This window comes from Trichosurus vulpecula, chromosome 6 (assembly GCF_011100635.1).
Source record: "Trichosurus vulpecula isolate mTriVul1 chromosome 6, mTriVul1.pri, whole genome shotgun sequence".
In the NCBI taxonomy this organism is placed as follows: Eukaryota; Metazoa; Chordata; class Mammalia; order Diprotodontia; family Phalangeridae; genus Trichosurus; species Trichosurus vulpecula.
In genome coordinates, this window is record NC_050578.1 from 258,462,765 (window position 1) to 258,519,733 (window position 56,969).

Consider the following 56,969-nt stretch of genomic DNA (forward strand, 5'->3'; position numbering starts at 1 on the left):
GTGTGGGGGTGGGGAGGGGAGGAATGGGGGAGAGGGCTATTCAGAGCATCAGTCATGACTCCAAGGCAGGCAAGGTGATTAAGAAAAGCTAAATTTATATTAAATTATCATAAATTCCTAAAATACTGAACATAGTGGTTAAATAACTCCAGAAAGTCCAATCTCTCCAGTGAGTAACGTTAAAACCATTACACATGAGCGCAGGAGAATTGCTTCCATTAGCTTAGGACAAAAAGATTTTTTGCTTTTTACATAGTAAATCAGTGCTCAAATAGATAATTCATCAAATATGTCCTCTCTACATTCTGCACAGACCAAGTGCAAGGAGATCTTTCTCTTGCCCAGGGGAGCTGTTTCCCCATTCCCCTTCCCCTCCCCCCCAAACAATGAAAAGCTTCCTCCCTCTCAGAGCTAGAAGCCTTGTTCTTTTGCTCCTAAGGGTGAGATCGCTGAGCTCCCCAGCCCTTTCCTGGCCCCCTAGCCTGCCTCACTTCACACACTCAGAGGACCTCCAGTCCTGGCCATGCAGCCTGCTGGGCCTAGTCTTGAAACAGGCCAGGGGAGGTAGCACTGAGGGAATAAGTATCTACCCAGGGCCATGTTAGAATTAGCCAGGAAAGGGTTCTGTCCTGCTCCTCTTCCTTCACTTGCCTAGCTGGGTACCTGTTTTCTCAATAGTGAGTTACAGGAAGAGCCAGAGTCAGACAAGGTCTGGGCCACAAGAACTATTCAAGCTGGGAAATTGCCAGCTGCTCTACAATACTTCTCCTCAAAGATAAGGGTCTCCCTTCCATGGCTGGGGGGCAGGACCACTGGGAATGTCCCCTCTGCTCTAGGACAGAGACCAGGGGCATCCCTTCCCTCCTTCTATCCAGCTGCTTCCACACTCAGGTCCTAAATAACATTCTGGGCAGAAGACACCAGGAAGCACTTAGCTATGGTTGGCTAGAACCTCACCTACTGGTTTCCGGTCCTTTCCTTCCTAATACTGAGCCATCTTTTGCATGCTTAATCCCAACTGAGCAGAGCCAGGCTACAGCCTGCCACTGTTTCAAGGTTGCCTTCTCTGTTCCCCAACTGATTAGTCTCCTAGGGTCAGAAGATATGAGACTGGGGGCAGATCCCAGAGCCAGAGGGGTGGTGAGTGTAACCATCTCCACAGCCCAGCCCTTTATTTCAAACAGGAGATGCTAAAGAAACTCACCCTTCCCAATAGCCCTCTTTCCAGAAAGCTCCTGGAAGACCACAATACCATGTGACTAGGGCTGGAAGAAGAAACAGAAGTGAAAGGGGTTGGGCAGTGGTGCCAGGTGGGGGCCAGTGTCTCTCCCCTTTCCTCTGCTCTGGCACTAGCGTGAGGCTTAATGCCTCCTGGGAGAGTGGGTGCTGGAGAATGGCATTGTAGGCTAGCAGCTAAGCTAATTCACTCCCAACAGAAAAAGCTGTGATGGAATAAGGTCTTTCCCTATCCCATCAGCTAGGCTTACATCATGGTGTTTTGAGAGAACTTCAGAGATTCAGCTTCCTCAGCACTTTCCTTCAGGCTCTGTACAGCCCAAATCTCTACCCTAGTCAATCCACCTGACCATTCCTGGAGACTTCTGGTCGCTCCCTGAAACGTTCATTTGGAGAGTGCCAGAGGATACTTGGAGAAGCTTTTAAAATACAGAACGGACACCTGCCTTTGGTCCAGCTGGTGCTTCTCAATGGATACTGCAGGGTCCGAGCCCCCAAGTTGTTCCAGGGACCTGACAGACTGCCCCAAGGCCCACTTCCTTTCGAGAACCAGGAAGACTTTACTAAGCAAGAAATTCACAACAGGCACCCACAGGCCCATGAAGACAGACGGGGCCAAAACCAGAATCCTGGTAGAAAGGAAAGGTTGTTGGAGACTTGGAATCTTTGCATCTCAGAGATGGAAGGGTCCTAAGAAGCCCTCTGATTCAACCTCTACTGAACAACTGTCCTTCCCTATCTGCAGGATGTGGTCATCTGGGCCTTTGTTAAAAGATCTCCACTGAAGGGGGAGGCCACTCATGGTGGAACCAGTGACAGCATCAGAATTGAAATAGCAGGTATTGCTACTGACTTCTAGGGACCTAATCAGTGACTTATTGGGACCTAATAATACCATCCATTGCCAGCAATGGACACCCAAGCCAGCCCACCTTTCAAAAACCTTTCGCTGTTTCCAAAAGACTGGGGGTCCCACGGAGATGGGAGGTTTGCTGGCAGAATCAGGGGAGGACACCCATACCGGCTGGGCCAAATCTCCTCTCTTCTCAGCCCTCACTCATTGCTGGGCTGTCACTTTTTCCCTTAGTCTGCCCCTCCACCCATTCCTCCCTCCTTACTCCAACTACTGGCTGGGCAAGTAAGTCCCCACTAAGAAATCGCTCTAGTGACACAAATAGATGAGCCTGGGGCCTCTGCTGAGGAGCTCAAGGTGTTAAGGGAAGGGAGTGAGCTGGATATCTGCCCTGAAGAATGAGTCAAAACCAGGCCCAACTTCAGAATGCTGCTGTGCTCTCAGGACCAGGAAGGAGCAGGCAGGCTTGGCGACCACGTGTGGATCTGAGTGGTCTTGTTGAGGCGTAGTTTCTCATGCAGAGGCAGGCATGGGCAATGGTGGGGCGTCTGGGGATGGGGATGGGGTGGGATCTGGGTGGGAAGGGCCGGAGGGGATGGGGCCTGTTGTTTAAATGAGCGCTAGGGCTGGTAGTTTTTTTTTTTGAGGGAGAAGGACCAGAGGGGAAGGAGGGGGATGCGGGCACTTAGACCTGGCTCTCGGTAGAGAGCTTGCGTTCATGTTTCCAGCCCGTGTCTGGCAGCGAGCCACGCCTCTCTGGGGTGGCGGCGGCAGTGTGGACGCTGCTGCACTCTGACTGCTCTTCCTGGAGGAGCTGTTCTGTTTCTGTGTCATCCAAAGAACCAGAGCTGGCTTGGATGGATACCGTGTCTGTCTTCATGCACACATGGTCCCGGAGGAGGAGCCCCCCCCTGGAGCCTCGTAACTGCTTTAGGTCATCCCACTCAGCGTCGTCACTGCCACCAGACAGGAGGCAGATCCCCTCCACTATCTTGATCTTCTCCTTGGTGTAGTTGTGATCGGGCCCAGCCTAGGGCAGAAGAGGGGAGAGAAACAAAGTCATGTCTCTGGCCAGGGTCTTGCTGAGGGTGAAAGAACACCAGAAGAAATTAGCTAAGAGGAGAGAGTTAGCCCCAGTTCATCACACGTGGGGAAATTCATCCAAATGCCCAAAGATCACAGGGGACAGCTCATGCTGCTGCCTCCCCAGCTTCTAGGCCTGATGAAGGCCCCAATCCCCCGGGGGACCTGGGCCAGAGAGCATGACCTTTAGGCTCACTTCCTGAACCAGTCCTTAGAGGTCTGTCTTCTAAAGGAATGATGAGATTTGGCCAGTTATACAGGTGGTGGAGGGTGGAGCTGAGACTCCCACCCTTGTCTACTGACTATGAATCCAACACTTTCCATTATATATAAGACTGCTTCTTCCTCATCTATAGAGCAAAGGGGTTGGTCTAAGTGAGCTCTAAAGTCACTTAGAGTTTGAACACTCTACATTCTAAGTTCCCTCCTAGCTCTGACATTCCACGTTCTTAGATCCCTACAAGTTCTGACATTCTCTGTTCCAAGGGCCCTCCCAGCTCTGACATTCTCTGTTCCAAGGGCCCTCCCAGCTCTGACATTCTCTGTTCCAAGGGCCCTCCCAGCTCTGACATTCCATGTTCTCAGATCCCTCCCAGCTCTGACATTATCTGTTCTAAAGTTCCTTCTAGCTCTCACATCCCCCATTCTATGTTCTACTGTGCTTTCTATGTTGGAAGATCCTGTCAAGCTCTGAGATTTTATAACTTTATGATAACATGCAAGAGTATTGCAGAAAATAAGTGATTCAAACAGGTTGGCTAACAGGTGATATGCTAACAATAAGATTTCAAAGCACAGTAGATGATGTTTCTTTATTAATAATACTTTTTCTTCTTTCTATTGAAGCAAGGGAATCATCTATCCATGGAGGTTCAGAGCGGCCTGGAGACTGGCCTGTGGGCAGCTGGCTGCCTCGAGGATCTAGCTGCCTGGAGCAGCGAGAAGGACACTGGACTCAGAGCCAGGTCCCAAGGGTTCAAGTCTAGGTTCTGCCATTTGCCAAGTCTCCTTCACCTCAGTGTCTTCAATCAAACATGCCCTCTTCACCAGGAAGCCTTCCCCAGCCCTTCTGAATTCTAGTGCCCGCCCTCTCTTCATCACTCCCTGTTTTTCCTGTATGTAGTTGGTACATCTTGGTTTGCCTGTTGTCTTCCCCATTAGATTGGAAGTTTCCTCAGGGCAGGGACTGCCTTTTGCCTCTTTTTGTTGGTTTGTTTGTATCTCTAGCCAATATTTACTGGCTGATTGACTATCTACCTTTCTCCTTCCCTCACAGGGCTGCTGTGAGGACAATACTTTGTAAATCACAAGGCACAGTACAAATATAAACTGTTATTACAATCACTCCAGAAATGCAGGAGCTGCAAAGAAAAGCTAAAGCATCCTAAGAACAGAAATGGAAGGACCTCAGAGGCCATCTGGGCCAGTGTCTTCATTTTACAGACAAAGAAACTGAGGCCCACAGAGTCTAAGTGGCCAGCCCAGGTCACAGGAGCGGTAAACTACAGAGCTAGAATTCAAGAATGAAGGATGATGCCCGGGGGGGGGGGGGGGGGGAGGGGTGGGGGGGGTGGGGGTGGGGCAGCAGCCCAGGGGTCGCCCTGGGGATCGCCCATGAAGCAGACAGAGAGTCAGAGCAGGCTTTCTTCACCTTTTTTGTGCTCTTGAGTTCTCTGGCAATCTGGTGAAGCTTATGCTTGGCCCTGCTCAGACTAATTTTTTTTAAGTTAATTTATTTATTTTTTGTTTTCAACACTTACTTCCACAAGTTTTAAATTTTTTCCCCTTCCCTCCCCCCTCCCTCCCCAAGATGGCCTGTAATCTGATATAGGCTCTACATATACATTCCTATTAAACATATTTTCATATTATCAGACTAACATTTTTAAATGCATAAAATAAAATCCACAGGATTACAAAGGAAACCAATGATGTCAGAATAAAGATATAATCTTTTTCCTATCCAAGTTCACATTTATCTACATACTCCTATCTAGGCAGTATATATGTATGTGTGTATGTGTGTGTATGTGTATGTGCATGTGAATATATAGATATACACATTATATATATATTTTTCTTTTTTCCCTCCCCCTTATAACAAAGAATAATAAAAGCTAATATTTATACAGTGCTTTAAAAATTTGTAAAGCACTTTCTGTCTGTTCCCTCATTTCAGCCTCACATCACACCTCTCCAATTAGCGACTGCTGACCCAGAGGAGGCATGTACATGATACCTGGGTGAATGGTGCAAAAGCTGGAAAGTCATGGAAGGGCTGCGATCTGAGCCAGGGAAGGGAATACTTCCTGATGAGACCATCAATCCACTGAAGTACTATTGCTGTGACCCACAGTCTGAGCTTGAATTGTGACTAAATTGGCCCTAACCTCCCTGGTCCGTCTTCCTCATCTTTTTCTGGCATTTGGTCCTGATCCTGAAAGCCCAGGGTTCCCTCCAAGCATCCGGAAACTGATCGAGGCTTAGACCTAAAGGTCCTATCGGCTCCTTCTGTTTTTCCTGATTCCTCCAAGAGAAGCCTCACTCCTGGTTCCATTGGGACAGAAAAGAATTTGCAGCCACTAGTGAGGAACACGGCGACTGCTCTCCAAAGAAAGTGGGCCCAGGCCTGGGCTCTGCCCTCCTGACTGCCCTTCCAAACACAGAGAGGCAGCGGCTCTATTTCAAGAGCAAGCACCTTGGTGTGACACTTCCCCCTCCCCATCCCCCCCCCACACACACACACAGAGCACAGAGGGAACAAGCCAAAATTAGTGCAAGGACCAGGCTCAAGGCACTGGGGGCCTTCATCACAGAACCACACTGAGCAAGTTAGGAAGAAGCCAGGGACCAGATGTCAGGGATTCCAAGGAACATCCTCTAGTCCTTAGAGGCACACCTACATGCGTGCACACGCATGTATATATACACACATGTACATGCGCACACATATGCATACCCACACCCACACAGCAACTACCTGACATGAAGAGGTGGGAGGAAATCAGAAGAGAAAGGGTGAAAGGCTCTCAGAGGGGTGAGAGAGCTGCCGAGGAAGAAAAGCAGAAAGTGGGGTGGGGGAGGGAGAAAAGGGTCACAAGGTTTTCATCTTGGACCTGTGAATTTCGTGAGCTTCCGAAGCGCTTGGAGTCCCATCTCTAGGGATCTCACAGATAAGGCTGTTTCCTGCTCTTTCCCTTGTGGAGGTGGGGGACGAGAAGCGTGTAACACTGCGTACACAGCGTTGGTTAGTTTTACTGAGAGGGCCACCCCCAGTCGTCCTGATCTATATCTTCCCACCGGATCCAGATGGCTCCAGAGGAGAAAGTGAGGCTGGTGACTTTGCACAGCCCTCCCTCATTTAAATCCAATTCACTTGTATGTCATGATATCGCCTCCCTGATGTCAGAGTCCTCTTTGAGAGTGAACAAAAGACAACAGTTTTACTGAACTAGCTCCCCTCCCAGTCTTTCTTTGTATTTAGCGGCCCCTAGGTGGTGGCAGTGTATAGAGTGATTGACTTGGGAACTGAGAAGACCTGAGTTCAAAATCCTATCTCAGACATTTTGACCCTGGCGGATTTATTTAAAAATTAAAAAAAGTTTGTCTCAGTTTCCCTATCTGTGAAACGGGGGAGATAATAGCTCTTACCTCGAAGAGTTGTAAGCATCACATGAGATAATATGCAAAGTTCTTTCCAAACCTTAAAGCATCGCAAAAATTTTAGCTATTATCGTTTATAAGAGAGGAAGAGGGGTAAACAAAGGAATAGAACAGGAAATAAGTGTGATATAAAAACAAAGGGTATCAATAAATATTAAAACATGGTGGAGGCATTTGTGGGGCACTGTGGGATAGTGGAAAGGATGTTCGACTTGGCATCTGGAAGATCTGAGTTCAAATCCTGCCTCTCACACTTACTAATTCTGGGACCCTGGGCGTGTCAATGAAGCCTCAGTTTCCTCATCTGTAAAATGAATATAATAATAAATGTAGTCCCTATTTGACAGGGTTATCGTGATGCTCAAATGAGACGATCATAATAGTACCCCGCAATTCTGCAGGGCGTAAAGTTCTGCAGAGTGCTTTACACATAGGATTTAATTGGATTCTCACCACAGCACTGGGAGGCGGCTGCTATTATCACCTCCACTTTACAGATGAGAAACCCAAGACTACTTGAGGTGAGATGGCACAGGCACTAAGTGGCAGAGCCCACACTCAAATGTCAATCCTGGGACAACCAAAACCAACCACTGGCCACCTGGCTGCTGCCAGGATAATCGAGGGATTCCCTCCAGGCTCCAGGGTGATTCTTAGTGGGCTCTGTGTGAATTCATTCCTGTATAAGGAGAGCAGGAGAGTGTGATGTAAATGTCATTTCTGCTTTGGGAGGGCCCCGGAGGCCTGAGGCCCTGGCATAGCCCCTTCTAGGCAGGCCAAAAGAACCCTGACCAGGGTTCGAAAGAGACATTCTCCTGCAGCAGGACAGGCAGGCTGTATGGATATTAAACTGTTTAACAAAGTCAGATCCTGAGCCTAGAAATCACCAAAGTCCAGAGGAATAGATAGAACTCACAGTGAGGGGACTTTCCATCATGGAGCCATGGGTTTTTTTTTAAAACCCGAAAATAACAATAGGTGGAATTTATGCAGTACTCCAAGGTGTGCAAAGTGCCTTACACACGTTAACTTAATTGATCCTCACAACAGTCCTAGGAGGTGGGTGCTCTCAATATCATCCCAATTTTACAGATGAGGAAACAGAAGCTAAGCTAAATTAAGTGATTTGCCCAAGCAAGTATTTGATGCAGGATTTGAATTCAGATCTTCCTAACTAGAAGAGTCTCCTCTGTGCCCTTATGTGTAGAGAAAAATTTTTTTCACCCAACCTACTAAGAACTGATTATAATTCCATAGTGTTTTCCTCCAGCAAGAATAGAAATTTTCTAGTATCCGGAAAAAAACTCAAGGATCTTTGATCAAAAGAACAGGAGACAAAACAGAAAGTTCCAATAGGTCATGCTGACTGCATTTCCACAGAACCCATCCCCTTGAAATAATTGAAAGGCTGAAGGAAATAGTGGAAGAAAAAGCTCACCCTCCTAAGATCATAGGTGAACTGGTAGAGACCTTAGGGATCTAGCCCTATGCCCTCATTTTACTGAGGAGCATAAGTGATTTCGAACCCAGGACCTCAGACTCTAAATTTAGCATCTTTCCCATTGTGCTGGGCTGCCTCTTCTTTTAAAGGTTTGACGAAGGCATCTTTTCTCCTGTAGAGAACCTTTTGTTATTTTAGTCGTGTCCAAACTCTTTGTGACCCCATTTGGGGTTTTCTTGGCATGGATACTGGAGTGGTTTGCCATTTCCTTCTCCAGCTCTTTTTACAGATAAGGAAACTGAGGCAAACAGAGTGAAGTGACTTGCCCAGGGTCACACAGCTGGTAAGTGTCTGAGGTCAGCTCTGAACTCTATGCACCATGGCGCCACCTAGCTTCCAGTAGAGAACCTATCCCACCCATTTCAAGGGATAGCCAGGAAAGGACACACACTCATCTCTCTCTCTAGCTGTACCACAAAGCTTAGGTCTCTGAAGAATATCAGTACAGAGCCTGCTCTCCAACGTCATGTCAGCTGATTCCAGAGGCTGATAGCAGAGGACTTTCAGATTTCAGTAAATAACAGATTTAAGGTAAGGACCTTTACTCTCTATAACCTCCAAAGCCAAAGATGGGACCCTTCCTATCTATTCAACACAAGTAACCATTGCTTTAGCCCACCCCTCTCCTAGGTGCTTCAGAGTCTAACTTCAGACATTTACTAGCTGTGTGACCCTGGATAAGTCACTTAACCCTGTTTGCCTCATTTTTTTCATCTGTAAAATAAGCTGGAGAAGAAAATGGCAAACCACTCCAGTATCTCTGCCAAGAAAACCCCAAAAGGGGTCACAAAGAGTCAGACATCACTGAAAATGTGCTTACCATAGTGCCTGGCACATAGTAGGCACTTAATAAATATTCATTGAATGAATGAATGAAGTCTTCCCTGATTTCCCCTTTTTTCCTCCACTCCCCAGTTCTTTTTCAGTCTCCCTGTTTGGACTCCTATCCATTTAGCATATATCCGTATATCCATTCAGCATATAACCTCTACCCGAGTCATTGTCTATTGACGCCTTCTCTACAAGACTTGAAGCTCCTTGAAGGTAGGTATTATGTCTTGTTTCATTTTTATATCCATAGCATTCAGCCCAAGGAATTCCATATAGTAAGTGCTTGATAAATGTTTGCCAAGTTAAATTGAATTAGCCCCAAATTTGAATAGGAAAGTAAATTCTTTTCCCCCTATATAATAAATCCCCCCTGGAATATAAGCTCCTTGAGGGACAGAATTATTTTCTTTTTTCTCTTTGTATCACCAGACTTGGTACACAGAAGGCGATTACTAAATGTTTGTTGAATTGACATGAATTCTCACCTCCTTCCTATAGCAGAGCTGATTATACATGGCTGGTTTCGGGACGGTTTCGATCTTTACTTCCTGGGTGGAGGTCCGATAGGAAGGATTGCTGTAGGTCAGGTTCCCCAGGCCAGGATCGGTAAATTTGAATTTTTTGTGTCTAAAGGAAGACGGGGAGAAGAAGGAGGGAAAAGGTTCAGGTCTGATTTCGAGGGTGGTCACAGAGAGAGCCTCTAGCTCAGAAATACTGGCTCTGCTTGTGTGTAGGCAGGACCCAACAAACTAGAGTGTCCACATTCACAGCCAAGTGGGAGCTTGGTTAGCTCCGAGGAGGAAGGGGGATGTTTCTGGGTAGAGTTTTCAGGAGGAGGAACACAGTGAACTTCAACCCAAGAGGCCTGCACCTTGACTAGGGTGGGAGGGATCACGAGAACATCGTTTGTCTAGACCTGCCATTCCAGCAGTGGAGATGCTCTTTGTGGATGGGTGACTTGTTTCTAACTTAGGATTCTAAATTTATGGCTGGAAGGGGCCTCAGAGGCAACCAAGTCCCACTACCTCATTTTACAAGTGAAGAAAATGAGGCCAACAGGCAAAAGGACTTGCTTGGGATCACAGTGACAATAATAACGCAACCTAACATTTATATATAGTGACTCGAGGTTTCCATCTTTTATAATACAACAGCTAGCATTTATGTAACAATTGAAGGTATAGAGAGGGCTCTACAGATATTAGCTCATTTGATCCCCTCAACAATCCTGGGAGCGAGGGGCTATTATTATCATCCCCATATTACAGATGAGGAAACTGAGGCAAACATATGAAATGGCTCCCCCCAGGGTAAGTGTCTGAGGCAGGATTCAAACCCAAGTCTTCCTGATGCTGGACCCAGGGCTTTATCCACTGAACCACCTAGCTGCTTCAGATAACAGAGATGATCTCTTTTGACCCTCACAACTGTGCGAGTTAGACTCTGTTATTATCCTTGTTTTACAGAACAGTGGACACAAGCTGAGAGGTTAAGTGACTAGTTTCTTCCATGATAAAAGGGGGAGGTTGGACTAGGTAACCTCTAAGGACCCTCCCGGCTCTACATTTATGATCCTGAGGGTCAGTGTCTGGACTTGAACACAGGACTTCTGCCTCTCATCCACATCAGCTGAGGTTGAGCTAAAGGACTACATCTGTAGGAAAGGAAACCCATTTGGTATCTCCATGGCTTCTGCTGCTGCCCTGAGCAAGGGCGCATGCATGGGCAGACGTGGGATGAGTCCGGCCAGAGGCCAAAGACAGGGGGACATGAAAGAAGATGGAACCGAGTCGCCGAGAAGGATGACAGCTAAGCAAGCTGTGGGGGATTGGAGCCCTGGGTTTTACCTGTACAGCATGAGAGCAGCGATGAGCAGCAGGATGAGCAGGACACTGAGGAGGCCACCGATCACATAGCTGACGTGGAGCCCTTCCCCTAGGGGAGAACATGGCGGGACAGTCACTGAGACCGACGGACGTGGCTCTTTAAAGGAGAAGCCTCAGGACAATCCTGTTAGACTATTCTCCAGGTACCACCAGGTACAGCAGAAAGGAAGCTGGCTTGGGAGGAGGAACACCTGGGTTCTAACCCTATCACCCATGTGAGCTTGGTAAATCATTTAACCTCTCTGGGCCTCAGTTTCTTCATCTGTAAAATGCAGGGATTAGACTTCATGACCTCTAAGGTCCTTTCCACCTCCAGACCTACGATCTTAGGACTGAGGCTCAGAAAAGGGAATTGCCCATGGTCACCAGAAGCAGGATGTAAACTCAGGCCTTCCTGACCCTAAGTCCACCTAGGCCATGGGTTCTTAACTTAACCTGGGCTTATGCTCACCCCCACACAGTCTGTGACTAGTTTTGGGAGAGGGATCTGAAAACTTGAATAAGAAAAAAAATACATCTTTATTTTCACTAACTTCTAATTGAAATTCAGCATTTTCTCCAATTATTTATTTGTCTCTTTGCCTAATCATTCATTTATTTTTAGGTTTAATATAGAAAAAGCCATTATAGTCATTAGAGCTACCATAAATTAGAATGCGCTGCCTTAAGAGGTCCTCAATTGAGGTCTTTGCACAAGCCTTTAATTATTTCAAAACACTGTTCTGAGAAGAGGTCCATGGGTTTTACCAGACTGCAAAGGGATTCATGAAACCCAAAAGGTTAAGAACATCATCACTGGGCCACCCTGCCCTGACAGAAGCCCTAGGCAAAGACCACCACAATCCTCTGTCTAAGGGAGTCAGAGTTAGTGATGGACCCTACTGATCCTGTGCGGTACATTGCTTTATCTCAAACAAAGGGTTTGGGGATCTCTGGGAACCAGCTGGTAAGTGTCCTCCCTGTATCCCACCCCAAGGTGAGGAAAGACCCTTCTTTCAGGTCCATAACATTTCCTTAGCTCCCTTCCCCCACCTTTCCCCTTCAAAGAAGGGTAGCTGCGGAATTCAGAAGAACATGGGAAGACTTATATGAACTGATGCAAAAGGAAGAGAGTGGAACCAATAGTATGTATATAATGATTACAACTAAGTAAAGCAAAAACATTAAAACATTTCTGAACTTAGACTGATTACAATAACCAATTTTGCCCACAGAGAAAAGAGATGACAGAACAGACTTCCCACATCTTGGTAGATGCAGAAGAGGCTATAGATGTGGAATGCCACATATCCTTTCAGAACAGGTGGCTTTATTTATTTAAATTAACGTTTCCTTGATGCCTTTTGTTTTTACAAAGTAGCCAGTTCTAAACATTGCACCTCTGATGCCTACCTACCCAATGAGCTTTCCCTTTGTGACAAAGAAAAACTATGTGAAAACAACCCCGCAGTAACCACGTTTGACAATGCATGTACTCTTCTGTACTCATATTCCCCCCCACCTCTCTAAGGCAAGGAGGGAGGGAGGGAGGGAAGGAAGGAGTTCAACGTCCTCAGCTCTTCTCTAGGGCCAGGATTGGTCATTACAGTGAATAATAATAATAAATAAATAACTAATATTCATATAACTTTTACTATGTGCCAGGCACCGTGCTAAGCACTTCATAAATATTATCTCATTTGAGCCTCACGACAAGCCTGAGGTTGGTGCTGTTATCACGCCCATTTTACAGATTAGGAAACTGAGGCAGGCAGAGCAAAGCGATTTGCCCAGGGTCACACAAACATTGAGAGTCTGAGGCCGTATTTATGCAGTCTCTTTTTGGCGTTCTTTCACTGGCTTTCTTGCAATCATGGAAAATCTTGATTTTTTGATTCTAATTATGTTACTCTGCATCAGTCCAGACAAGTTTTCCTCTGAATTTCTCAAACTCATCATGACAGCTAGCATTTATAAAGCACTTTCAGGTTTGTAAAACACTTTACATATCATATCATTTGACCTTTATAACAGTTTTTTGAGATGGGTACTATTATCTTTCTTATGTTTTACAGATAAGGAAACTGAGGTTGAAAGGTGAAATGCTTTGCCCCCGGCGTCAAACAGCTCACAAATGTTGGACACAGGATTTGAATGCAGGTCTTTCTAACTCTCAATCTGGAACTCTATTCAATATGCCACTTGGCTGCCATCACTGTTGGTTGTATTTTTCCTAACTTTTTCTTTGTTAAAAGAGAGGATTCAGTGGGGAGGGGAAGAGGAGGAAAGGAAAGCATGTTGGGAAATGATTGTAAGATTTAAAAATATTAATAACATTTTACATTTTTTTTGAAAATGAAAGGAAAAAAGTTTAGTGTCTGAGAGCTGAGAAAGAATATCTAACTATGGTATGCTCACTGTGATCATGGACTATGCTAAGGAATGGGCTATTCAGCCCCCAAAGATTTTCCCCAAGAAAGTAAAGAAAGATAACACTCAGAACTTTGATTTCCAGCACCCTCGATTCCCAGTTCCTTGGTACTCACCTGGAGCAGCAGGTACAGCCTCATTGGAATGTGCACAGAGGCCCTGGCGACCATCTTTCTCTGAGCAGCTGTGGGGCACAAGAAAACAGAGGATGAAGGCTATCCCCAGCATGGTACAGATTTCTCCCTTCTTCCATGGCAGGGGCAAGGCAGTGTCTTGAGCTGCCAAGAAACGACTTCAGAAAGCTGACAGGAGAGATTCCAAATAAGGTGAGATAAAACAAACCAACCTGGAGGGGTCAGGACCATGGTCAGGGCTTTGCAGAAGTGGCTACATGTGACTCAATGTTTGAGAATCGTACAAGTGTACTTAGGTGTGTTTTTAAAGATAGGTTGGTTTTTTTTATTTTAAAGTATAGTTTCCTTAAAAATTAGAAGCCAGCTTGGAAGTAAGGTAGAAGCTAGCAGAGGTTAATAGAACCACACATGAATATTGAAATGTAATGAGAAGAAAGGGGAAGAGCCCACAGACAAATAATTCATCCACTTGCCAAGTAAAGACCTCAGTGGAAAAAAGGCCATGATAGGCTTTTAAGTTTACTCAATATCCTCCTGAAACATGATTTCCCCACCTCCTATTGCTTTTGAAGCATGAAGGAGAGTTCAAAAGGCAATTTGATATTGCTTCTCTGTTAAGTTATAAGTGAGCAGTTAAAGGTTTCTTCTGAAAAATTGGTGAAAAATCACCCATGAGATAGGGAAATGTTTATTCTAAACTTCCCTAAGGCACTGTGAAATGCCAGAACCAGGAATCATATATATGCCCTGATGTAATTTTGATTCTAAGAAGTGTTTTGGGAGTAAATTTCAGCCTGGCAATAACTAGAATTAGATTAAGCAGTGAATGGGAATTGATATGAAGTTGATAAAAGCAATGGATTATGCCCAGATTATGTTTTACTCCTTTAACTTTCATTCTATGTTGCGTTTATACTTTACACACACATATGTATATATTTATAGGTGTGTGTATAGATAGATTATATAATACAGTAATTATTTTATTAAGTTGATAAAGTTCTAGAGCAAGCATAACTGAGTATGTATGTGTATATGTGAGGTGGGGGTGGGTGTGCAGCACCAAAGAGAGATTCCTTTAACCCCACGCCTGGATACAGTCTTTCTGCCGAAATCATGAGGCTGTAGAACAGGCATTACTGTCTACATGGTAACAGCTGATAAATGCTTACCTGGATTGTAGGCATAGCACTTAGGAAGCCTTACCAAATGAAACCTATAGAATAATGGCAAATATTAAAGGGATCATAGGGAGGAGGACCTGATAGATTCTAGACATGGAGGCACCTCACTCATTGTGTTTTGAGTGAAATTTCCTGTAACCACAATATTGTTTCCCTCAGGGCTGGAGAAGAAATGGTCACACCTACACCTTGAAGGGCTCCAAAATATGGAATTCGAGGTGATCTTCTGCCCTATAAAATGAGGAATAGCATGTGAAATGAACACAGGATCTGGAGGACCTAAATTCAAATCTTCCATCTGTCAAATGCTATATCAATGCCCTCGGGCATCTCATCCTCCTAGGCTTCAGCAGGCTCAACTGTATGATGAAGGAGAGAGGTAAGATGAAGGGATTGGACTAGGAGCTGAGCTCTTTCCAGATCCACTCTCTGGTTCTATGCTGCTGTGAACAATGCTATCTGGGTCCTGGGAGCAGAATTCTCCAGCTGGACTCAGAGTTCTGCTGCTGGTGAAATAGATCAGTGTTTGAGGGACACAGAAGATTCAGTCATCACCACTTCTGACAGTCACCTCCAACCCCACTCCTCACCATTTTCAAACCCTCCTTACCTTCCTTCAGATTCCTCCAGGGATGTGCGGGTCCTGGCTGTGGAGGAGCGGGACGTGGTAGGTGGGGTGTTGGGTGGCCCTGGGCTTTTCTCACTTATGCCAGTGGACTTGGGAGCTGGGGGCACCAGGCCAGGCACTAAAGAGGAAGTGGAATTTGAGTGTGACACAGAGGGCTGAAGCCCTCTGCTGTAAATTCCAAGGGCAGCATACAGAAGGACTAAGGCAGGAAAAAAAATAAGAGGCCCTGTCCCAGGCTCCCTCAGTAGGAGATACTGTCTAGAACAGCAAATAAGCTAGGGTCACTGGATCATAGTTTAGACATAGAAGGGGCCTCAGAGGTCATCTAGTGCACCCCTGTCAATTTACAGATAGAGAAACCGAGGCTCAGGGCAGGGAAATGACCTGTCCAAGGTCACAGAGGCCAGAAGCATCTGATGTGAACCTGAACCAGAGTTCTTTTGATCATACCATCAGATATCAATTCTGACAGCACTAGCCATTAAGTGATATTAGGGAGACAGAGCCAAGAGGCCTGGATCTGAGTCTCAACTCAGCTCCTGATATTTCAAGTGACTTTTTTTTCCTCTGGGTCTCAGTGTCACTGAGGTTCACACTCAAAAGATAAAATAAAGATACAACCAAAACACTCATGGAGAAAGGCTCATGTAGCATGGACAACAGAAGTTCACATTTATAAATGGCTTTTAGGTTTGCAAAGGGATTTACCTACATCACCCCTGTGGGAGTTAAGAAAGCTAGGGCTGAGTGAGGCTGAGTTCCTCAGAGATGTCAAGGAGTGGTAAACAGAGCACTGGACTGGGTTCAAATTCTACCTCAAATACCGGGCATGTCACCAGGTACCTCAGTTTCCTCATATGTAAAAAGGGAGGGGGGTTGGATTTGATGGCCCAAAAGGCCCCTTCCAGCTCCAAGGCTATAATCCTATTATCCCATCAGGTGGGATGAGACAGAGGCTTAGTGATTCCTCTTCTCCCAAAGGCTTTCCCACGCTAACAGGTTCTTCCAATCACAACCCACCTAGAGAGCAGGGCCGGTCATCAGGCTCATCAGGGCAGGCACAGACAAAGTCCAAGGCTCTGGCAAAGCAGAGATGTGTACAACCACCGTTGTTCACGCCGCAGGCATTGGTTCCTAAAGACAAAGAAATCAAATGTCCAATCAGGAACAGTCAGTCAGAAAGCTTCTCCGACTCTACTTTGGCCAGAAAGGTAAAGAGAAGATGAAATTTAATTCGAGCCAATACAATAAAATACATTACATGAATTAAGTCTACTAGGCACTAAGCATTGTGCTCAGCGCTGGAGACATACAGAAAAACATGAAACAGTCTGCCCTCAGAGGGCTTATATTCTATTGGGGGTGGTATGATGTGTACACGTATGACTGAGTGAATGAATAAATGAGCATTTATTAAGCACCTACTAGGTGCCAGGCATTGCACTAGGTGCTGAGTACACTAAGGCAAAAATGAAATTGTCCTTGCCCTCAAGGGACTTACATTCTACCAGAAGGACTTGATATGTATACAAGCAAGTAAAGAAAAAGGCATCCCAAGTTATTTATCTAAAATAATTTCATGAGGAAGAGAGAGCTCCCAGAGTAACTGGGAGGAATAGGAAAAGGTCTTCGGTACAAAATCCAGCTTTGTGGGAAGGTGGTACATGAGAAATATAACCAGGGGAGTGGGGTAGGGGCTGAGAATGGACTCTACCAGCTTAGAAGCTATACCTCAAGAGTCTATGTTCCTATGACCACTAAGGTTCTTTGCAGCTATAAATCTTTGATCCCATGTGGCAGCATGGTGCAGTGGCTGGGGAACTGGACTTGGAGTCAGGAAGATATGGGTTCAAATCCTACCTCAGACACTTAACTACCCATGTGACTTGGGGCAAAGCACTGAACTTCTCTGCTCCTCAGCTTCTAAGGTCCCTTTTAGCTTCTAAATCTTCAACCCAGTCATCTCTGGAAAGCTTTACTTCTATAGGCACTGAGAGCCCTCAGGGGCTTTCCCTGATAATGAGGAAGAAGCAGGAGCAAGAGCCAGGTACCTGTCTGCCGCTGCGGGGAGACCACGATGATGTCCATGAGCCCCTCCACGTTAGCCAACACGGTCTCCTTGTTCCGGCCCGAGTATTTGTCTACACGTTGGATTGATTTGGTCTGCCAGTCTGTCCAGTAGATCCATCTGTCTTGCTGCTCATCAAGGAAGCCCAAAGAAAGGGGTAGGAGTCACTCAATTGGTCAATAACTGGCAGCTAGATCTAGTCTCATTCCAATGGATGCCAAGAAGGAATTGTCTTAGCAATCAAGCCCTCAACTTGTGCCCCTGATCTTTCCTTGTTGTTACTCTTCTGGGTTATAACCAGAAGAACCCCTACACTTTCCCTAGCACCTGCAGTTTGGTAGGTCACTTCCGTTCCTAGAGACCCTGTCTTGGAATATGACAGTAAGGGTGAGAGCTGCCTCAGTGCCAGGCTCCCCCAAAGGCCCTTCAGAGCCATAATGATGGAAATTTCCAGTAGGGGAAAGGGACACTACTCTGGATTCAGCTCATGGGGAAGGCATCATTAGTAGACACTCCTGAAATTTATAGCATTCGTAGAATGGTGATGCAGTTGGCCCAGCTAAGAAAATAAGACCCTAAATGATGCTGACCTGAGAACTCCATAGTAATGCTAACACTTAAGAGCTCTCTCCTATCCCTTACTTCTGCTACTCCCCTCCCACCCACCTCCAGGGCTTCCTGTGTTACCTGTGTAAGAGCAAATGGATGGGACACATGGCTGACCAAGACCTGCCGTAGCTTCCCATTGAGGTCGGCACTTTCAATCCGGTCCAAGTGAGCATCCACCCAGTAGATCCTGTGGGAGGGGAGAAGCTGTAGCTGGGAAGGGGGGCGGTAACACGGGCTCAGACATCCTCCCATGGAGCCCTGGTTTTGCCCCTAATGACCTATCTCCTCTCAATCGAGCCAGTCACCTACATCATGAGTGCTTGGGAAGGGGTTAGACTGGGCCTTGGGACTAAAGAGGAAGAATGGGTGATTGGCCAATGAGTAAAAGAAGAGAAAATACAGTGGACTTGAAGGTATGACTACATCACAACTTGAAGCCAACGCAAGAGAGGGCCCCAACATACAGACATACTCCCTTAGGAGCAGAAGGGAGAAGTGGGGTAGAGACCCCAATTTTTTTGTTCATCTTTATTCAATTCAAAAAGCATTTATTAAGAGACCACCGTATGTTAGATCAAGTAGCATCATGGATGAAGAGATGGCTTTGGAACCAACTCTGAAATATCCTGGCTGCGTTACCCTGGACAAGTCCTGTAATATCTCAGTGTCCCAAGTGCCCCTCTAAAACTATAAGTGGTAGAGAAGGTGCCAATCTGCAATGGCAAAGGCAGTATGTTTATCTGGGAGTTCCTTAGACCAAATAAATTATAGGTCCAGTTATTATGTCCATTCTGTGACAGGTGGTACAGTGGATAGAGTCCTAGGCCTAGACTTATCTGCCTGAGTTCAAATTTAGTCTCAGATACCTACTAGCTGTGTGACCCTGGCCAAGTAACTTAACCCTATTTGCCTCAGTTTCCTTACCTGTAAAATGAGCCAGAGAAAGAAATGGCAAACCACTCCAGTATCTTTGCTAAGAAAATCTCGAATGGGGTCACAAAGAGTTGGACACATTGAAAAATGACTGAATAAAAGTGACAGATACTCTGCTAGGTACTGGGGATGCAAAGGCAAAAATAAAGTAGTCCCTGCCTTCGACGAGCTTATATTCTAACTCTACCTCTTCACTTCTGAGTGGCTACCAACAGCTTAAAAGTCTCTCCTATCTCTATGACCTTCTCATTCCTTCCCTCTTTATCCTAGGCAGCTATTTCTGATTTTCCCTGTTTCCCTTTCCCCTTCTCCAGCTCCCTAACAAAACCCAGAATGGACTAGTGGCCATTGGAATCCCTTGGATTTCACTCTGCCTGCCCAGGGTCTGAGGAGAATGCTCACCTTCGGGTATCATAGTCCAGGGTGAGGCCATTGGGCCAGCCCAAATCTGTGTTGATGAGTAATTTCCTCTCGGAGCCATCCAGGTTTGACCGCTCGATCTTGGCCAAGTGGCCCCAGTCTGTCCAGAAGAGGTACCTAGGCCAAAGCAGCCATGTGATTCATCATAGAGGCAGAAAAGAGCATCTGGGTATGGTGGGGGGATGGTGAGATGACAGGAAAAACCAGTGGTTCTCAAATATTTGCTCATAGTTCATGAGAAAGTGTAGCACATGGCGGCAGAGTTAGGGGAGTCATACTTGTACAAGTATATGTGCTAAATAATTTATGGGGTGCACACAATCATAAGATTAAGCTTCATGTATTTCATGGCACCCCTAGAGGAAGCTCCTAATATGTGGAGAACCTCTGGGCTGGACAAAAACTTCAGAGATGCTACCACAGGTTCCTTTTACAGGGTGACTGCAGTACTAAGGCCATAGACCCTACCATCTACCCAGCCACATGACAAGCTTCCATAAGACTCAGCCTTCCTCCATAGACTGGCTCCCCTTTCTTCTGGCTTCAAACTTACCCCTTTCTAGGGAAGGCAGCGATGGCCCTGGGTTCATCCAGGCTGTTGTTGATCAGCACCTTCCGGCAGGAACCATCCAGCCTAGAGGCCTCAATGGTGTTCCGGCCCGTGTCTGTCCAGTACAGATTCCTGGCCACCCAGTCGACCGCTAGGCCATCAGTGGTCTTAAGCCCCCGTCCAATGACGGTCTCCATGTTACTGCCATTCAAGTCGGCTCGCCTTGGGGACATCAAGCCATGGTTAAGTGAGGGACTAGATTTTACCAGGCATACTTTGACAGCTGACTACCTAGTTCCCTGATAATAATCACTGAAATTTGTAATAATAACATTATTACTAACAATGAGATGTTGATGTCCCCTAGACTTATCACCCCAAAGCTTATTCCCTGCAATTTGGGAGTGAGGGGTCTGGAGAGAAAGCAGATTAATAATCTTCCAGAAGCCTTTGAGGGAGAACAAAGGTGGCGACTAGGAAGAAGGTGTTGTGGGAGAGAAAGAATGTATCTACGACTTTATATAGTGTCCCCAGACCCAGGGGTTTGGGCAAGGATCCATTATCACAGAATAGTCACAGACTGACTAAGTGAAATGTTTTAGCCTCATAAGATAGCACCAGAATCAGGGAGGAGAACTTACAGTCTTGTTTTCACAATGTTGCCAGTCCCTGGGCCCCTCTGCGACTCAACACAAAACAAGATCTCACCCACCCAGAATGAAGGTAGGGCTATTTTTGGAAGAAGCTGTACTTGCGTGCCATCCGAAGGCCCAGCATGCCCATACCTGATGACGTCCAGGAAGACGTCCGTGTAATAAACCTTCCCATCCACACTGTCATAGTCCAGGGAAATGACGTTGTTGAGCTCAGGCACGGGGACGTGCACATCCGTGTGGTCATTGGTGTCCAGGGAGATGCGTCTGATGGAGCCTCGGCTGGAGAAGAGCAGGTAGGTCTCTGGGGAGGGATCACAGGTCTTCCCATCCCCCTTTAGCTGGATGCCTGTGGGGCAGGCACAGGAGAAGCCTGATGGTCTTGGCAGACACAGGTGAGAGCAGCCACCATTCTTCGGGCCACACTTGTTTGAGCCTAAAGGGGCAAAGAACAGCAGGATTAGTGTCCAGCCTGGTGCCCTGGCCAAAGCAAAAAAGCACCAGGCCCGAGGATTCAGTCCTCTGCAGCTCAACTCTGTCATTTCCACGGGAGAAGCAGAAAGGGGAGTCCTCTGGGATGCCTCCAGGAGTCCTGGGGCAAGGGAAGACCCCATACTCTTATTGGTATGGTCACAGATAGAAGGGATACCACTTCACACTAGAAAGCTGTCAGTCAATCAATAAGTATGTAGTAAGCACCTACTATGTGCCAAGTACTGTATCCCAGCTAAGTGCTGGGGTTATAAAAAGAGGCAAAAGACAGTTCCTGTCCTCAAGGAGCTTCCAATCTAATGAATTCAAATAAACCAATTCAGGCAAGTCAATGAATCTCCCTGAGTTTTGGTTTGCTTCTCTGTAGAATGGGGACAGTAAAGTATCACTGTTGCTTGGGTACAGCTCTGAACTCCAGGCACCTCATGGATATTCCAGTAAGGCAACTGACAGAAAGCACCCGGCAGTCAGCTCACCCAGTGGCTGTTGTCGGTCAACAGCCTGGATGTCCATGAGGCCAGGAAGGTTGGCCCGCACCAGGATAACATTGCTCCCCGTGCCCTTGTCAGCACGGTGGATGCTACGGGTCTGCCAGTCAGTCCAGTATATGTAGGAGTCAAGCAGGGTGAGGCCATAGGGATGTTGAACAGGCGACACCAGTGTGCGCCTATTGGCACCATTGAGGTCAGCGGCCTCGATACGCTGCAGGGGAAGGAAGAAAAGGGAGAGTCATTGGAGGCAGAAAGTCCTTAAGTCAATTAGCTTGGGATTCTCCCAATCCCCTTGGGGGTAGAACCCCTCCCTCCTTCCCCTGTTTGCTCATTATTCCCTTACCCCAAGAACAGCTACCCACCTCAGTATGGGCATCAGCCCAGAGCAGCTGGGAGCCAGCCTTGTCCACTGTCAGCCCATTGGGCCAGCCCAGGTTGTTGTTGATGAGCACAGTGCGATCTGAGCCGTCCATCCCAGCCCTCTCCAGCTTGGCATTCTCCCCCCAGTCTGTCCAGTACATAGACCTGGGGGAGGCAGAAATCCCAGGGGAAGTGAGCATCTCTACTAGGTATGCCAGAAAGCATGGCCAGTGCCCACCCATAGCAAAATCAAGCAAGTCACCCCAGATCCCCAGAGGCCCCTCTTCCTCGTCTTACCCCATCTCATGGTACAACACAATGGCCCGGGGGCTGTCTAGGTTCTGCCACACCAACACCTTCCTCATGGACCCATCAAGGTTGCCCACTTCAATCCTGTTGGTTCCCGTGTCTGTCCAGTACACTTTCCGGCCAATGGCATCTACAGCCAGCCCATCAGTGGTCTGTAATCCTGCAAAGACCAAAGAGATCCTACAAGGTTCTGCATCAGAACAAAAGGGACCAAGGACAGTTGCTAGGACCACTATTTCTCCCTCTTCCCCAACCAAAGTCCTGGCTAGGCTTTCACAGAAGTCTGGATATTTAGAGTCATAAGGGATTTCATCTAGTCTTCCTCTTCCTCCTCCTTTTACAGATGAGGAAAGTGACTCCCCATGAAGCCGTGTGACTTGCTCGTGGTCACCCAGGGAAGAAGCATCAGAGGCAAAACTTGAACCTAGGTCTTCTGATTCGAGATTCAAGACTCTTTCCATTGGACCACACCATCTCTTCATCTAATCTAACTCCTCATTTTATGGATAAGGAAACTGGGGCCCCAAAACAGGAGGTGATCGGCTCAAGGTCAGAAGGATTTGTAAATGGCAGTCAGAATTCAAATCCGGGTCCTGTGGCTCCAAATCTGGCCTTTTCCCCTCTGTATCTCTTCACTCACTGGGCTGGCTGAGATCAGTCTCACCTGTAGTGATTATGTCCTCATGCTGGGAGCCATCCAGGTTGACCCGGCTGATCCTTCGCAATGTGCTGTCAGACCAGTAAACTTTTCCTGAAGGAAGGAAAATCTAGGTCAGCCTCCATTCCTATTCAGTCCCATCTCCATGCCCTCCATACTGGCTGTCCCCTCTATCTCAAAAACTCTTCCTTCTCACCTCGGCCTCTTAACTTCCTTCAAGACTCAGCTCAAATATGACACCCTTCCCAGACCCCTTCTACCAGCTGCTAGTGCCTTCCCCTCTGAGATTTGCTCCTATTTACTCTGTCTATATCTTATATACAACTAGTTATTTTCATGTTTCCTCCACTTAAATGTAAGCTCCTTGAGGTCAGGGACTGTGTTTTTTCCTTTTTTTATATATTCCCAGTGCTTATCACAATGCCCACTTAATAAATGCAGAAATATTCATAGCAACTTTTCATGTGGTGACAAAGAACTGGGAACACAGAGGGTGCCTATCAATTGAAGAATGCCTGAACAAGTTATGGTATATTAATGTGATGGAATACTATGGTGCTGTAAGAAATGATGAAGGGAATGTTTTCAGAAAAACCTAGGAAGACTTGTATGAACTGATGCAAAGTGAAGTGAGCAGAACCAAGAGAACAATTTATACAATAATAACAATATTGTTAAGAGAAAGAACTTTGAAAGACTTAGGAATTCTGATCAAAATAAACAACAATCAGAATTCCACAGGACTAATGATGAAATATGCTATCCATCTCCAGATAGCGAGCTGATGGATTCAGAGTACAGATTGCGACTTTTTTTTGGACATGGTCAATGAAGGAATGAATCTGTTTTGCTTGACTATGCATTTACAATGGTGGCTTTATTTTTCTTGGTTTCTCAATTTGGGGGTTGAATGGGAGGTAGAAAAAGTGAATGAGCAAATAGAATAACACTTAATTTTAAAAATTGCTTGTTGATTGACTGACAGATACCCAATAGCTTCACCCCCTCTAAGAGTACAGAAGGCAGCTCACCCTACAGGAGATGAAGTAAGAGTTACAGAAAATTCTAAGCAGAGACCTTCAGATATTCAGACAAAGCGACCTGGGATATAGCCCTGGGTGAGGCAGAAACCCCAGAGATATGCAGTCGGGAAAGAAGAAAGGAGCAAAAGCCACAGGTAAAACTCTTGGAGACAAATAGAAGGGCTATGGAGAGTGGGCGCATGTGTTAAGTTACAGAGAGTAGGCAGATCTTAGACTCTGAGTAGTGGCCTAAGAAGAGAGCCTACATAGGCTTTAGGGAGAAGAATAGAAGGATTTTTACCCCACCCTTAGGGGGCCTACAGACCTTCCTGGGGGTCCACTCCAATGGCAATGGTGTTCTTCATGGTGATATTGACTGGCACAACGACATCAGCAAAGTATGGAATGTCCAGGGAGACCATGCGGATGTCTATCCTTCTGGCGAAGATCAAGAAGCTTCTCATGCCTGCAATGATGGAGACTGTCCTAAGGAAATTGCCTCTGTCCATGGTCCTGCCTTTCAGGGACCCTGCTACCAAGAGCTCAGGGGTTGAAGAAAAGGGATACCCCACACATTTACCCTTCAGCTCAAAGAGCATGGGCAGAGGTTTCCTTCTTCCTATGTCATGGGCCCAGGGTTACGGAATCTTCCCCCAAATCACAGGATGTCAGAATCAGAAGTGACCTTAACAGCCTTTAAGCTAACTCCTACCTGAAGAAGAATCCCCACTAGATGATACACAATGAATACTCAACCAGCCTCTGCAGTGAAGATCTCCAGTGTAGGGGAGCTCACCACCTCCCATGGCAGCCTAATCTTCTTTAGATCAGTACTAACTCTCAGGAAATTTTTCCTTATATCACATCTCAATTTGTCTCCCTTCAATTTCCACCAAAAGGTGCCAGTTCTGCCCTTTGGAGCCAAGCAGAAAAAAGCTAAACCCTCTTCCCTGGAAGGGTAACCAAGAATTTCTTGGAAGCATGAGATCCCTGTGATACAGCAGTCCTCAGGGGGAAATCTCACTTCCATTATACTAACACCACAGATCCTTCTATTAGGCCCCTCCAACACCCCAGCTGTCTGCTCGCCAGGGTCTCTTCCCTTCTCTAGAGGAGCTCAATATTCAAAGAATTTCTTAGACAGTAATTGGGCCCTCTCCTTGGATAGGTAGAAGGTCCCCTCTTCATTCACAGTGAAGCTCTAGACCACCAGGTCTTAGGTTCTTCTGCACTCACCAGATGAACAGGTCTTGCCATCAGGCAGAAGGTTGATGCCTGTGGGGCAGGTACAGCTGTAACCTTTGGGGTGTGGGGACCGAAGACACAGATGACTGCAGCCCCCATTCCCCACAGCACAGGGAGTATGCACTGGGGAAGAAGGAGAAGGAAAGATCAATTTTGTGAACCACTCCTCACTTTACTCCTCATGCTTTGGACTTCTCCACCCTCTTGCCTGAAGCCGTTTCCCCTTGAAGATGCCTCTGCCCCTAAGGCCCACAATCCTAACTGGTAAGTCGCGAGCCTGGGTCACCATTTTACGACTCACTCAGACCATGGTCACCTGTCTCTTGGCTCCACTCCTCACTCTCCTGCCAGTGAGTGGCCTTGTTTCCATCCAGGTGGCCCACCCCATCACTCTGATTTTAGCTCCCCTCTATATCCCCCATTAGAATAACCTAAGGGCAGGGACTGTCTCATCATGTTATTTTTTCTTGTATTTATATCCCTAGCACTTAGTTAGTGGAACTAGGAAGCACTTAATAAATGTTCTCCCCCTCCCTCCCTCCCTCTCTCTCTCTCTCTCTCTCTCTCTCTCTCTCCATCTATCTAGCTATCCTCTTTCTATTTCTCTATTCACCTATCTATTCACCTCCTTCTCTGCATCCATTCATCTATCCATCTGTGTATCTCTCCTCTCCCTCTCTCTCTCTCTCTCTCTCTCTCTCACTCACTCTCGCTCTCTCTTTCTCTGCATCCATTTATCTATCCATATATGTATCCATCCATCCATCCATCATCAATCTATCTACTTATTAGCAGTGTGGGGAGGTCAAGGAAGCAGGATGCATTGGCCCACGAAGCTGCTCACCTGGGGGCCTTAGCCGGTGGAAAACATGGATATCCATGAGGTTCTCCAGGTTCTCCTGTAGTGTTTCACGGTCCAGCCCTGTCAACCGGTCTGCACTCTGGATGCTCTTGGTCTGCCAGTCAGTCCAGTAGATACGCTCTCCATAGAGGGTCAGCCCAAAAGGGTGTGGAAGCTGGGTTCCTATCAGCACCTGCCAACCCCCCAACACTTCTCATCACTTCCATACATGAAAAAGATGGGCCTCTTATTTACTATCCCCTGACATGATGGTCCATTTCCCAGGTCTGTCTCATTACCAAATAATAGTGCCCGCCAGACCCAGGGAAGAGGTCGCAGCTACAGAGCAGGCTGCAATACATAGACCTCTCCTGCCACCTCTGTCTGAGAGCCAACTCAATTCACTTTGCATTTATTAAGCATTCACTGTGTGCCAGGCTGGGGATACAAAGACAAAATCCAAAGCCATCCCTGCCCTTAAAGAACTTCCATTCTCCTGGGCTTCTTTGGGCATACCCCTGCCCCTCACCTTTCTCTTGCTCCCATCCAGCCCAGCAAACTCTATGGTCTTCATGCCCGCATCGGCCCAATAGAGCCGCTGGGACCCATAGTCGATGGCCAGTCCGTTGGGCCAGGTCAGATTGGAGGAGATGATGACTTGGCGGCCTGAGGCATCCATGCCAGCTCTCTCGATCTTGGGGCTTGCACCCCAATCCGTCCAATACATGAACCTAGGCCAAGAAAGTTGTTTTGCCTTTTGTCTTTGTCTTGCCTAAGGCGTCTAATTCTCAGGAAGAAGGCAAATTGCCTAGTTTATCTGCTTTTTCTGCCTGCCTCGGTCTCCTTTCTGGGCTCTTCTAAACAGTATGGGACGGTGGATCGAGTGTTGGACCTAGGTTCGAATCCCGGCTCCCTTACTTCATACCTGTATAATCAATGGGAAGTCAATTCATTTCTCTGGGACTCATCCTAAAAATAAGGGGCTGGACTAGATGACCTCTAAGTTCTGAATCTATGATGAAAATAATAATTATAATAGCTAGCATTAATATAGCACTTTAAATTTTGCAAAGAAGTTCAATATTACATCATAACACTGTTGTGAAATAGGCGCTACTATCATTCCCATCTTATAGATGAGAAGACTGAAGCTGAGGAAGGTTAAGTGACTCACCTGGGGTCACAAAGCTAAGTAAGTGTCTGGGGAAGGATTTGAACTCATGACCCTACTATTCGATGATTCTAGGTCCTTCTGAATGCAGATGACAGTGGGAGATGAGGGAAAGGGGAGAGGGGAGAATTATATTCTGAGACCAGCTTGAGCGGGAGAGACCTACCCGCCCCTCGGTTCTACCACAATATCCCGAGGACGATCCAGATTTTCCCAGATTAGTACCGTCCTCATGGTACCATCTGTGTTGGCCACTTCGATTCGGTCTGTGCCTGCCAAGAGAGGGGAGACAAAAACGTCAGTCCTCTGGGGCCCAAGGAGAGATGGAGAAAAAAAGCTGTCGGTCACATATAATTGGTATGCAAAGCCTCTCTAGCCCAACCTTCTTGTAGGGGGTTGGCACTAATGGCTGTCTCATATGCCAAGATCTGAGGCAGCCAACCACACATATGAGCAAGATACACGGCCAGAAGAAATTCCCACCCAGATGCCACCCAGGTCAGTAACTGGAGGGAGGAAAGAGGGACCAGTAGCTGCCTATCTGACCTGCCTCCCAAATATCCATTTGGGTCATTCATAAAGGAGAAACAAAAGCGATCCAGTTGGGAAATGCCCAAATTCAAGATGGGAGCTTCCTCTACCAGTCCCACAACCATTCATTCATTTAATAAATATTTATTAAGTGCTAATTACATGATAATAGACCCTGTCATCAAGGAATTTACATTCTCCAGAATGAATTCTCCAGATTAACATTGATACAAATAAGAACATACAAAATAGGGACAGGCAATACAAAGCAATTTCCTGGGGAAGAAGCTAATAGTAGCTGGCATTGTGTAAGACGCGGTCCACGAGGTGAGCCTCTAGGGAAGCTGGAGATTTTTCCAGGCAGAAATGAGAAGGGAAGGTGTACCAGGCAAGGGGGCCAGCCCTAGCAAAGACATGGAAATGGGAGATGAAATGTCCTGCATGGAGAACAGGAACTAGGCCCAACAGACTGGAACATAAATGCAGAAAAGGGACTAATGTGTAATCGTCCTGGAAGATGAGGCTGAAGCAGGATCATGAAGGGCTTGAAATACATTTTATCTTAGAGCAGAGATTCTTAACTTGAGGCCTGAGGATTCCCAAAGAGTCTATGGATAGATTTCATGGGGTCTATGAACTTGGATGGGAAAAAATACATCTTTATTTCAATATAATTGGTGCCTTTTGTAATCCTGTTTTTTATGCATTTAAAAATATGATTTTGAGAAGGGGTACATAGGCTTCACTAGACAGTTACAGGTGTCCATGACACAAAAAGCTTACAGACACTGAGCCCCTTCTACTTGGATCCAAGGCTTAAGATTAGGCTTGGATGCTCCGGGGGAAAGAAATCCCAAGGTACAAAGTCTCCTGAGCTCTCCATAGACCAGATCAGCCTGGCTCCACTGCCATACATACCTGCATCTGTCCAGTACAGTTTATTGGTGACCCAATCAATGGCCAGGCCAGCGGGGCTCTCCAAACTTGTGTCTACTACCACCTGGTAAGAAGCACAGCAGCATCACAAACTGCGCTGATCCCCCAGTCTTGGACCCAGTCCCACTCTTTTTTGAGCTTGATGACAGTCCAAATAGCTAACACTGTCACAAAGTCCTACTTAAGGGGAGGTCCGATGTCAAACCACAGCCTCCCCCAGGCGTTGACTGCCTGCCCTGGACCATACCTCTTGCCCTGTTCCATCCCACTTGGCCCGGCTGATGGTGTCGGTGCTGACGTCGGTCCAGTATACATAGTCATCGCGGGAGTCCCAGTCGAGAGCCACGGCACTGCGCACGTCAGCCAGTGGGATGACATCGTCGGACAGGTCCTCCGTGTCGAAGCTGATCCGACGGATGTCCATCCTTCGGGCAAAAAGCAGGAACTTGTCAAGACCTGATCAAAGGCCGAAAGGGGGGGTCTTCTTTTAATCCTCTAAATTCAACAACATAGTGACAGACACAGACATCTGGCTTAATCACACCACCTGCCTGGGGCTGCATGACCTCCCCGTGCCCATTCCCTTCTGCCCCATCTGCTGCCGTATGCCCTAAGCCTTAATCCCGCTTGGGGCACAGGGCAGCCTTAGCAGTCAGATAAAATTTTAGGATCAAATGGAGAAAAGTGATAATAACGTCAACAATTATAATAATGATGAACTTTTAGGCCTTGAAGGTTTGCAAAGCACTGCTTCTGAGAGGGGCCTTCACAAGCCTGACCAGACTGCTGCCAGAGGGCTCCAGGGCACAAAACAGGTAAAGAATTTCTACCCAGAACAGCTCCCACTATGACCAGTGGTTTGGAGGGAGTACTAGTGCCCTGCAGAAGGGTCCATGTGCAGTCTCAAAATCTAAGGCAAGCCATGTCTGGGGTACACAGGAGTGACCCTACCCAAGTCATCAGATGCAGCATAGCAAGTCCTGGTAAAGACTGCCCAGACTCTCTTTCCCAAAAGGAACCAAGCAACCAAGAGTTATTTATTAAGTGCCTACTATATGCCAAGGCACTGTGCTGAGCTCTGGGAATACAAAAAGAGGCCAAAGATCAACCTTGGCCTCCAGCAGCTTGCAATCTAAAAAGAGCAGGAGCTCAGGGGGGACCTTGTTCTTTGCCCCAGGATACAGGAAGTCATTCATTTATTTATTCATTCATACATTCACTTGACACACCTGGCTTAGCAGCAATGCTAGGCCAAATTTTGGCTACTTGGTTCCTGGGTTGAGAGAGATGCCCTGATCTTAGAACCCTGAGCAGCCCTTTGGATGCTGAGAATACTCATATATTAGTTGATAAACGCCAGAGTTTAGGGGAGATTGATATAGGGGGATGCAGTGGGTGGGAAGCTTCTCGCCTGCTTTCTACAAGGGCATGAAGCCGTGTATTTGCTGCCCTTTAACAGACTTGAAGAAAGGGCCGCCAATGCGGCTGGCTTCCACCTTCCCGACAGGAGTTGACCTTGAAAGAGCACTTTGAAGTTTATGTAGTTTTATGTACATGACTTCATTTGGTCTGACCATAGATTTTGAGCTGGAAAGGGTCAAGTCCAACCCTTCCATTTTACCGCTAGGGAACCGAGGCCCATAGCTAGTAACCACGTGAGGCAGCATTTGAACTCAAGTCCTCCTGACTCCAATTCTAGCGCCCTATGGTCCTCTGGCTCCAATCGGTGCTCCCTACCATGCTGCCTCTATAAGAACCCCAGGAGGCAGGGACTACAGATGTGACCATCCCCATTGTACACATGAGCAAACACAGGTTCGGTAGGACTAAGTGATCTGTCATAAGTTACAGAGGTTCTTATTTGTATCCAGGTGTTTACTTGTTGTCTCCCCTGCTGGATCGTAAGCTCCTTGAGGGTGGGGACTGTCTTTTGTCTCTTTTTTTGGACCCCCATCACTTGGCACAGTGCTCAGCACATAGTAGGGGCTTAAAAATGCTGACTGACTAACAGGTAAGATTCCAACACAGGTCTTGCCTGACTCCAACACCCTGGCTTCTTTCATACCATGAGATATTTCCAGCAACCCCAAAGCCGCAGCTGCTGGGACCCCTTAGAATCATTTCATCCCACGTCCCCAGCCATAGGCCTATGCCTAGAATGTCCTGCAGGTAATTCCCCTGCAGGGTACCCCCTCCCCAAATACTTACTCTGGGCACAGGTATGGCTGCTGGTCTTGCGGAAGCCAGTGGGGCAGGCGCAGGTGTAATTCTGGCCGCTGGGCAGGCACAAGTGGGTGCAGCCTCCATTGTTGTCCCCACAGCGGTTTCTCCCTGCTCAAATACCCCAGGGTAAGAAGACCACCATAAGACCAGAGGCTAGAAAGCCACGAGGTGGGGAATGAGCTCAGAGATGCGCTACCTTCAGTCGCCAGCAGAGGGGGCAGTTGCCTTGCGCCTGTCCCAACCCTGGGTTTCACCCAGCTAGGACAAGGACACCGGGAGGAAGGGACCCTGGGAAAGTTGCCCGAGGAGGACTTTTGAGGCACCGAGGGGCAGGCTGGGCTGGCTGCCCAGAAGGTGGCTACCTGCTGGCTGTCGCTGGGGGTGCAGGGTGTGGATGTCCATGGGGAAGTGCAGTTTGTTACGGATGATCTCCTGGTTCTTTCCAGTGAATTTGTTTGCGCTATTGATGCTTTTGGTGTGCCAATCCGTCCAGTAGAGGCTATCCTCAAACACCGTGATGGCAAAGGGGTGCGGGAGGCCTGTGAAGAGGCCCAGAGTGCCCTCAGCCCTGAGCCCTGGCAGGCCGCTGCTCCTGGACCCAACACCAGTTAATTCTAGTTCAGTCTCTCAGCCAAAAGAATGTGGGGCATCTGCTCTCTGCTGAAGTTCCCAGTACCCAGGGGGAATGGACAAATGGGCTCACGTGATCTGGAGCTGAAAGGGATGGCAGGATTATTGAGTCCAACCCTGCTTCTATAGGAGAGGAAACACGGTCTAATAGCTGGAGTGCTTCTCAAGGACAGAGACTGGTTTTATCTTTTTATGCACCTACAATTCTTATCCCAGTGCCTGGTATATAGTAAGCACCAGTAGCATGCTTGCTGGTGAATATTTAACAACCAGCTCTCAGAAGGAAAATCAATCATATGCGTGTATATACACACACACACACAAACATGCTTTTAACTTCAATCTTCATTGTTAACATTTTCTTGCCTAGATAATCAACAGAACAATAAATCAAATGCTGATTTAGAGTGTTTGATGATGTCAGAGGTATAAATGCTCACAGTGAAAATTTAACAATCAGCTCCAGCATGAGCTGGCTCCAGCAAACCCCTGGTAAGCACTTAATGGATGCTGCTGGCTGACTGACTGACTTGGACTCAGGAAGTCTTGGATTCAAATTCTGACTCAGATACTTACTAGCTGTGTGGCCCTGGGCAAGTCACTGTAACTTCTCCAGGCTTTAATTTCCTCACCTGTAAAATGAGGGGTGGACTCAATGATCTCCAAAGTCCTTTCTGGCTCTGATTCTATGATAGTACGATACTGGGGCCCAGGGAGGTAGAATAGGAAAAGAGAGTGAAAGGAAGTGGGTAGAAAGTCTCACCCTGGCTAATGACAGCTTTGCGGTTACTTCCATCGAGGTCAGCGCGCTCAATGACATGGTGCTTGGCATCCACCCAGTACATTCGGTGTCCGGCATAGTCAATTGTGAGCCCATTGGGCCAAAAAAGGTGAGTATCAGCAATGATGCGCCGCCCGGAACCATCCATGCTGGACGCCTCAATCCGGGGGGTATTGCCCCAGTCTGTCCAATAAATGGTACTAGAAAGGGAAGAAAGGCAGCTGAGACATGGGAAGAGTCTGTGCCCACATCCTAGGGAAAATGGATGGAATCATGAAGAAAGGCAGTATTTATTCAAATGACATCTCACTCAATGTCCATGTGGTATTTGCCATTATTTCAAGATTACTGGTAATCATGGCCGAATGGATGCCATCGTGGTTTACGGCCTTGGTTGGAGAGCCTTGGAGTCTGGAAGATACTGATTCAAATCCTGCCTCCTACATATGCTGGATGTATGGAGAAATCTGGGCAAGTACTTCATTTCTCAGCAGCTGTCTGAGACTATAATTTGCACAAAAAGTGCCAACCTTCACTGGCAGAGGGAGTGTCCTCATCTGGGAGTTCTTTATGCCAATGAAAATATAAGTCCAATTTTTATTCCCTCCTAGTCATTATAGCAATAATAACAATTATGTTTACACTATGCTAAGAGGTTCGTCAAGTGCTTTCTGTTCCTTACCGTGTGATATAGGAGAGAGGTTTCAAAATCATGGAGAAACAGGGACCGCTAAACTACATTAGGGTCCCTGAGGGTCATATGTTGACTTAGAAAACCACAGATTAACATTATCTGTGGTTTACTGTATTTTTATTTGGTTAAATATTTCCTAATTACATCTTAATCTGGTTCAGACTGTACTTGGGAATGTTGGCTGTGGATGGCGTATCTGACACCTTTGGTGTAGAGTATAGAGCATTAGACTTCCGGAAGAGTCAGGAAGACCTGGGTTTGAATCCCACCTCAGAAGCGTGCTAGTGAATTTGCACAAGTAACTTAACCTCTCTAGGCCTCAGTTTTTTTACCTGTAAAATGATGGGATTGGATCTGATGACCTCAATCTGGTCCAAATCTATCATTTTATTACTATAATCCTGTGATTTTATAGGTACCCTTTTTACAATGAGGAAACATTTGGCCAAGAGGAGATCAGTGACTTGCCCAAAGTCACACCAAATCTAAGGTGGAGTCTTCTTGACTCTAAGCCCAGCCTTTTCACCGGTGCACCAAGAAGGCTTGGGATTGTGGGCTCCTTTAGGCAAGTCCCCTCCCCCGTGGAGTAGAGTACAAAAAGTCACTGTTTTGGAGGTCCTTTCTCCCAGCTTCATCTTTGCCAGGCTGGAATGGGAGCAGGAGCTTATGAGATACTTTGTCCCTTGTCTCTTGGCCCACAAGCCTACTTCAGCCCTCCAGGCCCATTACACGGGAATCCCTCACCCAGGAAGACAGGGCCCAATGCCTCTGCTTTGCGTGGACTGGCTAGTGGGTGGGGGGTTGACATAAGCCCAGGGCTTGAGGCTCTCACTCACCCCTCCATGGGATGCAGGGCAATGGCCCGGGGCTTCTCCAGGTTCTGCCACAGCAACACTTTCCGATGTGCACCATCCAAGTTGGCCACCTCAATCCTAGAAGTGCCTGAGTCTGTCCAGTACAGCTTGTCATGGAGCCAGTCGACAGCCAGACCCCCTGACAAGGTATAGAGAGGGAGGGAGCGCTTGAGGGCTGGGAATCCAGCTCATGTTCCTATACCCTTCCCATGGTTGGCTCTTCCCATCTTTCTATTCTGGCCAATTAACCCTCAAGTTCTAGGTGGAATCTTAGCTTCCTGGTCCACAGCACACACCTCTCCCTTCAGGGAACTATGCTGCACTTTCCTCCCTCCTGATGACTTCCCACTCACCACGGGGCTCGACTCTCTTTACCTGGGCTTTCCAGGCCTGTAGACACCACCTCCTCCACGTTGCTCCCATTGAGGTTGGCCCGAAGGATGCGGTCCAGGGTGACATCTGACCAGAAGACAAGCTCCCGCCGGTGGTGGAAGTCAAGGGCGATGGCGTTCTCCAGGTTGTTGAGTAACAGCGTATACTCGGAGCGGTGCGGCAGTACCTGCCGGATGTCGATCCGATTGGCGAAGAGCAATACGGGCTCTGGCCCTGGGACACAGCAGAGAGACAGGGCCTAAGCCCAGGCTCCAGGTCTGTCCCTTGGCTCATAGGCCCACTTAAGCCTTCCAGGCCCATTAGATGGGAACCCCTCAGCCAAGAGCATGGGTCACAAAGCCTCTGCTTGGAACCTCAAGGCAGCAGGAGAGGCTGAGGTAGAAGAAGCCTTCAGCTACAGCTGTACCCCAGAAGCATCTTCCTCAGATCCTGGGGTGCTCTTACTTACTCTCACTCATTACAAGAGCAGCTGCTCTATATTTCATTTAATCTCTGTAAAGCACTGATTACCTCAACAGTATCTGGAGTCAGAGGATCTGCCTACTCATCTGTGTGACTTTGGGCAAGTCATTTACTTTGCTAGGGCCTCAGCTTTCTCCTCTGCTCTCCTACTCCCCACTAACACGGCCACCACCCTAGTTCAGGTCTAAACTATCGCAATTTCTTCTTAACTGGTCTCCCAGAATCTCTCTTGCCTCTCCAATACATTCTCCACACAGCTGCCAGAACAATTTGCTCTAAATACAGATTTGACCCTGTCACTCTCCTGCTCAAGAAGCTAAAATGGCTCCCTATTACCACTTAGATAAGATACAAAGTGTTCTATAAAACTCAAAGTACTATTATTATTATCGTTCTAATTAAAGTTCCTCCCCACAGTCTGGCTCCAGCCTTTCTTTGTAGACTTAGTTTTCATTACGGCCGCTCGCACACTCTAGCATCCAGGCCGACTGGACGGTAGCTCCTTGCCATACAGAGCCTTCCATCTTCTGCCTCTGACCTTCACGCTTTTGCTCCCACTAGCTGTCCCTCATTCCTGGAATATGCTTCTTCCTCATTTGTGCTTCCTTCAAGGTTTGGTTCAGGTAGAAGGAGCATTAAGCCTCTCTCACCACACTGAAATTACTTGGAATTTGCTTCCTTTATGTACAGATTGTATCCTCCCAGCAGAACATAAACTCCCTAAGGTCAGGAACTGCTTCATTTTGGTTTTTATACCCCCAGGGCATAGCACAGTGTCTGGCATACAGTAAGTACTTAAAAAATGCTTGCTGGACTGACAGATGGTCAGGTCACCTGGTAGGGCCCAGAGGGTAACTGGGGCTGCCTCAGGAAAGTTTAACTCTCCCTTGCCCACAGGGCCCATCCCTAGTTCCCCTTACCCAGGGCCTTGCAGCTTCGCCGGTCAGGTCGGAGTTCATAGCCCGCCTCACACCAACACTGGAATGCTCCATCGCTGTTGGTACACCCCTGGCTACAATAGCCTTCCTCCTCACACTCATTCACATCTATAGGGGAAAAGGGCATGGATCAGAGAACTCTCATGCTGTCCAATTTCCACCCCAAATCATTGGTTCCCCAGATGTTCTCTTGCCTAGACATCCACTTGCATTCTAAGTAATGGGACCCAGGCACACCCATCACCCTCAGTAACCTACTGAACCCTTTCCTCTCCAAGCGTCCCGCCTCACCCTGGCATGAACGCCCATCCTCCATGAGTCTGTAGCCAGTGTGACAGGTACACTGTACCGCTCCCCGAACCATCTGGCACTTCTGGGCACAGCCACCATTGTTGACGTTGCAGTTCTCCTGACCTGTCCGAGGTCCTGTGCCAGTCAAGTCAGAGATGGGAGCTGAGCCCAACATGCTCCCTAAGGAGAGCCAGCTTGGCACTCCACCTAGACCATGGAGAGCTGCGCTGCTCCTGCAGTTGGAAAAGTCCCTAGAGAGGGTTCCCTGTTAGCCCTAAGAGCCACTAATTGGACAGGTTGGGGGTCATAGGAAGGGGGCTGGGTTTGGAGTGCAAATTCTGACATATGCACCCATTTACTGATTGTGTGACCTTAAGCAAATGAACACTGGATTTAGAATCAGAATCTCAGTTCAAACCCTATGTCTGTCTCTTACTACCTTCGGGACCTTGGACAAGTCATTTCCCCTGGATGGACTAAGTTTCATCTAGAAAATGAAGCTATTGGAATATATGCTTTCTGAAGACCCTTCCAGCTCTAAATCCAAGATCCTAAATCACTCTCTTTCTCTGGGACTCAGTTTCCTCAGCTGTAAGATGAAGGTATTGGAAGATCTGGGTTATCTATTCTGTACTCACAGCTCAAAAAACTCCCCCCAAACTTACAATCAAACAGTCCCACCCCAGGGGACACTCACGGCAGTTCTGCTGGGGGCTCTCATCGCTGCTGTCTCCACAGTCATTGACACCATTACATAACTTTCTCTGGCCAATACAGCGCCCGTTCCCACATAAGAACTGATCTGAGGCACACTGGGGGCTTCCTGGGAAGAGGGGGACAGCACAGGTCGGGGAGGGGCTGGGGCAGCAGAGGGAAGGGTTGGAAAGGACGGGAGCCTGTCCTTTTCAAAGGCAAGACACAGCTGGACTGGGATGTGGGTGAGTTGGGTGGCGAGGGGGGGCAAGGTGTTCCAGGGCTCCAGAGCAAGGCATGGATCCGGTAAGATTGAATCCCCAGACTTTCCATTAGGGTTTAAGAGAGTGAGATGGCAAGGAACTCATGGCAGGAGGGGAAAGGGAGTAATGATATAACCCTAAAAATGGTTTAGAAGGAAATCAACCAGCCATCTAAGGTAGTATGTTCCTCCCCCACCTCTGGCCCCAATGAGATCAATATATAAATAAATGTGTTAACAGAAAATGACACCCATAACACTGGTATTGTTGGCTTTGGAGTTAGAGGTCCACTGACACGACCTGCAAGTAAATCACATAACTTCCCTGGGCCTCAGTTTCCTCCTCTGTTAAACGAGGGGATTGGCTGAGATGTCCTCAGAGCTCCCTTCCAGCTCTAAAGCCATGATCCTATGGTCCCACAGTCCATGCCCATCAGCCAGGTAAAGCTAAATCATGAATGTGGCCAGAGCAGACTCTTGGCCCAAGGTGGGTGTCTTGCCCATGTCACAGGGTGCTTGTTAAGGGGCCAGAGGCAAGGCTGAGGGGCCCAACCTGTGTTTTCGCAGTTCTCCTCATCACTGTTGTCTGAACAGTCGTCTTCCCCATCACAACGCCAAGACAACCGGACACAGCGGCCAGACTTACAGCGGAACTGCTCCGCCGTGCACATGGAAGTAGCTGGAGAAGGTGGGAGAGAAGGTCCAGGTTGGGGGGCAGTTCTGAAACAGCCTGAAAAACTTTCCTCCCCTCTTCACCTCCCCCACATCCTTAGCCAGCCCCCGATCCAGAGCTCAGCCAGGGTGGCTGCTGGGTCCCTCGCCCCTCACCCACCACCCCCCTGGCCTTCTCCCCTGGGGCCTGCTCTACGTAACAAGCCCACTATGAGCCAACCCAGACCTCCAGGACCATTCTCCTACTCACTGCAATTTCGTTCATCAGACTGGTCGTCACAGTCCGCGTCCCCATCACAGCGCCAGCCGGCATTGATGCAGAGACCGCTGTCACACATGAACTCCCCAGATCGGCAGGGCTGGTGGGAGGCTAGGCAGGGATTGGGCAAGAAAAAAGAGGGAAGACTATGGGTTATTCTCCAGTTCAAAGGATCATGCATCTCAAGCTGGAAGGGTCCTCCAAGGCCATCTTGGCCTCATTTTACAGCTGAGGAAGAGGAGCCCAAAGAAGCACAGCAGTTTGCCAGAGGTCACATAAACAGCTGTGATGTGTGTCTCCAGCCATCCTGTATTTAGAGACCCCCTTGGCACACTCCTTCAGAAAGCTAGTCTCCTGGCCCCAGACTCTCTGTAAGGTCTTGCACACAGAGAACACAGCAGAAATATTTGTGAACAGATAAGAATTGCGAATGAACAAATGAATGAATGAGTGACTGAGAGAACTAATTAATATTAACTCTTAAGAAGGCTGCCTAGAATTCTGAGACTCCTCCCCAGGACTACCCTGCCCCACTCACCACTTTGCACCTAATCATCCTAGAAATTCTCCAGCACCCTCGCCTCCCGCCAAAGGGCACTCACAGCAGTCGGACTCATCGGACCAGTCCCCACAGTCGTCATCCCCATCACAGTGGTAGATGTCTAGGATGCAGCGTCCATAGGCGCACTGGAATTCCTCCAGGCTGCAGGGAGGTGCAGGAACTGCCGAGGCTAATGGTATGGACAAGATGAAACAGTCTCAGGCCTTGGCATTCCAGATCTTAGCTTCATTCAAGGCTCAGCTCAATTTTCTTCAAGAAGTCTTTTCCTGATAATCTCTCCCGCCCCCCCAAAAATCATTTTGTATTTATTTTGTATAAATCCTGTTATACTGACTCATCTGTGAACATGTTGTTCTCCCCTAGTAGAAGGTAAGCCCTCTGAGAGCAAAGATGCCTTCATTTTGCTTAACACATGCTCAGTGACTGATCCATTTCCACGTCTTTGTACAAGCTGGCCCTCGTGCCTGGAATGCACTCAATCCCTATGCCTGCTTCTTAGAATCCCAAGGTTCCTCAAAGTTTTAAAAACAAATGTTAAAAATTGTTTTTACATGCAACTGGGAAATAAGATACACAGGACATGGCATACAGAAATCTATCTTGCCCTACAGGAAAATAGAAGGGAAGGGGATAAGAGAAGGCAGGGGGGTGATAGAAAGGAGGGAAGATTAGAAGGGGTAATCAGAATGCACGCCATCTTGGGGTGGGAGGAGAGGAGAGATGGGGAGAAAATCTGAAACTCAAAATCTCATGGAAGTGAATGTTGAAAACTGAAAAATAAATTAATGATAATAACAATGATAAAAAAGAATCCCACGGTTCCTTAGTGCTCAACTCCTGAGCAAACTCTGGATCCCCTTAATCTTTAATGCTCTCTCCATAAATATATGTGTGTATATAAGTATGTATGTGTGTGTGTATGTACATATACATATTTATATTTATGTATTTATACCAGCCTAGTTGACGCTAGACAAAGTATATACATACACACACACACACACACATATATATAGATAGATAGATAGATAGATAGGTAGGCATATCTATCAATATCTATAGGTCTATCTACAGATCCATACATATATAGATCTATAGATACATATCTATATCTATAGATCTCTCAGTACACACACACATACACTTATCAATATACATGTTGTCACCCCTGTAGAATGGAAGGTCCCAGAAGGCAGGGACATTGTATGATTCACTCTGTGTACCTTAGGACTCTCACAGTGACTTTCCCATAGTAGGAACGCAATGTAAACAGTCAAACATTGGCTCCTTTGAGTGGAAAGGTGCTAGGCATGGGGACAGCCCCAACTCAGCCATCACAGACCTTCCTTGGGCAGCGCCCCTTGGGATGCTTCAGTCAGATTGGTAAGAGGAGTCCTCCCTACCCACTTAAAGGGGTTTGTCTAACTTCTCTCCAGGTCTAGAACAGTTACTTAGGGGTGGTATGGTGGAAAGACTTGGGAGTCAGGAGACCTGGGTCCTACCTCAGACGCTTAACTATGTGCACATGGTCATATCCCTTAACCCCATTGATTTTCAGTTTCCTTATCTCTAAAATGGGGATAATAAGCCTTTCAATACCCATTTCACAGGGCTACTATGAGGAAAGTGCTTTGCAAACTTTAAAACCCCATGAAAAGGTGAGTTATTATATTATTTGGACTCGCTCAGCCACAGGCCTGGCACTTGTGCCCAGAGGGCAGGACCCACTCCCTGACCCGGGTGGGGCCAAAGGCACTCACGGCAGCTCTCCTCGTCTGAGCCGTCTTTACAGTCTGAGTCACCGTCACAGTACCAATGCTCTGCAATGCAGCTGCCATCACTACAGCGGAATTCCTTGTCCGAGCACTTGCGCATGTCTGGGGAGAGACTGGGCTGTTAATTCCTGCCCTGGGGAGCTTTGGGGGGGACCCCCCAGCTTTGGTGCCAAACCCACCCTGACTCTCTGCTTCCTCTCCCTGGGAATTCCTCAGATCCTTTGAATGCCAGAGCCAACCCCAAGAGAAAGACAAAATACTGAACAAGCTCAGTCTGACTTCAGTCCTTGGGGCACACCACAGTCAGTTTCTTTATCTGCCATTCTCTCTCCCCACAACCCAGTAAGTCTTTCCTTGTAACAAAGAATAGTTGACACAGCAACCATATATGGCGAGATATGTATCATTCTACAGCCACAAACCCTTCACTTCTCCAAGGGAAGAAAGGAAATGCATTTTCTCCCATCCAGTGCTTAGCACAGTGCCTGGCACGCAGTAGGCACCTAATAAATGTTTATTGATCATCTTTGGGGCCAAGACGTAACACCATAGGATTTAGAGCAGGAAAGGACCTAGTCCATCCCTTTCATTTTACAGGTGAGGAAAATGAGGCCCAGACAAGTTAAGTGACTTGTTCAAGGTCACATGAAGAGCAGAGCTGGGATTCAAACTCAGGTCCCCTTGACTCCAAATCTGGCACTCCCCCCACCACAGGTGATGCCTCCCACTCACCACACTGCTCATCACTGTTGTCCCCACAATCATTGTCTCCATCGCAGTGCCATAGGCTTCGAATGCAGTAACCATTCTGACAGGGGAATTCATCCTCCTCGCACTCTCGAGGGGCTGTGGACACAAGATACAGAGAAGTCAGAAATGGGGGGGGCAGCCAGCCAGCCCTCAGGTGCCACTTTCTGTTTCCTTGGGGGATGCTCCCTGGCTGGGGGCCCAGAGATAGATGGGGAAACGCCAGGGCATTCCAGGGGGCAGTGGTGATGCCTCTGGTGTCCCGTGGAATCTTCCCGAGCCTCGCCCAGACCCCGAGCTGACACTTACGACAGTCCTGTTCATCAGAGTCATCCTCACAGTCATTGTCGCCGTCACACACCCAGGAGCGTCGGATACATTTGCCGTTGTCACAGTGAAAATCCAGAGGGGAACAGGTGGGAAGCACTGAGCCCCAGGGGAAAAAAAGTCCAAGTGAATCTGGCATCCTTGCTCCGGCCCAACCCTCTCCCTCACATCCCCTGTTCCAGAGTATAACATCACACACACACAGAGAGGGAGGGAGAGAGAGAGAGAGAGAGAGAGAGGAGAGGAGAGGAGACAGGGAGAGAGAGATAGAGAGAGAGAGAGAGAGAGAGAGAGAGGAGAGAGGGAGGGGAGAGAGTGGAGAGAGATAAGAGAGAGGAGAGAGAGAGGGAGAGAGAGAGAGAGAGAGACAGACAGAGAGTGAGAGAGAGGGGAGAGAGGAGAGAGAGAGGAGAGAGAGAGAGGAGAGAGAGGAGAGAGAGAGAGAGCGTACAATCTAGAGCCAGGAGCAACTGGGTTTGAACCTGATTATTAACATTTACTAGCTGTGTGACCAAAGGCTATGCAGGTTCCTCATCTGTATAATGGACTTAAAAATACTTGTAATAACAGGTAATATATCTTTTTTTTTAATTTAAATTTATTTATTTGACATATTTAGTTTTCAGCATTGATTTTCACAATAGTTTGAATTACAAATTTTCTCCCCATTTCTACCCTCCCCCCCTCCAAGATGACGTATATTCTGGTTGCCCTGTTCCCCAGTCAGCCCTCCCCTCTATCACCCCCCTCCCCTCTCATCCCCTTTTCCCTTCCTTTCTTGTAGGGCAAGATAAATTTCTACGCCCCATTGCCTGTGTATCTTATTTTTTAATTGCATGCAAAAACTTTTTTTTTTGTTTTTGAACATCTGATTTTAAAACTTTGAGTTCCAAATTCTCTCCCCTCTTCCCTTCCCACCCACCCTCCCTAAGAAGTCGAGCAATTTAACCTAGGCCACATGTGTATCATTATGTATAACCCTTCCATAATACTCATGTTGTGAAAGACTAACTACATTTTGCTCCTTCCCAACCCATCCCGCTTTATTGAATTGTCTTCCTTGACCCTGTCCCCTTTCCAAAGTGTTTGTTTTTGATTACCTTCACCCCCATCTGCCCTCCCCTCCATCATCCCCCCCCTTTTATTTTTTTTTCTTCCTCCCTCTTCTTTCCTGTGGGGTAAGATACACAACTGAGTATGTATGGTATTCCCTCCTCAGGCCAAATCTGATGAGCGCAAGGTTCACTCATTCCCCCCTCACCTGCCCTCTCCCCTCCTCCCACAGAACTGCTTCCTCTTGCCACCTTTATGTGAGATAATCCACCCCATACAGGTAATATATCTTAGTGGGTAGAAACCACACGATGGAATCAGGAAACTTAAGTTCAAGTCTTACACTGACGCATACTGGCCGACAGACCCTGGACAAATCACTGAATCTTTCAATGCCCTCCAGCCATCTCTGAGACTATAACTTCCAGAGGAGTTGTTAATCAGCAGAGGTGGAGGGAATTTTTATACTGGGAGATCCCCTCACTGTTGGTATCAGGGGTCGAGCCTTGACACCTTCCCCTCCCACAAATAATACTTGCAATAACTACACCAAAGGTTTTTTGTGAGGAAATCATTTTGCAAATGTTAAAGTATTATCTGAGTGGTAAAGTAACGGAGTTAGCCTTAGAGTTAGGAAGATCTGGGTTCAAATCCCACTCTGACACATACTGGCTTTGAGATCATACGCAAAGAACTTGACCTCTCAGTGACGCGTGTCAAATAAGATTGGAAGTAGCCAAATTACATTAATGGAGGTTTCTTCACTGACAATTCCCTACACCAGTGAAGTCAGGCTTTGCTCCCATCCAAAAAAACAGTTAGAGAAATGCAAATTATTTTTATATTCAGGCCTTGCTCCTCCCCCCAAAAAAACCATTACAGAAATGTAAATTATTTTTATAGGTTAAGATATAATGTGCAATAATGGGGATAAGTCCTGGTTTTTCAGTCGGAAGCTCCAATCCCATCTCTAATACATACATAACTTTGGAAAAATCATTTAAGCCCCCTGGGCTTTGGTTTCTCCATCTGCAAAATGTGGGGATTGGACTATATGGCCTCTGAGGACCCTCCAACTCCAGCTATCTGATCCTTAGAAGGCCAATACGGGGCAATTAAAACCTTACAGAAATTAAGAGGGAACAAAAGAAAGAAAAAAAAGAAAAGGAAATGTCTTTTTTTTTTTCAACTTTCCTCTTGGGAAATACATGTTACTAATATGTAATGAGTACCTTGTCTGGGCTAGTTAGCTCAACTGGACAGAATGGGTGTTAATGAGGCCAAGGTTGCAGGTTCAATCCCTATCAGGACCAATTAACTTCAGGTGGAGAAAAACTCTGCTCAAGGTGACAGATTGGATTCCCCATCCCCTGCAGCCAACCCTGCTAATTGCTGCTTCTGGTCACAAGGAGAACGAGCTGCAGAGGCCGTGGGGCTCGCCCGGGAACATGCCTCAGAGCATCAAAGGTGAGTTGGGGATATCACCCCTGGATCCACAGAACAAGGCGGGCCAGTCTACTGAGTGCACGTACTAACTGGGAGGTCAGGGATGTTTACAGCAGGCGTGAACCTCTCAGGCAACCGGTCTTCTCCCAATTTAGAGAAGGAATAAATATCTGTATGTGTAATAATAATAATAATAATAATAATAATAATAATAATAATAGCCAGCCTTTATAGAGCACAAGGGGATGTGCTAAAAGATATGGTTTATATGTTAACTCTTCTGATCCTCATAGCAACCCTGTGAGGAAGGAGCTATTATTATCCCCATTCTACAGATGAGGGAACTGAGGCACAGAGGATCAAGTGACTTCCACAGGGTCACACAGTCAGCAAATATCTGAGGTAGGATTTGATCTTGGGTCTTGCCAATTCCAAGTCCAGCACCATCCACGGAAGTAACTAGCTACTACTTCATGTGTAAACACACATGAAAAGTATCTCGGCATTGTTCATAGAAAGCTGGTCTCAGAGGCAGGAAGACCTGGGTTCAAATCCTGCCTCTGACACTTTCCACATAGGCACCGTCTCTTACAAACACTGCTTTAGAACAGACTCTAGAATTTTGGCAAGAACTAGCCCTATCAAGCTTACTAGTCAACCGTTTGCAGATTCAAACTGAATTCTTGCTGAAAAAAGCTCTCTCTGAAAATGTAGATGTTATACCAGTTACCAACAATAATTCTAATATGGCAGAAGACTAGGGATGCACCATGAGGCTAGAGCAGCAGCAGGACAATTGAGGGAGAAAATCTAGGCAGATCACAGCAAATTGACTCTAAATCATTTCGAGCCTTGAGGTGATCTGTTAGTATATCAGCCAACCTGGGCTTAGGTTCCCACCTAACAGTGTTGGTTCTCTGTGTCCCAGATCAACACTCCGTTTTCACCGAGGACTCAATCCAGGGGTGACTGAGAAGTGCCTTCCTTTCTCCAGCTCTGCTGCTTCCCACCTGTGGGATCCTGGGGCCCCTCTGGGCCTCAGTTTCTATAAAATGAGGGGTTGTACCTGAGAACCTCCCATCTCCCTCAGGGCTCTTAATCTATGATCACATGATGCCATGGCTCTGGGCAAAATCACTTAAACATTTCCTTGCTCAAGTGACTCTAGAAGACTCATCTACTCCAACAGATGGTCCCACTAGGGGATGAATGAATGTATTCATTCGTAAGGCCACAGACTTATGAGTTAGGGGAAATTTTAGAGACCATCTCCTCCAACAACTCATTTTATAAATGAGGAAAAGAAGACCTGAGAAGTTGCCCAGGATCACACCGATAGCAAGGACAGAGTTGTAATCTGAACCTAAATCATAAAATCACAGATGGAAAAGGGAAGGAGCTCAGATACTCTGATCAATGCAACAACCAGCCATAATTCCGGAGTCTGATAGCAAAGCATATTAGACAGATGAGAACCAACACACAAAATGAGACACATATTTTTGGACGCAGCCCACACGGGAATTTGTTTTGCTTAACTATGCATACATGTTTCAAGAGCTTTCTTTCCTCCCAATAGGGAGGGTTGGGAGGAGGAAAAATTGATGCTTGTTAAATTAACAAAAAATAAATTAAAAGTTACATTTTTAAAAAGAGAGGGACTCAGAAGCCACCTAGTTCATCATTTTAAAAATGGGGAAACCGAGGCCCAGAGAGGCTAAGTAACTTGTCCACAGTCACACAGCTACAGAAGTGACAAGGAGATATTTGAACACAGGTTCACTGACTCCAAATCCAGGTCTCTTTCCATGGAACCACACTCTTATGAATAGAGAAGTGATATAAAAGATATGCTCAAGGATGGAGATGGAAAATGAGGTGGGCTGACCATGGAGAAGAACAAGGAATCCTCAGCTAGGTGATACATTGTATAGACCTGAGTTCAAATTCAGCCTCAGATACTTACTGTGTGATCCTGGACAGGTTACTTACCCTGTCTGCCTCAGTCTTCTCATATGTAAAATGGGAATAACATCCCAGGGTTGTTGTGAGAATCAAATGATATAATATTTGTAAAGTGCCTAGAACACATTAAGAGCCTAATAAATGCATCTTCCCACATTCAAAGCTATTTAAGGAGACACGTGTGTTATATACACAAAAAGGTCTTCTTTATATTTTGTTTTAAACATGTTTTATTGTTACATGTATGCCTCTACAATGCAGTAATAGACACAAAAATGTATTTCATATACATTTAATATTTAATCGTCTCTGTATGAGACCCCTGTCCTGGGGAGAATATAATTGCCCTGAGGGCAGTAACTATTTTGTTTTTGTATCCCTAGAATCTAGTGATGGACCAGGCACTTTAGGGGTATTTAATAAATGCTTACTGATTTGGACTAAATAGGATTGTGCTGAGGTGGCCCAAACGGCAGATTGGGTAAGGTCGGTGGTGTAACAGACCTCCTGTTTCCAAAATTCCAACTCTACTGGTACATTGGGAACAGCCAATTCCCATGCTGGGGAATCCCAGAGCCCAAATGGCCATCTCCTGGAATCTGACCCACAGTATCTTAAGATGCCAAAAAGCCCCATTCCAAAGTCAGCTGCTGTCCTGCTAAGCCCTTCCTTAAAGACTTTCTCCCCCTGGCTCCAACTTCTTGGTCAGGCCTTTTCAGTGTGGACCACTTCCCCCGCAATTGCCCCCCCCCCCCCCCCCCCGCCCCTATGCTGCTCTTTATACACCCTAGGGTATAAGCAGTCACCTTGTTGCTCCAGACACACCATGCTTACATGCTCTCATCTCTGCTTTTGCACAGGCCATCCCCCCAACTGGGAATGCTCTCCCTCCGGATCACTGCCTCTCAGGATCCCTAGTTTCCCTCAAAGCTTAGCTCAAGTGCAGTCTTCCACATAAAGGCTTTCCCGATCCTGATGCCCGTTCCACACCCCTAGCATCTCTTAAGTGTATCACCCCATCTAAAAACTGCCTTGTAATTTGTTTTGTATCTACTTTGAATGCAATTATACATGCATATTGTCTCCCCGATGGAGCATAAGCTCCCTGAGGGCGGGAACTCACTCATTTTGTTTTTGTACACTGAGTCTAACACAGTGGCTGTGGCTGCTTGACTAAACGGTCCCCATCATTCTGGGTATGGCTTCCTCCCCGTCCCGGCCCCCATCCCTGGAGGAGTCTCTTACTGCAGCCGTCCTCGTCACTGTGGTCCCCGCAGTCATTGTCACCGTCACATTGCCACTGAGCTGGGATACAGGTGCACTCCCCCAAGGCACTCACTGCACAAGTGAAGTGGCTTCGGCCACAGGCACATTCAGGACTGCTGGCCAGGCCTAGAGAGAGAAAGGAGAAGGCGGTGGAAGATAAAGAAAGAGCTCAGGCCATGCAGCTCCTTCTGACATCCCAAGTCAGCCTCTGATCTCGATCTGTGGTTTCTGGGGCAGGGGGAGGGGTGGGAGAGGCCTCCTGTCATCCACCATGGATGGCTTAATTGGTCAGGAAAGTCCCTGCTGACCTCAGTGCTACCATTTATCCAAAGTTACTGCTCTCTGGGGCCTTAGTCAGTATGTCTTTGAGCACTCCTAGCAAAAAAAGAGCTCAAGTGAGCGAAATGATCTCCTGATCCTTTACCTGGTAGGTATGGGGTTGCCTTCTTGGGAAGGGGTTAGCAAGTGGAGCGGTGGGGTTATGGGTTGGCCACCCATTTCTGTTCCTAAAACTTTACCCTTAATATTGGGTTGGAGAATTTGCCTTAATCTGGGAACAAATTAGCCTGAACAAGAGGGTGTAGAGGAGGGTGAAAAGTGATGGAACTTCCTGACACACCATGGAAAGGAAGTCATGCCTGGGTTTGGATTCACCCAGGGGATTGTGGCCAAGTTGTTTCAGGGGCCTAGTCTGGAGGATCCCTCGAGGCCCAAATCCCATGGGATGGGATGGGAGGGGATGGGCAAAATGCAGTGGAAAGAATTCTGACTTGAAGGAGATCACAAAGAATTCTGAAAATTTTTCATTTTCATATAAACATCAGCTGTTGTGATGATGATGAGAATGATGACAGATCCCAGACCTAGAACCTGGAGATTACCTAGTCCAAGCCTCTCATTTTACAGGGGGTGAAAGGGAGGCTCAGAGAGGCAAGAAGCCAGGTTTTAGGGGGTCTGAGTGTGAAACTGCATTCTGCCAAGCAAGTTCAGAGACTCTCTAAGGCCTCTGTTTCTTTTTCTATAAAATTATCGTTGGTATGATCCTAGGACTTAGATAGCCCCAAAAGTCCCTTACAGCTTTAAATCCATGGTTCTACTGGGCACTGCCCCCTAGAGTGCCCCTCACCCTCTTGGGCCTCAGTGGGTTGGTTAGATGCCCTTCCAGCTCTAGAGCTAGGATCCTAAGCGCTGTCAGTGGCCCGAGGGAGCTCCACCCCCTCCTCTTGCGCCAGGGTATCCCCGTCCCTCGGCTTCCACCCTGTGGCCCCCAGTTCCCCCGCTCAGAACAGGGCACTAAGTTTCAAGGGTTCCCACGGCCAGACCCAAAGGGAAGCAGCCTGGAAGTCAGGTACCTGCGGGAGCAACGGCGGCTTGGGGGAGGGGCTTAGAGCCACTTCCAATCCCCAGGCTGGGGGCTGAGGGGGGGAGGGATTGGGGGAGGCGGCCCCTCCCGCCCCAGCCAGACCCTGCTGGGCCAGGCTATTGAGCCGGGAGCGATCCCCCCGGCCAAGTCCCATGACCAGCTGCAGTGCCCCTTCCCCAGCGTGCCCAGCAGGATGCCCTGCGATGGCGTGTGAACGGCTCTGTGCCCCCGCTCCTGCCTGGGCGGGAACAAAGGGCCCTGCCAGGGTCACTCGCCCCCCCCCCCCCATTCATCTGGTCCCAGTCCCGCCGTCCGCCCGGCCCCCGCGCAGCCCAGGAGCGACTGTGGGACTTTGAGCACGGGAGAGGTTGGGGGGGCGGGGCGCGTGGGTTCCCCTCCCCGCGGCAGCCGGGCCTGGGAACTTGGGGGGGAGGGGGCGTGGCCACCCCTTGCCCCCCCCCCCCACCTCCGACTCCCCTCCTTCCTTCTCCACTCTCCTCCCTTGCCTCAGGTCTCCAACCAAACATGAGCACACACTCCTCACCGCCCTGTCCCAAGCTCTCGCTGCTGCTCCCGGCAGGATCCCCTACACACAACAGACGCCTCTTCTCCTATTTCTGTAATATAGTTAAATAGATGACGAGTCAATGGGACCTAACAGGCCACAGTGAGGAAGTTCGAGCCCCGCGTGTGACACATGGCTGTGTCACCGTTTTAGTTCTCATCCCTCCCCCACCCCACCCCCAGCCAGTGTCCACAGCCCCAGAGGCCACAAGCAGAGAGCATGCTGGTGCTGATACCCTCCGGATGGCCTGCAGCAATGAGGAAATCCCAAGTCCTAGAAAAGTCTCCCCTCCTTCCAAAGGACCTGGTCAAACGCCCCGGCCCGGGCTGGGCATCGGGCCGGGGAAGAGTCTCAGACTCCCTGCCCACCTCCTGCTCCAAAGGTCAATCCCCAGGAGGAAAACGTCGGCACCTTCCGACTTTTCGAAGCCTTTTCTCCGTACTAGGCTCAGCTCTTCTAAGACCTGTCACACCCCCTCAGCCGACGGCGTCCTCACCCTGCTCCAAGTGTTCCATGCCCTGGCTCCCCGCTCTGCCTCCATCACCGTCTACTTTGTATCCTATGGACCACACTGCACTCCCCCCTCCCTCAAGAACGAGTGCTCCTTGAAGAACGGGACTCTTCGGATTTGAATTTTTGTATCCCCAGAGCCCCGGAAGCATGGGCATGGTGGAGGGAACAAGCTGGCTTTGCAATCCAGGAGGCCTGGGTTCAAGACCTGCCTCTTCACACAGACTGGCTCTGATCTTTTGGCAAGTCACTGGATGTCTCAGAGTCCCTGGCAACTCTCAAAGACTTCGTTCTTCAGTCGTGTCTGACTCTTTGTGACTCCGTAGACCATGACTGTCCGTAAGGGTTTTCTTGGTAAAGATACTGGAGTGGATTGCCTTATCCTTCTCCAGGGGATTAAAGCAGCTAGTCCAGGGTCACACAGCTAGTGTCTGAGGCAAGATTTGAACTCAGGTCTTCCTAACTCCAGGCCTAGGGCTGTCTCAAGGACTATAGACTATAAATTGCAGAGAGCTATGGCTATGAATTGGTGGAAGGGCCTTCTATGCCAGGAATCCCCTATGCTGATGAAATCACAAGACTAGACATAAAATAATTTCCAGTACCATGCACATAGTAGGCACTTAAATGCTTATTGAATAGCCTACCCTTTGGGGGAATGAGTCTAAGGACGGAGGAAGTACTAGTTGGGGTAGGAGGGGGATGTCTACCACCAAACTCCCTGATTTTGGAGGGAAAAACAGGACATCATTGTGGGTAGGCAGGGTTAGGGCTGAGAGGTCATAACGGCCTAGACGTAACATCGGAAGGGACCTCAGAGGTCATCTGGTCCAACACCCTCATTTTTCAGATGAGGAAACTGAGGCCCAGAGAGGAACAGTGGCTTACCCAAAGGTAACACACCTAGCAAGTAACAGAGGCAGGATTTGGATCCACAATTATTTTATAGAAACAGAAGCAGGGGTAGCCGGGTATCCCTGCAGTAGATAGAGCATCATAGTGCATAGAGCACTGGGCCTGGAGTCAGGAAGATCTGAGTTCAAATCCTGCCTCAGATACTTATTAGCTGTGTGACCCTGGGCAAGTCACTTAACCCTCTTTGCCTCTGTTTCTTCATCTGTAAATTAAGCTGGAGAAGGAAATGGCAAACCACTCCAGTATCTTTGCCAAGAAAGCCCCAAAATGGGTTCACAAAGAGTCTGAAACAGCTGAACAAAGCTGAAGTAACAGAGTACTGGGACTGGGAAAGCATGGGAGAGTTAGTGCAATACACCAGCACCTGGGGAAAGTATGATAGATGGCAAAGGGCAGCCTTCAGCAGTCTCTGCTCAACCCGTCCCTGGGGTTTAGTATTCACAGAGATGAATAACAGACAATAAACCTCAAGGGACTCCATTTGACAGTCAGAGCCGACTTCCTGCCCAAGAGTATTATTGGGAATTCAGAGGCAGGCCTGACCCTTCTAAGGCCAGCATTGGGGAGGGTCACGCATTTGCGGTAAAAGGCTATGGGGCACACACACAAAGGCAGGGTCTCCATGACAACTTCCGTTTCATCTCTGGGGGTCCCCAACTGCGCAGTCTAAATCTCATTTCTCACCAGCGCTTTGGTTGAGCTGATAAAAGGAGAGTTCAAACCCTTTAACTTAAGAGAAGCAATATGGTACAGGCCAGAGGGCTGGCGTTGGAGTCAGGAAGACCCGGGGGTTCCAGTCCTCCCTCTGACACATTCATACCAAGCTGTGACGATCGGCAAGGCTCTAAGACTTTATAGACCGGTCGCTACCTGCATCTATGGAAGGAGTTTCCACACTGGGTATTTGAAGAAATCACAGACAAAAAAAAAATCACATTCCTCAGAGGAATGAGAAGTGGGAAGTCACTCACAAGGGTGTGGGTGACTATTAGAATGTTTAAATTTCAAGTTAAAAAAATATACTTCTATCCCAATTATCTTCCCTGGACCAAAAGCCAAGATCCCTCATTTCATAAAATAGTTTTCTATTTCCCCATCCTGATGAGATAATATACAGAAAACTGTGAAGTGCTACATAAAAGTTACCTATTGTTATTATCTTGTCATCTGACCAGGGAAGTTTTTTCAACATTGTGTCCACAGAAACTTCCTGAGAAAGGAAATGCCCTGCCCTTGGATTCATCAATTCCTTAACAATCCCTCAGTGCTCTATTTTAGAGAAAAAGTGAACATTTCCCCCTATTTTCAGCTTCTAGGAAGTAGTAAACATAAAGCAATACAAGCCCCAAAGCATTTATTGAGTGTCTACTTTGGCAAAGGCTGAGGTTGGTGTCTCTTCATGCCAATGCTTTAGGTGTTGGTCTAGGAAAATCTAGGCCATCTGTCCAGAGTGCTCTCCATTCCAATTCCACACTTCCAAATCACCCCTCCCCCAGGCTCTGCTCCTTTGCTCCCCTGTCAGAGCACAAGGAGGCTCTTCCAGCCAATGCCAAGAGCTCTACGTGTGTCCCTGATCCCATCTCCTTCTCTCTCTTCCAGCAATTCAATCCTATTTTCTCATTTTCAGCCTCTCCAGTGACCCCTTATCCACTGCCTTCCAACATGCCCAGATTTCTCTCATCTTTAAACCCCTCCCCAAAAACCCCTTCACTTGAGACTACCATCCCCTCAAATGATTGTCCCATATCTCTCCCAGAGTCAAATTCCTTTAAAAAAAAGCTGTCTATATCCTACTTTTTCGTCTCCTACTCTCTTCTGCCTAGCAATCTGGCTTTCATTCCCACCATTTCACCAATGATCTTTTTACTGTTTGATCCAATGGCCTTTTTTTTTTTTTTTTTAGGTTTTCACTGACCTCTCTGTAGCATGTGACACTGGTCAGTGTCCACTACCCCTTCTGGCAACTCTTCCTTCACTGGGTTCTCTTATTACCTAAACTTTGGTCTCCTTTGCAGGATCATCATCCAAGTCCCACCCTCTACTTGTGGGTGTATCCAAGGTTCCACCCTGGGCTGCTTGGTGATCCTATTAGCTCCCATGTATCATCTCCATACAAATAACTCCCAAATTTGCATAATCCAGTTCTCATGTCTTTCCTGTGTTCTAGGCCTAAATCTCTCCATGTGGACGTCCCATAAGCATCTCAAACTCAACAAAAGAGAACCCATTATCTTTCCCCTAAACCCACCTTTGTGGCCAGGGTGGCTAGGTAGTGAAGTGGATAGAGTGCCAGGCCTGGAGTCAGGAAGCCTCATCTTCCGGAGTTCAAATCTGGCCTCGGACACTTACTACAATGTGACCCTGGGCAAGTCACTTAACCCTGTTTGCCTCAGTTTCCTCATCCATAAAATGGGGTGGAGAAATGGCAAACCAGTCCAGTATCCTGGCCAAGAAAACCCCAAATGGAGTCACAAAGAGTCAGACGTTGCAGAAGAACTAGACCACAAAACCCATCTTTCTTCCTAATGCCTCAGTCTCCAACAAGAGGTACCATCATCCTTCCCAGTCACACAGGTCAGCAACCTCAAAGTCATCCTCAACTCTCTTCTCTCTCTCAGACCTTGTAACCAATCAATTGCCACATTTTACAGACTCTCTACCTGATCAATACCTGTAGTATCCCTCATTCTCTCTTTATTCATACCCTAGTCCAGTCTCCTATCACCGCTTTCCTCTAGCCTCCTTCTTGGCCTTGCTGCCTCCAGTCTTTCCCCTCTAGAACCAACCTCCAGATTGATATTCCTACAGCACATATCATTCCACTGCTCAAAAAACTTGACTGGTTCTCCATTGCTCCTGGGACAAAATACAAATACAGTTTTCTCTATTTGGCATTTAAACCCTTCAGAATCTAGTTCCCATCTGTCTTCAGGATGATTATGCCCCTTTTGGAATCAGGCCTACCTGCCATTTCCCATATGTGACATTCCATCCCACACATGACATTATCATTAGGAAGCTTGAGCCCCTTTCCTTTGCTCACACACAGGATGTCAGATCCATCTGTCACCTTCATGTCTTAGCATCAGGTGTCTTTCCATGCCTAGAATGCTCTTTCTTCTCACTTCTACTCTTGAAGACCTTAGTTCTCTTTAAGACTCAAGTGCTACCTCCTTCAGAAGGCCCTTCCAGAATCCCCTAACTGTTAGCAACACCCCTCTCCCCAAATCACTGTCCATTATTTTGACAATATCTTGTGTTTACTTATCTGTGAAAATGTTGCTTCCCTCTGGTAGAACGTAAGCTCCTTGAGGGCAGGGGTTGTCTCACTTCTGTATTTTATCTCCCCAGCGCCTGGATAGCAACTGGCACATAGAAGTTCAAATGTTGACATATTGATCGTTAAAGAAAGAATAAAATGGGGGGGGGCATTAATGGACTGAATGCCCATTACGAGTCAAAAATGCAATATGGCAGCCAAAAAGAAGGCCCAGGGAGGTGATGCTCTGGCTAGCCCCTGCACTGGTCAGACCACATCTGGAGTATCATGGTCAGATCTGGGGTCATGTTTTAGGAAGGATATTGGTGAGCTAGAGGGTGAGCAGGGTGGTCAAGGGCCAGAATTCATATAAGATGCAGTTGAAGGGCCTGGAGACAAGAAGAGTTAATTGGTCCCTGATAAATATCTTCGAGTATTTCAAGAGCCACCATGTGGAACAAGAGTGGCCCTTGAGGGCAGAACCAGGAGGAATGGGGGAGAGGAAGATTTCAGTTTGATACAAGGAAAAATGTCCTAACACAGCTATTGGGAAATAGAATGGACAGTTTCGGGAAGGAGGGGTTTTTTCTTCCTCAGTCAAAGTCTTTAGTGGACAGGTGTGGCTCAGTGAAAAGAGAACAGTATTTGGAATCCTAATTCTGCAATTTACTACGTGTGACCTTGGATAAGCCACTTCTTTTTGACTTAGGTTCTTCATCTGTAAAATGCGGGGAGGGGGCTGGATGAGCCAGCTCCTTTGGTCTCTCCCTCCCAGCTCTGATATCCTTCATGGGAGCAAAGGGAAGGGTCAAGCTTCCTAACAATAAAGTGACCCAGACCTACCCCCAGAAGCCAGGACATCACTAGCTCCTGTTATTCCCTGACATGGAAATATAAATGCTACTGCATAGCTTTAGGACCAGCCAAAGAATGTGTCTAAGAAAGTTCCCAAAGAGCTTTTCCAAATGCAACCTGAGATAAGCTCTACAAGGCTTTGTGACCGAAAGGTGGTCAAAAATCCCTCCTGCTATGGAAGGATTATAGGCTGAGAGCCAAACGGGACCTTTGAAGCCATCTGGTCAACCCACCCTCATTTGACAGATAGGGAAACTGAGGCTAGACAGGTTAATTGAATTGTACAAGGTTACATGGGCAGAAGTGACCAAGATGGGATTTGAACCTAGGACCTCTGCTTCCAAAAACCTGTTGCTTTTTTTCACTGTACCTCACTGCCTTGTTTAATGCAGATGGCGCCAGGCTACACTTAGGTCAACCATGAGACCCCAAACACTTCCGTGATCCTTGACTTTATTTGAGGTGGGTATTCCCTTCACCCCACTATGACTTGAATAACCAATACAATGTAAACTTCTTGATGGCATAGGTAGTTTCATTGTTGTTTTTGTATTGCCAGTGCCTGGCACATAGTGGACACTTTTTAATCTTTTCTGAATTGGTATGTAATTTTTGAGAATTGCTCTGGCTGAAAATTCACCACCTCGTAGCCAGTCTGATGGTGAACCTCTCCAGACTTAGCTGGGTTGGCCTCTAGATATGTCCTACACAATTCTCTTCCTTCTGGGAGGAAAGTGATGAAAGGCAGTATGGGGCTGTGGGAATCAGCAATGGGTTTGGAGTCGACAGGTCCTGAGTTCAAATTCTGATTCTGCCATTTACGTTGGGTGGCCTTGGGCAAGTCACTTCTCTCTGGGCCTCAGATTTCTCATTGTCACCTGTGAAATGAGATGCTTAGACAAAATGAACTCTAAGGTCTCTTCAGATCTAAGTCTATGACTCAGTAATAAACATCACATCACCACTTTTCTGGAAAGGAAGGGAGAGACTAAGACATATTCTCCTCATTTTACAAAAAGCCCAAATGCAACACAGCAATTTGCAGGGAGATTTTGGAGCATCCTCCATATCTGTTCCTTATTTACTATAGCCTTGACCACATTCAAGGCTTCTTCCAAACAGGTTCTTAATGTAGACATTTATTCTCCTTTCCTTACCTCCCAAGCTCAGCTATGAAAAGAGCTTACACCAGAGGTGTAGCTAGGGAGAAGATTACAGGGGAAAAAAATCTTGTGGTGGTCTGAAAGCTCAAAATGTGGTAATAGCTGTGGAAGATGTTAACAAGCATCCAGAAGAGGAGGGTGAATTACCTGCAGACTATATCACGTACAGACCGGCTAAAGAAACTAGGAATGTGGAGCCTGGATGAACAAAGACTCGGGGAGAATGCAAAAGCTGTCTTTGGGTACTTGAAAGGCCATGGTCAGCCTTGCCTGGAAAGCTCTCTTTTCTCATCTCCCCACCTTCCTGCAAAGTACAATGCAAAGTTCTTTTTATGGTGGCTAAGAATTGGAAATTAAGAGGATGCCCATCGATTGGGGAATGACTAAACAAGCTGTGGTATATGATTGTGATGGAATATTATTGTTCTGTAAGAAATGACAAGCAGGATGGTTTCAGAAAAATCTGGAAAGATTTACATGAACTGATGCAAAGTGAAGTAGGCAGAACCAGGAGAATATTGTACATAGTAACAGCAATATTGTAACAATGATCAACTGTAAAAGACTTAGCTATTCTCAGCAACACAATGATCTAAGACAATCCCAAAGGATTCATGCTGAAGCATATAATCCGCCTCCAGAAAAAGAACTGAAGCTGTCTGAATACAGACTGAAGCATGCTGTTTTACTTCTTTCCTTCCTTCCTTCCTTCTTTCTTTTTTCTTTTCCTTCTTTCCTTCTTCTTTCTTTCTTCCTTCCTTCCTTCCTTTCTTTCTTTCTTTCTTTCTTTCTTTCTTTCTTTCTTTCTTTCTTTCTTTCTTTCTTCCTTCCTTCCTTCCTTCCTTCCATTCAAGTCTTCTTGTACAAAATGATTAATATGGAAGGAAATATTTTACCTGATTGCACATGTATAAACTATATTGGATTGCTTATCAGCCCAAGGAGCAGGGAGGGGAGGAAGGGAAGGATAGAATTTGGAACTCAAAACTTAAAAAAAAAAGTTAAATTTTTTTTTGTTTTAACATGTAATTGGGGAAAAAATAAAATATTATTAAAAAAATAAACAAAGTACAGTACAGGAACCACATCCTTCAGGGGGCCTTTGCTGACCTCCCCAGCTGCCCAATGGCTTGTATGTACTCTGGGGGATATGTTTATATTCCTGGAATAGTGGAAAGAGCTCTGACTGTCATTTACTAGCTTTGTGACCTTGGGCAAGTCACTGAATGTCTATGAGCCTCAGTTTCTTGTAAAAGGAGAGGGCTGGCTTAGATGACCTCTGAGCACCCTTCCAACTCCAAATCTTTGCTCTTATCATCTCTTTATGCATTATTTCTCTTATAGAACAT

At 47.1% G+C, this 56,969-nt stretch overlaps 1 protein-coding gene across 1 annotated transcript; it reads right to left on the bottom strand.

The window, feature by feature from the left end:
* Positions 1 to 397: 397 nt before the first annotated feature.
* Positions 398 to 48,642, bottom strand: LRP4 (LDL receptor related protein 4). The gene is made up of 38 exons (XM_036765130.1): positions 48,456 to 48,642; positions 46,970 to 47,116; positions 41,243 to 41,359; positions 40,919 to 41,032; positions 40,172 to 40,288; positions 38,452 to 38,580; positions 37,841 to 37,960; positions 37,472 to 37,597; positions 36,661 to 36,786; positions 35,964 to 36,098; positions 35,655 to 35,780; positions 34,255 to 34,485; positions 33,862 to 34,018; positions 32,314 to 32,531; positions 31,283 to 31,459; positions 30,906 to 31,028; positions 28,945 to 29,153; positions 28,680 to 28,761; positions 27,397 to 27,502; positions 26,589 to 26,790; positions 26,063 to 26,252; positions 25,210 to 25,341; positions 24,299 to 24,439; positions 22,958 to 23,044; positions 22,282 to 22,453; positions 21,987 to 22,149; positions 21,610 to 21,835; positions 20,774 to 21,077; positions 19,992 to 20,210; positions 19,421 to 19,555; positions 18,164 to 18,272; positions 17,460 to 17,604; positions 16,429 to 16,542; positions 15,391 to 15,526; positions 13,579 to 13,646; positions 11,015 to 11,102; positions 9,653 to 9,794; positions 398 to 3,119 (listed from the first exon to the last, which is right to left on the bottom strand). The coding sequence occupies exons 1-38, from the start codon at positions 48,640 to 48,642 to the stop codon at positions 2,775 to 2,777; spliced, it is 5,865 nt and encodes a 1,954-aa protein (XP_036621025.1). The 3' UTR covers positions 398 to 2,774.
* Positions 48,643 to 56,969: the final 8,327 nt, after the last annotated feature.

Excerpts from the sequence above, each read along its gene's own strand:
- LRP4 (XM_036765130.1), bottom strand. The coding sequence starts at position 48,642 with ATGGGGGGGGGGGGGCGAGTGACCCTGGCAGGGCCCTTTGTTCCCGCC. Across the intron at positions 26,791-27,396 it reads GTGGTAGAACCGAGGGGCGG|GTTCATGTATTGGACGGATT; the intron begins GTAGGTCTCTCC and ends TTCTTGGCCTAG. Across the intron at positions 24,440-25,209 it reads TGGCAAGACCTGTTCATCTG|GCATGAGAAGCTTCTTGATC; the intron begins GTGAGTGCAGAA and ends CCATCATTGCAG.